This window comes from Mesocricetus auratus, unplaced genomic scaffold, assembly GCF_017639785.1.
Source record: "Mesocricetus auratus isolate SY011 unplaced genomic scaffold, BCM_Maur_2.0 contig_3586_pilon_obj, whole genome shotgun sequence".
In the NCBI taxonomy this organism is placed as follows: Eukaryota; Metazoa; Chordata; class Mammalia; order Rodentia; family Cricetidae; genus Mesocricetus; species Mesocricetus auratus.
In genome coordinates, this window is record NW_024435066.1 from 32,970 (window position 1) to 105,058 (window position 72,089).

A 72,089-nucleotide genomic window follows, 5' to 3' on the forward strand; every position below is an offset into this window, starting at 1 on the left:
CCAAGCTAAGAAACCCAGCCCCTTATATAAGCCTAGGAGCTCCGAGTGAGACGTGTAGAGCCGGGATTGGTGGTTTGCACATCACCCCAGATGACGCCACGGGAGAGGCACAGCTTAAACGGTTAACTCCAACTGACAGCAGATGTCAGCGCCATCTTCTAACGGTTAACTCCAACTGACAGCAGATGTCAGCGCCATCTTCTAATGGCAATAGCGATAGCGAGGGCGGCTCCTCACATCTCCCCCTATTCATTTATTTTTGAAGCAATAGGACACCCACAACTTTGGAGTGGAGATAGAGGTCAAATCCCCATGTGCAAATTCGGAACATGTACAAAGCTCCTCTCCAGGGTCTTATCCCCAGAGAGAGCCCTGACCAGTCCGATGTCGTTTTTCTGGGGGAAGGAGATCATGACATAGAACCTTCATGCAAGATGACTTATCTCCCAGGAGAAAGTCGTTATACCGCAGACCTCTCCTGTGCAGTGCTTAGCCTTGCAACTCCTTGGGCTGCTGAAGCCTACCCACTCTATCCCGTGCAATGAGACTAGCCTCGTGGGGTGCAAGAGCTGGGAGGCCAGCGACCTATTGCTTTAACATGGTTAACCAAATGTCAGGGGAGGCTCCGTGTTCTAAGGCAGCAAGTGCTTGTGCCACCACCACTTTGTCTCTTTTGTTTGGGCTCTGAGCTTACACACCATCCAAAGCATCAACACTATTCCACAGCAGAGAACTAGGCTAAATGATCCTACCCCCACCCATTCCTTAAAATAAGAAAATGCAGATGAAATCCAGGAGGAGAGGCCTTCCATCAGAGAAAGATCCAGATGCGTCGAATTCACTTGCAGGATCGCCATTCTCAACTCACGGAGTGTCTGCTCAAACTCAAAAGTCCAATTCTGTAATAAATGTTGAGACAGAGCTTGTGACAGGTTAGCTGCTCTTGTAAAATTCTCATATTGTACTGAAGTGACACAAAGGCCAGGCAACTTTTGTTCACATCCCAATTGGGCCATCTGCCACAATATATCCAATTGTTCCTGAACCAAATTAATCTGTTGGTTTACCAACATCAGGCCTCCTTGTATCTGAGAATTGGCAGTGGCCTGTTTATCTAGGACCATGGTCACAGTGGCCTATAGTTCATTAATGGTTTGAGTTGTCTGCACAGTGGCAGAAAGTGCAAGGGCCGAGGCGGTAACCGAAGCAGTAACCGCGGCGGTGGCTATCAGGCCCACAATAATAGCAGAGATCCCAAAAATCTCGCTTTTCCCTAAACAAACTCAAATTACTTGGCGTCTCAACAGGAACTGGAACAAATCGAGGCATGCGCATTACCAAAGCAAAAGGGTGCTTAATAGCATCCCAGCATAATGCATAAAAACAATTCTAAGCAGAGCAATTTATTTCTTTCTGATTCTTACCTAAGGTATCATTACTCACAACCCAAATAAAGGGCAGCTGAATAATTAGTTCTCTTAAAAGGGGTATACTTAACATTGGAGGAGGACCAATCAGATGATCCATAGCTCTGTCCCTCACTCAGACTGTTGCCTAATGCCCCTTTCCAATCAAAAGTAATCTGTCCCTTCTCACTATCATAGGAGAAAGATCAGTACAGCTTCCATTAATTCAAAAGGATTAGCATTAGATCTTTCTGGATCCATATGAATAAAATTATCCTTTAATGAAGAAATCACAGTAAAGCACAAGCTTCCTACTAATGACAAGGTTCTCTCATCCTGAAAACTCTGTATCTGAGGATCTAAAGGCAAAAAGGCAAGCCCCAACTCTCTATTAGTTGTGAAAAATCTAGGGAACACCTGGGCATTCTGCATCACTGGCATCGGTAGGGGGAAGGTAGACATGATGGCCCACCGTAACTCTCCCATCATACTAGGAACCATCATCCCGAGTAGGAGAGTCTTCATCACCCACTTGGCCTCCATCCTTCTTATTCTGGAGTTGTGAAGGAGCTCTTCGAGTGAGTCTTTCAGGGATCCACAGGGGTTTTCTTCCTCCTGTGGAAAAACACACACAGCTCCCCTGGATCTTATAAGAATAGGATCCGGGCCTTTCCAGAGATCAGTCAAGACATCTTTCCATTTTACCATTTCTTTTGGCCTATCAGGCTCTAAACTGTGGCGATCGGCCGCAGTGTGGCCTTGGGCATCAGAGTTCAAGAAATTAAGGGTAAAAAGTGCCATGGATACAGCAACTCTTGGTACCGAGGGTAGAACATCCTCAATACTCCCCTTTTGTTTAATCAGATATGATTTGAGTGTACGATGGGCACGTTCCACAATGCCCTGTCCTTGAGGGTTATAAGGTAGGCCAGTTAGATGGGTAACATCCATTTGCCGACAAAACTGTCGGAATTTTTGAGAGGTATATGCTGGTCCATTGTCTGTTTTTAAAATTCTGGGTTTTCCCCAAGCACTCCAGGCCTCAAGGCAATGTTGAATCACATATGAGGCCTTTTCCCCTGTTAGGGGTGTGGCGAACATTACGCCAGAACAGGTGTCAACAGAAACATGAACATATTGAAGCCTTCCAAAAGAGGGAATATGAGTAACATCCATCTGCCACATCTGCAATGGTCTAATGCCACGTGGGTTTATTCCCATGTGGGGAGTAGGTAAGAATTCGCAGCAATTCTGGCATTGAGTAACAATTTCCCTAGCCTCTTTCCTGGATAGAGCAAAACGACGGCGCAAGGTCTCAGCCGTCACATGAAAGCGCTTATGGAATTCTTTTGCTGCTTGTGCATGGGTAGACAAGGCAGCGGCCACCAGCTTTGTAGCCTTGTCCGCTAAGTCATTCCCTAAGGACATGGGACCTGGGAGTCCAGAATGTGCTCGGACATGGGTAATGAAAACAGGAAATCTCCTATTTAACAAGGCAGCTTGTATCTTTTGAAAGATGTTAGCAACTCTGCTGGAGGATCTTATTATTCCAGCTATCTCAAGGAGATTAACTGCATTAACCACATAAGAGGAATCTGATACAATATTGAGGGGTCCTGGAAAAGCCTCAAGAACCTCCAGTACTATCAGACATTCTACAACTTGAGGTGAAGTTTCATTATATTGTTTAGATATAACCCTATCCTTGACCACATAAGCTCCCATACCAGTTTTTGATCCATCAGTGTACACCACAGTCCCATCTGGGAGTGGGTCTTTAGCTGTCACTTGTGGAAACACTATAGCCTGGTTTAGGGCAAACTGTAAAATTGGATGCTTTGGAAAATGATTATCAATTTGTCCTGAAAAGGAAGTAACTAAAACTGCCCAATCACTAGATGTGGCTGCCAAGGTCTGAACTTGTGCAGCAGTATAAGGCACAATCAAGGAATCAGGATCCCTGCCAAAATGTGTAACAGCTGCTTTTATTCCGCGAAGCGCAGAGCTGTGCAACAGCATCAGGGTACCAGTCAATAATCTTAGCAGGGGAAGCATTTGGATGAATCCAAAGTAATGGTCCATGTTGCCACAGGACTGCAGTTGGCAATTGAGCTGTCTTAAAAACACACAGATTAAAAGGTAGTGACTCCTCAATACGTTGTAATTGTGCTTCCTGTAAGGCCTCTTCCACCATCTGTAAGGCTCGGTGGGCGGCAGGGGTAAATTTTCTGGGTGAGGAGATATGAGGCTCACCCTCCAGGAGATCGAAGAGGGGTTTTAGATCAGCAGATGGAATTTTTAAAAAGGGCCTCAACCAATTTATATCTCCCAGAAGTTTCTGAAAATCATTTAATGTTTGTAAGTGGTCTTTGCGAATTTCTATTTTCTGAGGAACTATATTTTTGGGAGTAATCATTGAGCCCAAAAAGAGGCCTGTATCTGCAATTTGAACCTTTTCTGAGGCAATCTCTAATCCCCACTGTTTTAATTCAGCCACCAGCATGGGAAAGCCTTTTGTAAAACATCTAACTCTTTGTGACAAATAAGAATATCGTCCATATAATGGATAACGATTAAAGATGTAAATTGCTTCCTAATTGGCTCCAAAGCCTCCTGCACATACAGCTGACATATTGTTGGGCTATTGGCCATGCCTTGCGGCAGTACCTTCCACTGAAATCTCTTGTCTGGTTCCATATGATTAAGAGAAGGGATAGTGAAGGCAAACCTTGGTCTATCCCGTGGGTAAAGTGGAATAGAGAAGAAACAATCCTTAATATCTATAATAATAAGCTTCCAATCTTGAGGAAGTGCAGAAAGCAAAGGAAGGCCTCTTTGAACAGGGCCAAAAAGATGCATCTGATTGTTAATGGCCCGCAGGTCATGGAGTAATCTCCACTTCCCAGATTTCTTCTTAATAACAAAAATTGGTGTATTCCATGGGGAGGTAGAAGGCTCTAGATGCCCCAGCCGTTCCTGTTCTTGCACTAATCTTGTGACAGCCTCTAATTTTTCAGAGGATAGAGGCCATTGAGAGACCCATAACGGCTCCTCTGTTTTCCATGGTATGGGTCGTGAAGCCTCAACGGCCCCTAAATAAAACCCAGTCCTTTTCTACCCCGATTTCCGTGTTGCGTAATGGGTTTTATTCTGCCTTGTTCTTGCCTACCCAAGCCTCTACCCTTTGTATACCCCATCTTTGCCATAATGGCTGATGCCTGGGGGAGTATTCATTAGTTAGGGTCATGCCCATGGCTTGTAACACATCCCGTCCCCATAAATTTACAGGGAGTGGCAACACATAGGGGGTAAAACATCCCTGTTTGCCCTCAGCATTCCGCCAGGTTAAGGCTGAGGCACTGATGGCAGGAGAGGACTGGTATCCAAGACCTTGTAGAGAATGAGATGAAACAACAGTGGGCCAAGACTTCGGCCACCAATGGAGTGAAATAATGCTTTTGTCTGCTCCCGTATCCATTATCCCTTCAAATTCTTTTCCATTAATTAACAATTTTATTGTAGGTCTCTCATTTAGGGGTATAGCCAGATAGGCTGAATCACTTCCAGAAGATCCCATAGCCCTTTTTTGTAAAGTGTAGGTTTCTCCATCCCCGAGGGAGGGCAGCAACACCAGTTGTGCAATTCTATCTCCCTGCTTTATAGAAAATACACCCCGAGGGCTAGAACAGAGAACTTGAATCTCCTCTTTATGATACGGGTCAACAATTCCAGGATATATAATGAGTCCCTGTAAAGTTAAGGAGCCACGGCCCAGAATAAGCCCAATGGTGGCAGGGGGCAAAGGTCCAGGGGAATGGACTGGGACCGGTTGAACATTCATTTGGGGCATGAGTAAGAAGTCGGAGGCGGCACGCAAGTCCATTCCGGGGGTTCCTCGGAAACCTCTACTTCCTCTTGATTGCTTTTCTGAAATTGGTTCCCATATTTCTGAGGGCCCTGGGACCATGGGCCCCGTGACCCGTTTTTTGATTGGGGTACCTTGGGTTCTTCAATAGGGGGCAGAAGCCTCCCTTTTACATCCCGGACTGACCTGCATTCGCTAGCCCTATGATAACCTTTACCACAACGATGGCAAAGCTTCGATTCTCTTGTTCTTTCAGGGGCTTGACAATCTTTCTTAAGGTGCCCCATTCTCCCACAATTAAAACAAGCTTTTCGACTAGATAAATCTCTATACCTGTGCGTTTGTAAAATGGCGGCAGCTAGTCCTGCATTGGTTAGGGGTCCCCCAGCTCCCTGCACACTCTGAGCCAATCTTGTAAACCTTTGCTTTTGCGAGGGCGATAGCCGCTCGACATTCCTGGGTTGCTTGTTCATAGACAAGTTGCTCAATCAGGGGCATAGCTTGTTCTGAATCACCAAAGATGCGACTGGCGGCCTCTGTCATTCTGGCCACAAAGTCTGAAAATGGCTCTTGGGGTCCTTGGACAATCTTTGTAAGGTGTCCACTGGACTCTCCCCTTTTTGTGAGGGCCTTCCATGCTTTAATAGCGGCGGCCGACACCTGACCATAGACACCCCAGATGTAGTTGGTTTGATTAAGGGCATGTTGACCCTGACCTGTCAGCATTTCAAATGTCCACTGCCTCTGATTCTCATCTTCAGCCGTGGCATTAACTCTAGCTTGTGCCTGGGCTGCATCATACCAGAGAGCCTTCCATTCCATGTATTGTCCCATGTTGGGAAGCACTGCTTTCACTGTCGTCTGCCAGTCAGTGGGAGTCATGGCAAAATTAGCAAGCCTTTCCACCTGTAATGTGGTAAAGTTAGCATTGACCCCATAATTACGAACGGATTCGGCCAATTCTTTGATTTGATTGTAATCTACAGGGGTATGTACTCTTCCGCCTTCCGCATTCTCGAATACTGGAAAAGCTACTTGTATTTTCTCCGTTCCTCTAAAGGTAAAAAGGAGTCAGTACCAGTATTCAGCCGAAGCTCATACTGCGGAGGCGCTGAGGGGCGTGAGCCCGCCGGATTTATAGGCGGTGGCCTCACATTCATTTTTGTTTTCAGTGGCCGGTGTCTATCAGGGTGATATCTTTCTTCCTCATACCGTGCCACCTCCTCCTCTAGACCACCTTCTTCGCTAGAATACAGAGTGTCAGAATCAGAATTATCTAGCTCCAAGGCTTCTAGCTCTACTGTAGGGTATAGACTAGATTCTGGCTTTTTCTTTTTCTTAGATTTGTTAGGGGGTGAATGATCACTCCCTTCTTTCTCTCCCCTTTCTTAACTTCTTGGGGAGGGCCTTTTTTCTTAGACATGTCTTTCCTTTTGCGAGCTCCCATTCTCTCACTCCGTTCAGTTTCTGACATGCTATCCTGAACTTCCTCTAAGGTTCCCTGACTTTCTATTATAGCAGGGTGACAGGCCTCATCCTCCAAGCAGTTTTTAACTAGCTTCCAAATGGCTTTGGTACCTAAGTGGAGATCTCCTTCTGCATGCTTCCTGTCTAGTTCTTTACCTAGCTTGTTCCATGAGGCCACAGTGAGGGACCCGGAACAAGCATACCATGGTGCCACTCTATCTACCTCCTTCACAAAATTTTGAAGTGTTCGTGGTGCAATTTTAAGATCTCTTTGTTTTAGCACAGTCTGTAGGGCAGTAACCACTGACTGTGACAACCCCATCGCGCTAGCGGCTTATCTAAAAAACGGCGCTCAACTCCGTTACCAGACTGACAGCACCAGACTGACAGCACCAGACTGACAGCACCAGACTGACAGCACCGTTCTGTCAGCACCAGCCACGATGAAGGAGAAGGACAAACAGGACTAGCACCAAAGCCTCCACTGACCCGTCCCACGGTGATGACAAACTAAGGCCAAAGTCGAGAAAGGGGGTGTTCAGGATAAAGCATACCTCTCTGAACTTACGTCCCTGCAGTTCTGAATCCGCCCCGTCTTCCGAGGGGTCTCCCGCGGCGCCGGCGATGTTGAAGAGTTCCGGGTTTCGGCACCAGATGTCCCGCGCTACCGTCTCGCCAGCAAGAACGACGCAGAACACTCGGATCCTTCTGCAGTAAAGCTTTAATGCATCTTGAGAGATAGATGATCAGCTTCTTAGAGGGAGACCCCAAGCTAAGAAACCCAGCCCCTTATATAAGCCTAGGAGCTCCGAGTGAGACGTGTAGAGCCGGGATTGGTGGTTTGCACATCACCCCAGATGACGCCACGGGAGAGGCACAGCTTAAACGGTTAACTCCAACTGACAGCAGATGTCAGCGCCATCTTCTAACGGTTAACTCCAACTGACAGCAGATGTCAGCGCCATCTTCTAATGGCAATAGCGATAGCGAGGGCGGCTCCTCACAGGCCAGTGTAGAGCAGACAGTGTAGAGTAGGCAGTGTAGAGCACACAGTGTAGAGCACACAGTTTAGACGACACAGAGTAGAGCGGACATTGTAAAGCATACAATGTAGAGCAAGCATTGTAGAGCACACAGTATAGAGCAGATAGTGTAGAACAAACAGTGCAGAGCAGGCAGTGTTGAGCTGGTAGTGTTGAGAACACAGTGTAGAGCAGACAGTGTAGATCACATAGTGTAGAGCAGAGAGTGCAGAGCTCACACTGTAGAGCAGACAGTGTAGAGGAGTCAGTGTAGAGCATATAATGTAGAGCAGAGAGTGGAGATCAGGCAGTAGAGAGCAGGCAAGTTAGAGCAGACACTGTAGAGCAGACCTTGTAGATCAGACAGTGTATAGCAGACTATGTAGACTGGACATTGTACAGCAGAATGTGTAGTGCAGACAATGTAGAATGGGCAGTCTAGAACAGGCAATGTAGATCAGAAAGTGTAAATCAAACAGAGTGGAGCAGACAGTGTAGATCAGACAGTGTATAGCAAACAAAGTAGAGCAGACAATGTAGAGCAGACAATGTAGAGCAAGCACTGTAGTCCAGACAGTGTAGAGCCTTCAGTGTACAGCGTGCTGTGTAGAGCAGACAGTGTACAGAGACAGTGTAGAGCAGACAATGTTGACTGAGGAGTATAGACCAGAGAGTGTAGAGCAGGCAGTGTAGAGCATGCAGTGTAGAGGGAGCAGTTTTGAGCACACAGTGTAGAGCAGACAGTGTAGAGTAGAAAATGCAGAGCAGATTGAGTGGAGCAGGCATTGTAGAGCGTGCAGTGTAGAGCTCTATGTGCAGAGCAGACAGGGTAGAACATGAAGCGTAGAAGGGGCAGTGTAGAGCAGACTGTGTAGAGCAGAGAGTGTAGTGCTCATAGTGTAGAGCACAAGAGTATATTAGGAAGTGTGGAGCAGACAGTGTAGAGTAGACAGTGTAGATCACATAGCGTAGAGCAGAGAGTGTAGAGCTCACACTGTAGAGCAGACAGTGTACAGCATACAGTGTAGAGCAGACAGTGCAGAGCATACAATGTAGAGCAGACAGTTGAGACCAGGCAGTGTAGAGCAGGCAAGTTAGAGCAGACACTGTATGGCAGACCTTTTAGATCAGACAGTATATAGCAGACTGGGTAGAGCAGACAGGGTAGAGAAGAGAGTGTAGTGCAGACAATGTATAACGGGCAGTGTAGAGCAGGCAATGTAAATCACAAAGTGTAAATCAAACAGAGTGGAGCATACAGTGTAGATCAGAGAGTGTATAGCAAACAGAGTGGAGCAGACAGTGTGTATAGCATACAGTGTAGAGTAGACAGTGTAGAGTATTGTAGTACAGAGTGTAGAGCAGAAAGTGTAGAGCACATAGTGTAAAGCAGACAGTGTAGAGCAGATGTTGTAGAGCAGACACTGTAGAGCGGATAGTGTAGAGGAGACAGTGTAGAGCAGACAGTGTAGAGCAGACAGTGTAGAGCAGAAAATATAGAGACGGCCGTGTAGAACACACATTGTAGAGCAGACAGTGTAGAGCAGATAGTGTAGAGCAAGCATTGTAGTGTGGGCATGTTGAGCAGTCTAGAGAGGGCTGTTTAGAGCAGATATTGTAGAGAACACAGTGTAGAGCATAAAATGTAGAGCGGCCAGTGTAGAGCAGACTGTGTAGAGCCAAATGTACAGAGCAGGCAGTGTAGAGCACACAGTGTAGAGCACACTGTTTAGAGCACACAGTGTACAGCACACATTGTAAAGCATACAATGCAGAGCAGGTGTTGTAGAGCAGACAGTGTTGAGCAGACATTGTAGAGCAGACAGTGTAGAGCAGAAAGTGTTGAGCTGGCAGATAGGGCACACAGTATAGAGCAGACAGTGTAGAGCAGACAGTGTTGAGCGGGTAGTGTTGAGCACACAGTGTATAGTAGGAAGTGTGGAGCAGACAGTGTTGAGCAGACAGTGTAGATCACATAGTGTAGAGCAGAGACTGTAGAGCATACAGTGTAGAGCAGAGCAGTGTAGAGCCAGCAATGTAGAGCAGACACTCTATAGCAGACAGTTTAGAGCAGGCAGGGTAGAGCATGCAGTGTAGAGGGGGCAGTTTTGAATACACAGTGTAGATCAGTCAGTGTAGAGCAGAAAATGTAGAGAAGACTGAGTAGAGCAGGCAGTGTGGAGCGTGCAGTGTATAGCCCTATGGGCAGAGCAGTCAGGGTAGAACATGCATTGTAGAGGGGGCAATGTAGAACATACAATGTAGAGCAAGCAGTGTAGAGCAGACAGTGTTTATCAGACATTGTACAGCATACTGTTTAGAGCAGATGGTATGGTGCTCACAGTGTAGAGCAGACAGTGTAGACCAGACAGTGTAGAGCAGACAGTTTAGTGTATACAGTGTAGAGCAGGTAGTATAGAGAAGGCAGTATAAAGCAGAAATTTTAGAGCAGACAGTGTAGATTGGGCAGTGTAGAGCACAAAGTGTAGAGCACACAGTGTACAACACACAGTGTAGAGCAGACAGTGCAGAACATACATTGTAGAGCAGTCAGTGTATAGCAAACAGTGTTTATCAGCCATTGTAGAGCATACTGTGTATAGCAGAGAGTGTAGAGCAGACAGTGTTGAGTGGGCATTGTAGGGCACACATTATAGAGCAGACAGTGTAGAGCAGACATTGTCGAGCAGGCTGTGTAGAGCAGACCGTGTTTATCGGGCAGTGTAGAGAGGGTTGTGTTGAGCAAACAGTGTAGAGAATACAGTGTAGAGCATAAACTGTAGAGCGTGCCGTGTAGAGCAGACAGTGTAGAACATGCAGTGTAGACCAGACAGTACATAGCATACAATGTATAGCAGGCAGTTTAGAGCAGACATTGTAGAGCAGAGAGTATAGAGCAGACAGGGTAGAGCGAGCAGTACAGAGCACTCAGTGTAGAGCAGAAAGTGTAGAGAACACATTGTAGAGCAGACAGTGTAGAGCAGATGTTGTAGAGCCAACATTGTATAGCCCATAGTGCAGAGCAGAGAGTGTAGTGCTCACAGGGTAGAGTAGACAGTGTAGACCAGACAGTGTATAATGGGTAGTGTAGAACAGACAGTGTAGAGCAGACAGTGTAGTGCAGACAGTATAGGTAAAGCATTGTAGAGCAGACATTGTAGAGCAGTGTAGAGCATATAGTGTAGAGCAGGCAGTGCGGTGTGGGCAATTTAGAGAGGGCTGTTTAGAGCAGGTATTGTAGAGAACACAGTGTAGAGCATAAAATGTAGGGCGGCCAATGTAGTGTAGACAGTGTAGAGTGGGCAGTGTTGAGCAGATTGTACAGAGCAGGCAGTGTAGAGTACACAGTGTAGAGCAGACATTGTAAAGCATACAATGTAGAGCAGGCATTGTAGAGCAGACAGTGTTGAGCAGATATTGTAGAGCAGACAGTGTAGAGCAGAGAGTGTATAGTAGGCAGTGTAGTGTGTGAATGTTGAGTACACAGTGTCGTGCGGGCTTTCAGATAGGGCTGTGTAGAGCAGACAGAGTAGAATACACAGTGTAGATCATAAAATGTAAAGAAGGCAGTGTAGAGCAGACAGTGTAGAGCAGACAGTACAGAGCGGGCTGTGTAAAGCACAGAGTGTAGAGCAAAGAGTGTTGAACAGGCAGTGTAAAGCATACAATGTAGAGTAGGCAGTATAGAGCAGACAGTGTAGAGCAGAGAGTGTAGAGCATGCACTGATGAGCACATAGTGTAGAGTAGATAGAGTAGAGCGTTCAGTGTAGAGCAGGCAGTGTAGAGCACACAGTGAATAGCAAACAGTTTAGAGCCGACAGTGTAAAGCAAGCAGTGTAGACCAGACAATGTAGAGCAAAAAGTGAATAGCAGAGAGTGTAGAGAGTGCAGTGTAGAGCAGACAGTGTAAAACGGGCAGTCTAGAGCAGACATTGTAGAGGAGGGAGTATAGAGCGCACATTGTAGAGCAGACAGTGTAGAGCATGGAGTGTAGAGCATGCAGTGTAGAGCATGTGGTGTAGAGCAGACAGTTAGAGCATGGAGTGTAGAGCTGACAGTGTAGAACAGATAGTGTAGAGAAGAGAGTGTAGAGCATCCAGTGAGGAGCAGACAGTGTAGAGCAGAGAATGTAGTGTGAGCAGTGTAGAGCATACATTGTAAAGCAGAGCGTGTATAGTGCACAGTGTAGAGCAGACAGGATAGAGTAAAGAGTGTAGAGCACACAGTGTAGAGCAGACATTGTAGAGCAGGCAATTTAGAGCGGGCAGTGTAGAATAGGCAGTGTAGATCAGACAGTGTAGAGCAGAGAGAGTAGAGCAGACAGTGTAGTGCAGGCAGTGGTAGAGCATGCAATTTAAAAGGGGCAGTTTTCAGCAGACAGTGAAGAACAGGCAGTGTAGAGCGGACAGTGTACAGCAGACGGTGTAGAGCAGACAGTGTAGAGTAGACAGTGTAGAACAGGCAGAGTAGAATGGGCATTTTGAGCAAACAGTGTAGAGCTCACAGTTTAGAGCAGATAGTGTAGAGCAGAGAGAGTAGAACAGACAATGTAGAACAGACAGTATAGAGGAGACTGTGTAGAGCTGGTAGTGTAGAGAAGACAGTGTGGAGCAGAGAGTGGATACCGGGCAGTGTATTGCAGACAGTCAAGAGCAGACAGTGTAGAGCATGCAATTTAGAGGGGGCAATGTGGAGCAGACAGAGTAGAGCATGCAGTTTGGAAGGGACACTGTGGAGCAGACAGTGTAGAGCAGTTTAGAGCAGGCAGTGTAGGTAGGGAGTGTAGAGCAGACACTGAAGAACAGACATTGTAGTGTGGGCAGTGTAGATCAAACAGTTTAGAGCAGACAGTGTAGAGCATGCAGTGTAGACCATGCAGTTTAGAGGGGCAGTGTAGAGCAGACAGTGTTGTGCAGGCAGTGTAGAGCAGGCAGTGCATAGCAGAAAGTGTAGAGCAGAGAGTGTACAGTAGACAGAGTAGAGCATGCAGGGTAGAGCAGACAATGTAGAGAATGCAGTGTAGAATAGACAGTGTAGAGCGTGCTGTGGTGAGCACACAGTGTAGACAAGACAGTGTAGAATATGAAGTGTAGAGTAGATAGTTTAGAAGAGACAGTGTAGATTAGGCAGTGTAGTGCTCGCAGTGTAGAGCAGACTTGTAGAACAGACAGTGTAGAGCAGACAGTGTAAAGCAGACAGTGTAGAGCATTGGGCAGTGTACAGCAGACAGTGTAGAGCAGACAAGTTAGAGCTGACTTTGTAGAACAGGAAGTTTAGAACAGACAGTATAGAAGAGGCAGTGCAGTGCACACAGTTTAGAGCAGAGAGTGTATAGAAGACAGTGTAGAGCATACAGTGTAGAGCAGACCAAGTAGAGCAGACAGTGTTGAGCGGGCAGTGTAAGACACACAGCATAGATCAGAAAGATTAGATCAGACAGTGTAGAACAGACAGTGTAGAGCAGAGAGTGTAGAGCAGCCCGTGTAGAGGAGACAGTATAGAACAGGCAGCTTAGAGCACACAGTGTAGTGTAGACAGTGTAGAGCAGACAGTGTAGAGTAGGAAGTAGAGAGCAGACAGTGTAGAGCAGACAGTGCAGTGCAGACAGTGTGGATCTGGCAATGTAGGGCAGACAGTGTAGAGCAGTCCGTATAGAGCAGACAATGAAGAATAAGCAGAATAGATTGAGCATCTTGAGCAGACAGTGTGGAGCAGGCAGTGTAGAGCAGAGTGTGTAGAGCTCACAGTGTAGAGCAGACAGTGTAGAGTAGACAGTGTGGATCAGGCAGTGTAGAGCAGACAGGGTAGAGCAGACTGTGTAGAGCAGAGAGTGTAGAGCTCACAGTTTAGAGCAGACACTGTATGGCAGACAGTGTATAATGGGCATGTTGAGCATACAGTGTAGTGCAGACAGTGTAGAGCAGGCAGTGTGGAGTGGGCAGTGAAGAGCAGACTGTGAAGAGCAGTCAGTGTAGAGCACACAGTGTAGAGTAGGCAGTCTAGAGCAGACAGTTTAGCGCGTGTAGTGTAGATCAGACAGCGTAGAGCCAGCAGTGTAGAACACACAATATAGAGCAGACAGTGTAGAGCTGACAGTGTAGAGCAGGCAGTGTAGTGCAGAGAATGTATAACGGGCAGTCTAGAGCAGATATTGTAGAACAGACAGCGTAGAGCAGGTAGTGTAGAGCAGACAGAGTAGAGCTGACAGTGTAGAGCAGTCAGTGTAGAGCAGATAGTGTAGGGCAGATTTGTAGAGCAGACAGTGTAGAGCCGACAGTGTAGATCAGGTAGAGTACAGTGGGCATGTTAAGCATACAGGGTATTACAGGCAGTGTAGAATGGGCAGTGTAGACAGGGCAGTGTAGAGCAGAGAATGTAGAGAAGACAATGTAGTGCAGACAATGTAAAGCATGCAGTGTAGATCCGACAGTGTAAAGCAGGCAGTGTAGGGCACACAGTGTAGAATAGGCACTCTAGAGCAGACAGAATAGAGAGGGCAGTGTGGAGCAGATATTGTAGAGCTCACAGTGTAGAGAGGGCAGTGTAGTGCATTCAGTGTAGAGCTTTATTTGCACAGCAGGCTGTGTAGACCATGTAGTGTAGAGGGGGCAGTGTATAACAGAGAGTGTAGCACAGACAGTTTAGAGTAGGCAGTGTAGAGCAGACAGTGTAGAGCAGACACTGTAGAACTGACAGTGTAGAGCAGGCAGTGTAGAACAGACTGTGTAGAGCAATCAGTGTAGAGCATAAAGTGTAGAGCCTGCAGTGTTGGGCAGAGAGTGTAGAGTGGGCAGTGTAGAGCACACAGTGTAGACAAGAGATGAAGAACTAGCAGTGTTGAGCAGACAGTATCGAGCAGGCAGTGAAGGGCAGACAGTTTAGAGCACACATGTAGAGCACGCAATGTAGAGTTGACAGTATAGAGCATGTGGTGTAGAGCAGACAGAGTAGAGCCGACAGTGTGGGGTCAATAATGTAGAGCAGACTGTGTAGAGCAGGCAGTGTAGAGCAGAATGTGTAAAGTAGGCAGTGTAGAGCAGACAGTGTAGATGAGACTGTGTAGAGAGGGCTATGTAGAACACTTTTTGTAGAACACACAGTGTAGACCAGCCAGTGAAGGGCGGGCAGTGTAGAGCAGAGAGTTTAGAGCAGATAATGCAGATTGGGCAGTGTAGAGAAGACAGTGTAGAGCAGACAGTGTAGAGCAGGCACTGTAGAGCAGACAGTGTAGAGGACACAGTGTAGAGCAGGCAGTTTAGATTAGGTAGTGTACGGCAGATGTGTAGAGGAGACAGTGTAGAGCCGACAGTGTAGAGGAGACAGTGCAGAGCGGGCAGTGTAGAGCACTTAGTGTAGTGCAGACAGTGTAGAACGGCCAGTGTAGTGCAGTCAGTGTAGACCAGACAGTGTTGAGTGGGCAGTGTATAGCAGACCGTGTAGAGCAGGCAGTCTAGCGCAGACAGTGTAGAACCGCAATGTAGAGAGGGCAGTTTAGAGCAGACACTGTAGAACACACAGTGTAGACAGAGCAGTGTAGAGCAGTACGTGCAGAGAAGTCAGTGTAAACCATACAGTGCTGAGCACTTAGTGTATTGCAGACAATGTAGAGCAAGCAATGTAGAGCAGACAGTGTAGAGTGTGCAGTGTAGAACACAAAGTATACCGCAGGCAGTGTAGAGCAGGAAGTGTAGACCACACAGTATAGAGCAGGCAGTGTAGGGCTGAATGTGTAGAGCAAGTAGTGTACAGCAGACAGTGTAGACCCGAGAGTGTAGAGCAGACATTGTAGTGCTGACAATGTAGAGCAGGCAGTGTAGTGCGGAGAATGTAGACCTGGCAGTGTAGAGCAGATATTGTAGAACAGACAGCATAGAGCAGGTAGTGTAGAGCAGACAGAGTAGAGCAAAGAGTTTAGAACAGACAGTGTAGAACAGGCAGTGTGGGGCACACAGTGTAGAGCAGACATTTTAGAGCAGACAGTGTAGGGTGGGAAGTGTAGTGCTGAGAGTGTAGAGCAGACATTGCAGAGTGGCCAGTGTAGACAGTGTAGAACAGGCAGTGTAAAGTGGGCATGTTGAGCATATATTGTAGTGCAGGCAGTGTAGAATGGGCAGTGTAGACTGGGCAGTGTAGATCACAGAATGTATAGAAGACACTGTAGAGTATACAATATAGAGCAAGCAGTGTAGAGCAGAAAGTGTAAAGCAGGCAGTGTAGAGCAGACAGTGTAGAGCTGGCATTTAGAGCACACAGTGTAGAGTAGGCAGTCTAGCGGGCAGTATAGAGCAGACATTGTAGATTTCACAGTGTAGAGAAGGCAGTAGCGAGCAGTGAAGACATGTATGTGCAGAGCAGGCAGTGTAGACCATGAAGTGTAGAGGGGGCAGTTTATAGCAGAGAGTTTAGAGCAGACAGTGTAGATCAGCCAATATAGATCACACAGTTTAGAGTAGGCAGTGTAGAGCAGACATTGTAGAACAGACAGTGTAGAGCAGGCAGTGTAGAACAGACTGTGTAGAGCAAACAGTGTAGAGCACATTGTGTAGAGCTTGCAGTGTAGGACAGAGAGTGTAGAACTTGCAGTGTTGAGCAGAGAGTGTCGAGCAGGCAATGAAGAGCAGACAGTTTAGAGCACATGGTGTAGAGCATGCAGTGTAGAGCAGAGAGAGTAGAGCCAACAGTGTGGAACCATTAGTGTAGAGCAGACAAAGTAAGGCAGGCAGTGTAGAGCAGACATTATGAACAGACAGTGTAGAGCAGCCAGTGAAAGGCGGGCAGTGTAGAGGAGAGAGTGTGGAGAAGATAGTGCAGATCGTCCAGTGTAGAGAAGACAGTGTAGAGCAGACAGTGTTGAGCAGGCACTGTAGAGCAGACAGTGTAGAGGACACAATGTAGAGCAGGCAGTTTTGATTAGATAGTGTAGGGCAGGTGTGTAGAGGAGACAGTGCAGAACGGGCAGTGTAGAGCACTTAGTGTAGTGCAGACTATGTGGAACAGGCAGTGTAGAGTGGGCCGTTTAGAGCAGGCAGTGTAGAGAAGACAGTGTACAGCAGACAAAGTAGAGTAAGCAGTGTAGAGCAGACAGTGTAGAGCAGAAAATGTAATGCAGACAGTGTAGAGCAGACAGTGTAGAACGGGCTGTGTAGATCATACAGTGTAGAGTAGGCAGTTTATAGCACACAGTGTAGAGTAGGCATCTAGAGCAGACAGTGTAGAACGGGCAGTGTAGAGGGTCAGTTTAGAGAAGACAGTGTAGAGCACCAAGTGCAGAGAAGGCAGTGTAGAGCAGTGCGTGCAGAGAAGGGAGTGTATACCATAGAGTGTAGAGATGGCAGTGTAGAGCAAAGAGTTTAGAGTAGTCAGTGTAGAGCAAACAGTTCAGAGTAGGCAGTGTAGAGCAGACAGTGTAGTGCACACAGTGTAGAACACTCAGTGTAGATCTGACAGAGTAGAGCAGGTAGTGAAGAGCAGACATTGTAGAGCCGAGAGTTTAGAGCAGGCAGTCGAGAGCAGACAGTGTAGAGCAGGTAATTAAGAGCACAAAATGTAGATTAGGAAGTGTAGAGCAGATAGTGTAGAGCATACAGTTTAGAGCATACACAGTAGAGCAGATTGTGTAGAACAGAGAGTGTAGAGCACACAGTGTATAGCTGGCAATGTACAACAGACTGTGTAGAGAATGCAGTGTAGAGCAAGCAGTGTAGCACAGACAGTGTAGAGCGGGCAGTTTAGAGCACACAGTATAGAGCAGGCCGTGGAGAACAGACAGTGTAAAGCAGGTAGTATAGAGCAGACAGTAGAGGGCCGCCAGTGTAGACCAGACAGTGTAGAGCACACAGTGTAGAGCAGGCAATGTAGTACAGAGAATGTGGAGCCAGCAGGTTAGATCAGATATATTAGAACAGACAGTGTAGAGCAGACAGACTAGATCCGAAAGTTTGGAGCAGATAGTGTAGAGCAGGCAGTTTAGAGCAGAGTGTGTAGAGCAGACAGTATAGACGAGACAGTGTAGAGTGGGCTGTGTAGAGCATTTTTGTAGATCAGACAGTGTAGAGCACGCAATATAGAGCAGGCAGTGTAGAGCAGATAGTGTAGGGCAGGTGTGGAGAGGAGACACTGTAGGGCCAAGAGTGTAGAGGAGACAGTGCAGAACGGGAAGTGTAGACCACTTATTGTAGTGCAGACAGTGTAGAGAAGAAAGAGTAGAGCATGTTGAACATATATTGTTGTACAGACATTGTAGAACGGACAGTGTAGAGCAGGCAGTGTAGAGCAGAGAATGTAGATAAGATAGTGTAGAGCAGACATTGTAGAGCAAGCAGTGTAGAGCAGACAGTGTAGAGCAGACAATGCATAGCAGACAATGTATAGCGGGCAGTGTAGAGCAGACAGTGTAGAGTAGACAGTCTAGAGAAGACATTGTAGAGCAGGCAGTGTAGAGGGGGCAGTTCAGAGCAGACAGTGTAGTGCACACAGTGTAGAGAATGCAATGTAGAGAAATACGTGAAGAGCAAGCAATGTCGAGCATGCAGTGTAGAGGTGGCAAGTACAGCAGACAGTGTAGAACTTTCAGTGTAGAGCAAACAGTTTAGAGTAGGCAGTGTAGAGCAGACAGCGTATAGCAAGCAGTGTATAGCAGAGAGTGTAGAGCACACAGTGTAGATTAGGCATTGTCGAACATGCTGTGTAGAACCTGCAGTGTGGAGCAGGCAGCGTAGAGCACAAAGTGTTGACAAGACAATGTAGAACTTGCACTGTCGAGCAGGGAGTGAAGAACAGACACAGTAGAGCAGGCAGTGTAGAGCAGATAGTGTAGAGAAGAGAGTGTAGAGGTCACAGTGTAAAGCAGACAGTGTAGAGCAGACAGTGTGTAGCAGACAGTGTAGAGCAGACAGTGTAGTGCACACTTTGTAGAGCACACTGTATAGAACGCACAGAGGGAAGGGGTCAGTGTAGAGCATGCAGTATAGATCAGGCACTGTGGAAAGTGTCGTGTAGAGCAGAAAGTGTAGAGCAGACACATAGAGCAGACAATGTTGAGCAATCAGTGTAGAGCAGACAGTGTAGAGCAGACAGTGTAGAACAGGCAGTGTAGAGCAGACCGTGTAGAAGAGACAGTGTAGAGCAGGCAGTGTAGAGCACACAGTGTAGAGCAGGCATTTTAGAGCAGTACTGTAGTGCAGGTGTGTAGATCAGAGAATGTAGAGCAGGCAGTCTAGAACAGACAGTGTAGGGAGGACAGTGAAGAGCGTGCAGGGTTGAGCTGTATATGCAGAGCAGGCAGTGTAGACCATGAAGTGTAGAGGGGTCAGCATATAGTAGACAGTGTAGAGCAGACAGTGTAGAGCAGTCAGTGTAGAAAAGACAGTTAAGGTAGGCAGTGTGGAGCACACAGTGTTGAGCAGACAGTTTAGAACAGACAGTGTAGAGGAGGCAGTGTAGAACAGACTCTGTAGAGCAACCAGTGTAGAGCATACAGTGCAGAGCCTGCAGTGTACAGCAGAGAGTGTAGAGCGGGCAGTGTAGAGCACACAGTGTAGATAAGCAGTGTACAACTTGCAGTGTAGAGCAGACCGTGTAGAAGAGACAGTGTAGAGCAGGCAGTGTAGAGCAGGCAGTGTAGAGCAGGCATTTTAGAGCAGTACTGTAGTGCAGGTGTGTAGATCAGAGAATGTAGAGCAGGCAGTCTAGAACAGACAGTGTAGAGAGGACAGTGAAGAGCGTGCAGGGTTGAGCTGTATATGCAGAGCAGGCAGTGTAGACCATGAAGTGTAGAGGGGTCAGCGTATAGTAGACAGTGTAGAGCAGACAGTGTAGAGCAGTCAGTGTAGAAAAGACAGTTAAGGTAGGCAGTGTGGAGCACACAGTGTTGAGCAGACAGTTTAGAACAGACAGTGTAGAGGAGGCAGTGTAGAACAGACTCTGTAGAGCAACCAGTGTAGAGCATACAGTGCAGAGCCTGCAGTGTACAGCAGAGAGTGTAGAGTGGGCAGTGTAGAGCACACAGTGTAGACAAGCAGTGTACAACTTGCAGTGTAGAGCAGACAGTGTCGAGCAGGCAGTGAAGAGCAGACAGTGTAGAGCACAAACTGTATAGCAGATAGTGTAGAGCTCCAACTGTGTGGAGCAGACAGTGTACAGCAGATAGTCTAGAGCAGAGAGTGTAGAGCTCAAATTGGAGAGTAGACAGTGTATAGCAGACAGTGTGGAGCAGACAGTTTAGAGTGGGCAGTGTAGAGCAGGCAGTGTAGATTAGAGAGTTTGAAGCAGAGAGAGTAGAGCAGACAGTGTAGAGGGGGCAGTGTGGAACACACAGTGTAGAGTAGACAGTATAGAGCAGGCAGTTTAGAGCACACAGTGGAGCACACTGTGTAGAACATACTGTGTAGAGCAGAAAGTATAGAGCAGACAGTGTAGAGCACACAGTGTAGAGCACTTAGTGTGGACCTGACAGTGTAGAGCAGGTAGTGAAAATCAGACAGTGTAAACAAGACAGTGTAGAACTTACAGTGCAGAGCAGACAGTGAAGAGCAGGCATTGTAGATCATACAGTGTAGAGAAGGCAGTCGCGAGCAGACAGTGTAGAGTGGGCAGGTAGAGCAGACATTGTAGAGCACACAGTAAGAGAGGGCAGTGTAGAGCATGTAGTGTAGAGTTGTATGCGCAGAGCAGGCAGTGTAGACCATGAAGTGTTGTGTTGCCAGTGTATAGTAGACAGTGTAGAGCAGACAGTATGGAGCAGTCCATGTAGAATAGACAGTTTAGAGTAGCCTGTGTAGAGCAGACAGTGTATAGCAGACAGTGTAGAACTTACAGTGTAGAGCAGGCAGTGTAGAACAGACTTGTAGAGCAAACAGTGTAGAGCATTCAGTGTAGAGCCTGCAGTGTAGAGCAGAGGGGGTAGATCTGCCAGTATAGAGTACACAGTGTAGACAAGACAGTGTAGAACTTTCAGAGAAGAGCACACACTGTATAGCAGGCAGTGTAGAGCTGACAGTTTAGAGCAGGTAGTGTAGAGTAGACAGAGTAGAGCCGAAAGTGTGGAGCCGATAGCATAGAGCAGACAGTGTAGAGCAGGTAGTGTTGACTAGAGTGTGTAGAGCAGACCGAGTAGAGCAGGGAGTGTAGACGAGACAGTGTATATCGGGCTGTGTAGAGCACATTTTGTAGAGCAGACAGTGTATAGCAGCCAGTAAAGGACTGGCAAGGTAGAGGACACAGTGTAGAGCAGGCAGTTTAGAGCAGATAGTGTAGGGCAGGTGTATAGAGGAGACAGTGTAGAGCTGACAGTTTAGAGGAGACAGTGCAGAGCGGGCAGAGTGGAGAACTTAGTGTAGTGCAGAACGTGTAGAGCAGGCAGTGTAGAGTGGGCAGTGTAAAGCTGACAGTGCAGAGAAGACAGTGTAGAGCAGACAATGTAGAGCAAGCAGTGTAGAGCAGACAGTGTAAGGCAGACAAGGTAAAGCAGATAGTGTAGAGCACACATTAGAGTAGGCAGTCTAGAGCAGAGAGTGTAGAACGGGCAGTGTAGGGGGCAGTTTAGAGCAGACAGTGTGGAGCACACAGTGTAGAGAGGGTAGTGTAGCGCAGTACGTGAAGAGCAGGCAGTGTAGACCATACACTGTAGAGGTGGCAGTGTAGAGCAGACAGTGTAGAGCAGTCAGTGTAGAGCAAACATTATAGAGTAGGCAGTGGAGAGAAGACAGTGTAGAGCAGACAGTATAGAGCAGGCAGTGTAGAAAAGACCACGTAGAGCTATCAGTGTAGAGCAGAAAGTAGATAGCACACCGTGTAGATCAGGCTATATAGAACAGGCTGTTTACAGCATACAGTGTACAGCCTGCAGTGTAGAGCAGACAGTGTAGAGCACACAGTGTTGACAACAGTGTAGAACTTGCAGTGTAGAGCAGACTGTGTTGAGCAGGCAGTGAAGAGCAGACATTGTAGAGCACACAGTGTAAAGCACTCATTATATAGCAGGTAGTGTAAAGCAGACAGTGTAGGGCAGGCAGTTTAGAGCACACAGTGTAGAGTAGGAAGTGTAGAGCAGATAGTGTAGATCAGATAGTGTAGAACAGATAATGTAGAGCTCATAGTGTAGAGCAGAGAGTGTATAGCAGACAGTGGGGGGCAGACAGTGTAGAGTAGGCAGTGTAGAGTAAACATTTTAGAGCAAATAGTGTAGAGAAGACAGTGTATAGCAGATAGTGAAGGGGAGACAGTGTAGAGCAGACATTGTAGAGCACTGTAGAAAGTGTCGTGTTGAGCAGAAAGAGTAGAGCAGACAGCATAGAACAGACAATTCAGAGCAAGCAGTGTAGAGCAGACAGTGTAGAGCTGAAAGTGTAGAGGGGGCAGTGTAGAGCAGACAGTGTAGAGCAGAGAGGGTAGAGTATACAGTGTAGAGCAGACAGTGTAGAGCAAACAGTTTAGAGTAGGCAGTGAAGAGCAGACAGCATATAGCAAGCAGTGTAGAGCAGAGAGTGTAGAGCACACAGTGTAGATCAGGCATTTAGAACAGCCTTTGTAGAACATTCAGTGTAGAGCCTGCAGTGTGGAGCATGCAGTGAAGAACAGACAGTGTAGAACAGGCAGTTTAGAGCAGATAGTGTAGAGAAGAGAGTGTAGAGGTCACAGTGTAGAGCAGACAGTGTAGAGAAGAATATTTAGAGCAAACAGTGTAGTGCACACTGTGTAGAGCACACTGTGTAGAGCGCACAGTGTAGAGGGGTCATTATAGACTACAAAGTATAGAGCAGGCACTGTAGAAAGTGTCGTGTAGAGCAGAAAGTGTAGAGCAGACAGTGTAGACCGGGCAGTGTAGAGCGGAGAGTATAGAGCAGACTGTGCAGAGCGGGCATTGTAGAGTATACAGTGTAGTACAGGAAGTGTAGAATGGGCAGTGTAGACCAGGCAGTGTAGAGCAGAGATTGTAGAATAGACAGTGTAGAGCATACAGTGTAGAGCATACAGTGTAGAGTGGACAGTGTAGAGCAGAGCATGTAGAGTAGACAGTGTAGAGCAGGCAGTGTAGAGAAGATACTGTACTGCAGGTGTGTAGGTCAGACAGTGTAGAGCAGGCAATCTAGAATTGACAGTGTAGAGAGGGAAGTGTAGAACAGACTCTGTAGAGCAAACAGTGTTGAGCATACAGTGTAGAGCAGATAGTGCAGAGCAGAGAGTGTAGAGCAGGCAGTGTAGGGTAGACAGAGTATAACAGACAGTGTGGAGCAGACAGTGTAGAGGGGGCAGTGTGGAGCACACAGTGTAGAGCAGACAGTGTAGAGCAGGCAGTTTAGAGCAAACAGTTGAGCACACTGTGTAGAACACACTGTGTAGAGCAGAAAGTGTAGAGCAGACAGTGTAGAGCACACAATGTAGAGCACTCAGTGTAGAGCTGACACAGTAGAGCAGGTAGTGTAGAGCAGACAGTGTAGACAAGACACTGTAGAACTTGCAATGTAGAGTAGACAGTGTAGAGCACACAGTGTAGAGCACTCAGTGTAGATCAGACAATGTGGAGCCAGCAGTGTAGAGCAGATAATGTAGAACAGGCAGTGTATAGCCGACAGGGTAGAGCAGACAGTGAAGAGCAGGCATTGTAGAGCACATAGTGTAGATTAGGGTGTCTAGTGCAGACAGTGTAGAGTGGGCACAGTAGCAGAGACATTGTAGAGCACACAGTGTAGAGGGCAGTGTAGAACATGCAGTGTAGAGTTGTAGGTGCAGAGCAGGCAGTGTAGACCATGAAGTGGAGTGTGGGCAGTGTATAATAGACAGTGTAAAGCAGACAATGTAGAGCTGTCAGTGTAGAACAGACAGTGTAGAGCAAGCAGTGTAGAACAGACTGTGTAGAGCAAACAGTGTAGAGTATAAAGTGTAGATCCTGCAGTGTAGAACAGAGTGTGTAGACCGGTCAGTGTAAGGCACATGGTGTAGACAAGACAGTTTAGAACTTGCTGTGTAGAGCAGACAGTGTTGAGCAGGTAGTGTAGAGCAGACAGTTTAGAGCACACAGTGTGGAGCATGCAGTGTAGAGCTGAGAGTGTAAATCACGCTGTATAGAGCAGAAAGTGTAGAGCACACTGTGTAGAGCAGGCAGTGTATAGTGGGCATGTTGAGCATACTGTATAGTGCAGGCAGTGTAAAGTGGGCAGTGTAGACCAACATTGTAGATCAGAGAGTTTAGAGAAGACAGTGTAGAGCAGACAATGTAGAACAGACAGTGAAGAGTAGATTGTGTAGAACACACAGTGTAGATTAGTCAGGCTAGAGCAGAAAGTGTACAGCAGGCAGTGTAGAGCAGATATTGTAGAGCACCTAGTGTAGAGAGGGTAGTGTAGAGCGTGCAGTGTAGAGCTGTATGTGCAGAGCAGGCAATGTAGACCATGAAGTGGAGAAGAGGCAGTGTATAGTAGACAGTGTATAGAAGACAGTGTAGAACAGTCAGTGTATAATATTCAGTTAGTGTAGACAGTGGAGAGAAGAGAGTGTATAGCAGACTGTTTAGAACAGACAGTGTAGAGCAGGCAGTGTTGAACAGACTGTGTAGAGCAAACAGTGTATAGCATATAGTATAGAGCCTGCAGTGTATAGCAGAGAGTGCAGAGCGGGCAGTGTAGAGCACACAGTGTAGGCAAGACAGTGTAGAACTTTCAGAGAAGAGCAGACAGTGTCGAGCAGGCCGTGAAGAGCAGACATTTTAGAGCATACACAGTAGAGCAGGCAGTGTAGAGCTGACAGTGTAGAGCAGGTAGTGTAGAGCAGAGTGTGTAGAGCAGACTGTTTACAACAGACAGTGTAGACGAGACAGTGTAGCGCTGGCTGTGTAGAACACATTTTGTAGAGCAGACTGTGTAGAGCAGCCAGTGAAGGACTGGCAAGGTAGAACAGACAATGTAGAGCAGGCTGTGTAGAGCAGACACTGTAGAGGACACAGTGTAGAGCAGGCAGTTTAGAGCAGATAGTGTAGGGGAGGTGTTTAGAAGAGACAGTGTAGAGACGACAGTGTAGAGGAGACAGTGAAGAGCAGGCAGAGTGGACACTTAGTGTAGAGTAGACAGTGTAGAGCAGGCAGTGTAGAGCGGGCAGTGTAGAGCAGACAGTGCAGAGCAGGCAGTTTAGAGCACTCAGTGTAGTGTACACTGTGTACAGCACACTGTGTAGAGGGGACAGTGTAGAGCAGGTAGTGTAGAGCACACAATGTAGAGCACTCAGTGTAGAGCTGACAGTGTAGCGCAGGTAGTGTAGAGCAGACAATATAGAGCCGACAATGTAGAGCAGACAGTGAAGAGAAAGCATTGTAGAGCACACAGTGTAGAGTAGGGAGAGACGACCAGGCAGTGTAGAGTGGGGAGGTTATAACAGACATTGTAGAGCACACAGTGTAGAGGGGGCAGTGTATAGCATGTAGTGTAGAGTTGTATGTGCAGAGCAGGCAGAGTAGACCTTGAAGTGTAGTGCTGGCAGTGCATAATAGACAGTGTGGAGCAGACAGTATAGATACGTCAATGTAGAACAGACAGTTTAGAGTGGGCAGTGTAGAGCAGACAGTTTATAGCAGGCAGTGTAGAACAGACAGTGTAGAGCAGGCAGTGTAGAATCGACTGTGTAGAGCAAATATTGTAGACCATACAGTATAGAGCCTCCAGTGTAGAGCAGAGGGTGTAGATCGGTCAGTGTAGAGCACACAGTGTAGACAAGGCAATGTAGAACTTGCAGAGAAGAGCACACACTGTAGAGCAGGCAGTGTAGAGCTGACAGTATAGAGCAGGTAGTATAGAGCAGAGAGAGTAGAGCCGACAGTGTAGAGCAGACAGTGTAGAGCACACAATGTAGATGAGACAGTGTAGAGCGGGCTGTGTAGAGCACTTTTGCAGAGGAGACAGTGTAGAGCAGCCAGTGAGGGGCAGGAAGTGTAGAGCGGAGAGTGTAGAGCAGGCAGTGTACAACAAATTGTGTAGAGCAAACAGTGTAGAACAGACAGCGTAGACCAAGCAGTGTAGAGCAGAGAGTGTAGAGCACACCGTGTAGATCAGGCAATGTAGAACAGGCTGTTTAGAGCATACAGAGTAGAGCCTGCAGTGTAGAGCAGACATTGTAGAGCATGCAGTGTAGAGCACACAGTTTTGAGAAGACTGTGTAGAACTTGCAGTGTAGAGCAGAATGTGTCGAGCAGGCAGTAAAGAGTAGACAGTGTAGAGCAGACATTGTAGAGCACTAAGTGTAAAGCTGACAGTGTAGAGCATGCAGTGTAGAGCAGACAGTGTAGAGCCGACAGGGTAGAGCAGACAATGTAGAGCATGGAGTATAGAGCAGACAGTGTAGAGGGGACAGTGTAGAGCACACAATGTAGAGCACACAGTGTAGAGAATTTAGTGCAGACCTGACATTGCAGAGCAGGTAGTGTAGAGCAGACAGTGAGGAGAAGGAATTGTAGGGCAAACAGTGTAGATTAGGTAGTCTAGTGCAGACAGTGTAGAGTGGGCAGGGTAGAGCAGATATGGTAGAGCACACAGATTAGAGAGGGCAGTGTAGAGCATGCAGTGTAGGATTGTAGGATCAGAGCTCGTAGTGTAGACCATAAAGTGTAGTGCTGCCAGAGTATAGTAGAGTGATTGTCAGTCCATTTTCTGTTGCCTGAATGATGTAGGACCTTTGGCTATTTCTCCAGCACCATGCCTGCCTGCATGTCACCACGCTCCCCACCATAATGGACTGTACCTCTGAACTGTAAGTGAGCCCCCCTCAATTAAATGTTTCCTTCATAAGAATTGTCATGGTCATGAGGTGTCCTCACAGCAACATTAAGCCCTAACACAGAAATTCCCTTAATGGGGAAAACAAGAAGGAAGGAACATGGAAGTCAATGGTGTTGATAATGATTTGAAATGTTGGGAGCTGGCTCAAGAGGTTTCATAGAAGAATTTTGGTATGCTGCCTAGAAATCTTTCTTGTGATACTTTGGTGAAGACAGTGGTTGCCTTTTGCCCTTGTCTGAAGAGTCTGACTGATGCTAGAGTGAAGTTTTGAACAAATTTTGTTGGCAGAATAAATTGCAGCACAGACTAGTATAGACTCTGTCCTATGGTTATTAATAGTAACTCTAGTGCCACTTTCTTCTTGGCCATAAGTATGTGAAAGTGCCCATTGAGAGATTCTTGAGAATTGAGATCCTTCTAAAAGGAGTCCCTTTTCTCACTTGTACAGTTTCTTGAGTTTTGGTCAAGACTGACAAGAGTCTTTCTGTTAGCTCTTTAGTGGGGTTACCAATAGAATGTCCTCTGTATTGCCCTCATTCTTACCTTATAAAGGGGATATTAACTGTCTCACATATACTAGATTCTTGTGAGGAGGAGGAGCACTTCTCTGGCCTGATGTATGTTTCCACTGGATTGCCTAATTTGGAATTAATTCGTTGTTGCAGAGGCTGTGTTTTGGTTTTCCTTTTGGATTTTTTGCTTTTGGAAATAGCTTTTCTCTATATGATAGCACTGGCTGTCCTGGAAATCACTCTGTAGACCAGGCTGGTCTTGACCTCACAGGGATCTACCTGCCTTGACCTACCAAATGTTGGGATTTGATGTGTGTGCCAATCGAGGATGTGTTATGAAGCAGGGACTGCTTTTGGGGTTTGAGAGATTCTAGGTTCTGAGTATGGGTGACAAGGTCCTGGAACCTTGTTTCTGAACTTGTGTGTGACACAGCAAAAGGATTTTAGATTTAGAATCTTTTGAGAGAAATTATGTGTGGACAAAAACCCAAAGAATAATTGTTAGTCAACTCTCAAAGTTTACTGCATTTATCAAGATTATTTCAGTAAGTACAAAAGTATGTGAGGGAAGAGTATGGGAAGAAACTTCTAAATGACATTTTATAAACCATTTCATTTTGAAATGTCCCTACATTTAGCTTAAAATATTTTATATGTAACGGATTTAAGAGTAGATCTCTGAGTTACAAAAATGTTTATTTTTGTGTTTGCTTGTCCTGGGGAGGTGTCTTTTATTTCACATGGATTTCCTTTCATCAGCCCATTTGCAAATAGTTTTCTCTTTTGTCATCTTTTTGTGTACTGTTTACTTGAAATTTTATCTTTTCTTTGTAAGTGGAGCTCTGTGAGACTTCTTTCAAATGTATAGTAGATGATTTTTCTTGGGGTTTTGTATCTCAAGACAGCTTGAGAATTGTTCCCCATGCCATTCCATCCATGATGCTATTTTGTATGTCACTGTATTTTACTTAATGAAAAGGGTGTCATAAAGGATCTTTTAATATGTGCAATTCCTTATTTTTATGTATTCCATTAGTTTTATTTCTGGATGTCTTGACTAAAGACTTTGGGGCCAGAGAGATAGCTCAGCATGAAATTTGTACTTCATTTCCATCATATTGAGTAAGTTATGCTGCAAAAAAACCAGTATGTAAATAATACAATTATATATGTTGGAACAAAGAAAGATGGTTGTAAAGCAATGATAGTCATTCAACAGTGGAATTTTGAACTGATATGTTAGGCAATCTGAGTGAGATGTCTTTGCTGATATCTTTTCCTTCTCCTCACCAACATGTTAGTATAACAAGGAAAGCCTTTCACAGCTTGGCCAAAGGAGATGTGTTTGAAGCTGTTTGAAGTCTTCAGCTTTCCTGTATATGTATGTATTTACTATATAGCTATAGTAAAAGTATTTGAGATTATTTTGTTCTTTGGTTTTCTTTAAATATGCCATGAATTATTTGTTTTTAAATATTCTTTTTCATGTTTTAATGCTAGTTCCATCACTGAAAAATGAACATGAAAAGAAAATGAATATACTGCTTGTGCCTTCATCATTAGCTCACTCTGCAGAGGTCTTGCTGACTTTATCCTTTGCCTTAGAGAAGCTTTTCAGATTTAGGAGGTCTTATGTATTTTTTGTCCACCTCAGTGTCTGTGCTACTGGGGTTATGTTCAGGAAGCTGTCTCCTGTACCAATTCATTCAAGGGTACCACCCACTTTCTCTGCTAAGAGGTTCAGTGTGGCTGGGTTTATGGTGAAGTCTTTGATCAATTTGGACATAAGTTTTGTGCGAAGCAGTAGACATGGATCTATCCGCAGTCTTCTACATGCCAATATCCAGTTATGCCAGCCCCATTTGTTGAAGATGCTGTCTTTTCTCCATTGTATAATTTTAGCTTCTTTGTCAAAGATCAAGTGTTCATACCTGTTAATATTGGGATATTCAATTTGATTCCATTGATTTACCTGTTTATTTCTGTGCCAATGCCAATTTTTTTCAGGACTATAGCTCTATAATAGAACTTGAAGTCAGGAATGATCCTACCTCCAGAAGGTCCTTTGCTTTGGCTATCCTGGGACATCTGTTTTTCTATATAAAGTTGATAATTGTTCTTTCAAGCTCTGTGAAGAATTGTTTTGGTATTTTGATGGGGATTGTGTTGAATCTGTAGATTGCTTTTGGCAAGATTGCCATTGTTGCTACATTGAACCTATCTATGCAAGAGCATGAGAGATCTTTCCATTTTCTGTTGTCTTTTTAATTTCTTTCTTTAAAGATTCAAAGTTCTTGCTATACAGGTCTTTCACTTGTTTGGTTAGCATTACCCCAAGATATTTCATGTTGTCCATGGCAAGTGTAAAAAGTGATGTTTCTCTGATATCTTTCTCAGCTCTTTTATTGGGTTACTGATTTTCTTGAGTTGATCTTGTATTCTGTCACTTTGCTGAAAGTATTTATCAGCTGTAGTAGTTACCTGGTACCATTTTTCAGGTCACTCATATAAACTATTATATCATATGTAAATAGTGAAAGTTTGACCTCTTTCTTTCAAATTTGTATCCCCTTGATCTCCTTTTGTTGGTTTATTGCTCTATCTAGAACATCCAATACAATATTGAAGAGCTATGGAGAGAGTGGACAGCCTTGTCTTGTTCCTGATTTTAGAGGAATTTCATTGAGTTTCTCTCCATTTACTTTGGTGTTGAATGTTGTTTTGCTGTATATAGCATTTATTATGTTTATCATTTTTTATTTTAATTTTAAATAGCTTGTTTTACATGTCAATCCCAGTTCCCTCTCCCTCCCCTCCTCCCGCACTCCCCTTCCCCCCACCCTCCCACCCTATTGCCAAATCCTTCCACATAGGGGATATCTAGAGTCTGTCATTTTACTCTGGGTAGGGTCCAGGCACTCCCCTAAGAGTCCAGGCTGAGAGAGCATCCCTCTTTGTGCTATAGGCACACGAAGACTGTTTGTATACCAGGGATAGACACTGATCCACAGCTCAGGGCCCCATAGGTTGCCCAGGCCTTCTCGCTGACACTCACATTTGGGGGGTCCAGATCAGTCCCATGCTGGCCTTCCCACTGTCGGTCTGGGGTCCAAGAGCACTCCCCTGTTCAAATCAGCTGTCTCTGCTGGTTTTGCCAGCCCATTCTTTGCCAATTTGCTCATCACTCCTCTCTCTCTGTCACTGGGTTCCTTGGGTTCAGTTCAGTGATTAATTGTGTGTTTGCCTCTGCTTCCATCAGTCACAGCATGAAGGCTCCCGGATGGTTATAGACATCAAGTTCATTATCAAGGATGGGCATTCGAGGTGGTCGCTCCACTATTGCTTAGCTTGCCAATTGGTGTTATCCCTTTAGATCACTCGAGGTCACTCTGGTGCCTGATCTGTCTTCGATCCTATGATTCCCTCTTCCCCCCTATTCTACCCCCACCCCCTCAAATTCCTGTTCCCTCATGACCAACTCTCTTACTCTACACCCCTCTCTTCTTCCCAGGTCCCACTACCCCCACTGCTCGCCGTGTTCCCCATCCATTAAGAGGATCTTGTCTCCATCCTCTTCTCTTGGGTACTATGCATATATGCATATCTTTTAGGTTCTTTCCTGTTTCCCAGACTCTCTATCTGTGGAAGTGCAAACTGGCACTATCCTGATCCATGTCTAAAATCCATATATGAGTGAGTACATACCATGTTTGTCTTTTTGCGACTGGGTTACCTCACTCAGGATGGTTTCTTCCAGTGCTATCCATTTCCCTGCGAATTTCAAGATTCCATTGTTTTTTTCTGCTGAGTAATACTCCATTGTGTAAATGTACGACATTTTCTCTATCCACTCTTCAGTTGAGGGGCATCTAGGTTGCTTCCAGGTTCTGGCTATTACAAACAGTACTGCTATGAACATAGTGGAGCAGATGCCCTTGTTGTATGAACAAGCCTCATTTGGATAAATGCCTAAGAGTGGAATTGCTGGGTCTAGTGGTAGATTAATTCCCATTTTCCTGAGGAATCTCCATACTGATTTCCAAAGAGGCTGTATGAGTCGGCACTCCCACCAGCAGTGGAGGAGTGTTCCTCTCTCTCTCCACATCCTCTCCAGCATAAATTATCTTTGGTGTTTTTTATTTTAGCCATTCTGACAGGAGTAAGATGGTATCTCAGAGTTGTTTTGATTTGCATTTCCCTGATGGCTCAGGATGTTGAGCACTTTCTTAAGTGTCTCTTGGCCATTTTAGCCTCCTCTACTGAGAATTCTCTATTTAGTTCTGTACCCCACCTTTCAAGTGGGTCCTTTGGTGTTTTGGAGACTTGTTTCTTGAGTTCTTGGTAAATTTTGGAGATTAGCCCTCTGTCCGATGTAGGGTTACTGAATATCTTTTCCCATTCTGTGCCCTGCGTTTTTGTCTTTTTGACTGTGTCCTTTTCCTTACAGAAGCTTTTTAATTTCAGAAGGTCCCATTTGTTTATAGTCGATCTCAGTGCCTGTGCCACTGGTGTTATGTTTAGGAAGTGGTCTCCTGTACCAACTCGTTGAAGAGTACCTCCCACTTTCTCTTCTAAAAGCTTCAGTGTGGCTGGATTTATGTTGAGATCTTTCATCCATTTGGACTTAAGTTTTGTACAAGGCGATAAACCTGGATCTATCTGCAGTCTTCTGCATACCAGTAACCAGTTATGCCAGCACCATTTGTTGAAGACGCTTTATTTTTTCCATTGTACAGTTTTATCTTCTTTGTCAAAAATCAAGTGTTCATAGGTGTGTGGGTTAAAATTAGGGCTTTCGATTCGGTTCCATTGGTCTATCTGCCTATTTTTGTGCCAATACCAAGCTGTTTTCAGGACTATAGCTCTATAATAGAGCTTGAAGTCAGGTATGGTGATGCCTCCTGAAGTTCCTTTATTGTATAGGGATGTTTTAGCTATCCTGGGCCTTTTGTTTTTCCATATAAAGTTGATTAATGTTCTTTCCAGGTCCTTGAAGAATTGTGATGGAATTTTCATAGGGATTGCATTGAATTTGTAGACTGATTTTGGCAAGGCTGCCATTTTTATTATGTTGATCCTACCAATTCAAGAGCATGGGAGATCTTTCCATTTTCTGGTATCTTCTTTGATTTCTTTCTTTAAAGACACAAAGTTCTTGATATACAGGTCTTTCACTTCCTTGGTTAACATTATCCCCAGATATTTGATGCTGTTTTTGGCTATTGTAAAAGGTGATGTTTCTCTGATTTCTTTCTCAGTCACTTCATCATCTGTATATAATAGGGCCACTGATTTTTTTGAGTTTACCTTGTATCCTGCCACATTGCTGAAGGTGTTTATCAGCTCTAGGAGTAACCTTGTGGAGTTTTTTGGGTCACTTATGTAAACTATCATATCATCTGCAAATAGTGAAAGTTTGACTTCTTCTTTTCCTATTTGTATCCCCTTTATCTCCTTTTGTTGTCTTATTGCTGTAGCTAGAACTTCAAGTACAATATTGAAGAGATATGGAGAGAGTGGACAGCCTTGTCTTGTTCCTGATTTTAGAGGAATTGCTTTGAGTTTCTCTCCATTTAGTTTGATGTTAGCTGTTGGTTTACTGTATATTGCTTTTATTATATTCAGGTACATTCCTGTTATCCCTGATCTCTCTAGGACCTTTATCATGAAGGGGTGCTGGATTTTGTCAAAGGCTTTTTCAGCATCTAGTGAGATGATCATGTGGTTTTTCTTTCGCAGATTGTTAATATGGTGGATTACATTGATAGATTTTCTAATGTTGAACCATCCCTGCATTCCTGGGATGAAGCCTACTTGATCATGGTGGATGATTTTTCTGATGTGTTCTTGAATCCGGTTTGCGAGTATTTTATTGAGTATTTTTGCATCAATGTTCATGAGGGAAATTGGTCTATAGTTCTCTTTCTTAGTTGTGTCTTTGTGTGGCTTGGGTATCAAGGTAATTGTAGCCTCGTAGAAAGAGTTTGGCAGTGAGCCTCCTGCTTCTATTGTGTGGAATACTTTGAGGAGTATTGGAATTAGCTCTTCTTTGAATTTCTGGTAGAATTCTGCACTGAAGCCATCTGGGCCTGGGCTTTTTTTGTTTGGGAGACTTTTGATGACTGCTTCTATTTCATTAGGGGTTATAGGTCTGTTTAGATTGTTTATCTGTTCTTGATTTAGTTTTGGCAAGTGATATCTATCCAGGAAATTGTCCATTTCCTTTAAATTTTCAAATTTTGTGGAGTACAGATTTTCAAAGTATGCCCTGATGATTCTCTGGATTTCCTCAGAGTCTGTTGTTATGTCCCCTTTTTCATCCCTGATTTTGTTAATTAGCATGCTCTCCCTCTGTCTTTTGGTTAGTTTGGACAGAGGTTTATCTATTTTGTTGATTTTCTCAAAGAACCAACTCTTTGTTTCATTGATTCTTCTCAGTGTTTTTCTGGTTTCTACTTGATTGATTTCAGCCCTCAATTTGATTATTTCCTGGCATCTGCTCCTCCTGGGGGAGTTTGCTTCTTTTTGTTCTAGAACATTCAGCTGTGCTATTAATTCTCTAGTATGACTGTTCTCCAGTTTTTTCATGTGGGCACTTAGTGCTATAAACTTTCCTCTCAGCACTGCTTTCAAAGTGTCCCATAAGTTTGTGTATGTTGTGTCTTCATTCTCATTGAAATCGAGGAAGTCTTTAATTTCTTTTTTTATTTGTTCCTTTACCCAGGGATGGTGCAATTGTGCATTGTTCAATCTCCATGAGTTTGTAGGGTTTCTGCGATTTGTGTTATTGTTGAATTCTAATGTTAATGCATGGTGGTCTGATAAGATGCAGGGGGTTATTCCAATTTTTTTGTATCTGTGGAGATTTGCTATGTTTCCTATTATGTGGTCAATTTTAGAGAAGGTTCCATGTGGTGCCGAGAAGAAGGTATATCCCTTTGTATTTGGGTGGAATGTTCTATAGATGTCTGTTAAACCCAGTTGGGTCATAACTTCTATTAGTTCTTTTGTTTCTTTGTTAAGTTTCTGTCTGGAGGTCCTGTCTAGCGGTGAGAGTGGAGTGTTGAAGTCTCCTACTATTAGTGTGTGAGATTTTATGTGCATTTTGAGCTTTAGTAATGTTTCTTTCACGAATGTAGGTGCCTTTGTATTTGGGGCATAGATGTTTAAAATTGAGACTTCGTCTTGATGTATTTTTCCTTTGATGAATATGAAGTGTCCTTCTTCATCTCTTTTGATTGATTTTAATTTGAAGTCTAATTTGTTAGATATTAGGATTGCTACACCCACTTGTTTCTTGGGACCGTTTGATTGGAAGATCTTTTCCCAACCCTTTACTCTGAGATAACGTCTGTCTTTGATGTTGAGATGTGTTTCTTGTATGCAGCAGAAGGAAGGGTTCTGTCTCTGTATCCATTCTGCTAGTCTGTGTCTTTTTATAGGCAAGTTGAGGCCATTGACATTGAGGGATATTAATGACCATTGATTGGTGATCCTTGTTTGTGCTTGATTTATTGTTAGTGAAGTTATTTTGTGTAGTTTCTCCTCCCTTTTTCTTTTGGTGTTTTGTAAAGTGTGATTATATATTGCCTGTGTCTTTGTGAATGTAGTTATCTTCCTTGGCTCTAGGTTTTCCTTCTAGCATTTTCTGTAGAGCTGGATTCATGGATACGTATTGTTTAAATCTGGCTTTGTCATGGAATATTTTGTTTTCTCCATCTATGGTAATTGAGAGCTTTGCTGGATATAGTAGTCTGGGCTGGCATCCTTGTTCCCTTAGCGTTTGTAGGACATCTGTCCAGGATCTTCTGGCTTTCATCATTTCCATTGAGAAGTCAGGTGTAATTCGGATAGGTCTGCCTTTGTATGTTACTTGGCCTTTTTCTTTAGCTGCTCTTAATATTTTCTCTTTACTCTGTAGGTTTGATGTTTTGATTATTATATGGCAAGGTGACTTCTTTTTCTGGTCAAGCCTATTTGGTGTTCTGTAAGATTCTTGTACTTTCATAGGCACATCTTTCTTTAGGTTAGGGAAGTTTTCTTCTATGATTTTGTTGAATATGTTTTCTGTACCTTTAAGTTGAATTTCTTCACCTTCTTCTATACCTATTATTCTCAGGTTTGGCTTCTTCACGGTGTCCCATATTTCCTGGATATTTTGTGTTAAGGATTTGTTGGTTTTGAGATTTTCTTTGGTTGACGACTCTATATCCTCTAATGAGTCTTCAACACCTGAGATTCTCTCTTCTATCTCTTGTATTCTATTGGTGATACTTGCATCTGTAGTTCCTGAACGTTTACACAGCTTTTCTATTTCCAGCATCCCTTCATTCTGTGTTTTCTTTATCGTTTCTATTTCAGCTTTCAATCCTTCAACTGTTTGAGTTGTTTCCTTAATTTTTTGGTTGTTTTTTCTTGGTGCTCTTTAGATTCTTTGAGAGATTTGTTTATTTCTTGAATTTTCCCCCATTTCATGGATTTTTTTGTTTGTTTTTTCTTCTATTTCTTTAAGGGATTTCCTCGTTTCTTCTTTGAGGGTCTCCATCATCTTCATGAAATAGTTTTTAAGATCTGTCTCCTCTTCTTCGTCTATGTAGTGCTTTTTGGGTCTTGCTGGTGTTGGATCCCTGGATTCTTGTGGGGTCATGTTGGTGTTTCTATTGCTGAGTGATCTCTTATTCTGTCTTCTTCCCATCTCTTCTTCCAGTGGGTGCTGGTGGGGTCTTTACATCTCCACTGGTGTCCTTCCTTCCTGCAGCTGAAGCTGGGGATGCTTACACAGAGTTTGGGTCCTGGTAGGGCTGATGTCTTTCCTGAAGCTGGACTCGCTGGGGTTGGGGTCTTGGAATTGTTGACGTCTTTGCTGTGTGGGCAGGTCTCCTGAAGCTGTACTCGCTGGGGTTGGGGTCTTGGAAGGGCTGATATCTTTCCTGAAGCTGGACTCGCTGGGGTTGGGGTCTTGGAGGGGCTGATGTCTTTCCTGTGTTGGCGGGTCTTCTGGATGCCAGGAGCAGCCCGGAAGATCAAGGGGATGGTTGATGGATGGGCCGTCCCCGCCGGAGACCCAATCTCACCTGAAGCTGGACTCGCTGGGGTTGGGGTCTTGGAGGGCCTGATGTCTTTCCTGTATATAGCATTTATTATGCTTAGGGTTTTTTTCCTTTTTCCTGGATCTCTCCAAGACCTTTATCATGAAGGGGTGTTGGGTTTTATATAAGGCCTTTTCATCTAGTGAGATTATCAAGTGATTTTTAGGTCTCCGCTTGTTTATATGATGAATTACATTGATGGATTTTCATATGTTGAACCATCCCTGTATCCCTGGGATAAAACCTACTTGATCATAGAGGATGATTGTTTTGATGTATTCTTGGCTCTGATTTCCAGTATTTTATTGAGTATTTTTGCATCAATGTTCATGAGGGATATTGGTCTGAATTTCTCTTTCTTAGTTGTATCTTTGTGTGGCTTACGTGTCAAGGTTATTGAAAGTTGTTGAATATGTTTTCTGCCCCTTTCAGGTGGTTTTATTCATCTTCATCTATACTTCTTATTCTTCAGTTTGGTCTTTTCATGGTGTCCAGTATATCCTGGATATTTTGTGTTAATGATTTGTTGGACTTAAGATTTCCTTTGGTTGACGAATCTATTTTGCCTAGTGTATCTTCAATACCTGAGATTGTCTCTTCCATGTCTTGTATTCTTTTGGTTATGCTTGTGTCTGTAGTACCTGACCATTTGCCCATCTTTTCTATTTCCAGCATTACTTCAGACTGTGTTATTTTTTATTGTCTCTATTTTAGCTTTCAACCCTTGCACTGTTTGAATTTTTCCTTGAAATTTTTGCTTTGTCTTTTCCTACATTTCTTGCATTTTTGGGGTTTTCTGGTTTGCTTTTTTCCATTTCTTGCATATTTTGGCTTGATTTTTCTTCTAACTCTTGAAAGGATTTTCCCATATCTACTTTGAGGGCCTCTATCATTTTAATGAAATTGCTTTTAATTTTGCTTAATTTACATTTGCTTGTTCAAGTCTTGCTGGTGTAGAGTGTCTAGACTCTGGCTGTGTCATATTTGTTTTTCTGTTGCTGAGTGTGTTTTTGTATTGTCTCCTTCCCATTCCTTCTTCTAGTGGGGGCAGAAAGAGCCTCTTCCTGACCTGGTGAATAGGGAACTAGGGTTTGCTTTTGGTGGGTGCAAGCAAGTCCAATACCCTGGTAGTTCTCCTCTTCCTTGTCTTAGTCCTGGTTTCATGGATATAGAAGGAGACTAGGATGTTGAGGTGCATTGGATCTTATCGGGAGGGAGCGATTCAGTGGAAGTCCCCAGGCACTAGAACACAGGCCCAGAAACAGACCCCATTTTACCTGGTCCTGTAGGTAGAGAAGGGGACCAGGAAGCTGAGGTGTGTTGGTTCATGCAGGGAGGGGATACTCAGTGTCAGTGCACAGGTACTCCAGATTGTTTTTTTTAAACCATTGTTTTGACACTTTAACACAGACAATGTGAAATTGATTATACTCTTTCTTTTACAGGGTTGTGGGAAGAAAATGTTATGAATAAAATTTTAAAAGAGGTATATCACAGAACTGGGATGCATACACTCTTTGTCATATTTGCTATTAACTTGGTAATCCATATCTTATAAAAATAATTTGATAATATAGCTAAGAATGAGGAGGAACTTATAGAAATTAATACTTTGCATTGTATAGATTTTGGTTTATTGATACAAATTTAAGGTCTATTTGTTATGTATATATTTCTATTCTTATTAAGGTATTTTGTTTATACAACTCATTTAAAAATGTAATGTATAATTAAATACAGATTACAGATAGTAACCTACAATAGTCGAATCTTATGTTAGTTATGTTTTCTAGATATACAAACCTTTCAAAGATCGACAGAATATGAAATTTAAAATGATTTATCAGGCCTTTTCATGACAATAAGACACAACTGCTCCTGGCAGCACCAATTAGGTTACCCAGGAACATGGAGATTGAAGAAACTTATTACGGAGATTGCTTTTAATATGGCAAGACTAGCCATTTGCCCAAGAAACTGCTGTTGCCTGAATTGTTTAACTGTATGCTGTATAAACTGGATATGTAGAACCCAGAAGAACATAATAGACTGTGGGAAGATGTGGAACAGAGACATGTAGATGAAACTCACAGTGAAAGTTTTATTGATGGAGAGGAAAGAGAAATGAGGTAAAGAGACACAGAAGCAGAGAGAGGACAGAAAAGAAGGAGACAAGAAAAGACCTGTCTCCACCTTCAGAAAAACAGTGACTAAGAGAGAATGGAATTGGGTGGAGTCTTTTGAAGGGTCAGGGTTCATACAACTGCCATGTACAGGTAGGTCAGAGGCAGGGCCAGGTTTGCTTGGATTACAACAATCTGGGCATGCACACACCAAATATATGTTCAGAGACTTGAACATATTTCAAAGCTGTACAAATATAACTCCTGAAAAGGGAAGAAGAGAAACCAGCCAACTGCAAGCACTTTCACTATGCAGGCAGAGGCATGAGGGATGCATTACACACCAATTCCCTTTGCTCTGGATTGAGTGAACAATTCCAGTTTTGAGGCCACTAGTCCTTGCCTCTTCTCTGTTGGCATAATACTCAACACCATGTGCTTTATGTTTTCCCTAGTCTGTGGTCAGCACAGCTGAAAATATAGTATCATGCCAAAAGCCCTATCACAGAACTGCATGTCTTCCTTCAAGGAAGATCATTTTCTAACAAATATTCATTTGTGACTTAGACACACAAAATTCTGAGACTTGGATTATCAATAATCAGTATCCACATGTTAAGTTACATAAGGGAACTCTGGAAAGGGGCAAAGAATGTTTCTGGAGCATAGAACTGCCACAGCAGTTTAGCACCAAGATACTGGAAGATGCTTAGCATAGACCACCAAATATACATGGCCAATATTTTGATATTTGGAGAAGTCATCAGACATTGTTAGCTTCAGTTATTAACTTGTGTTGTGTGACAAGAGTTTTATTGGGATTACTTATAGGAATATGGCCCAGGAGTAACTTATAGTAATGGATATGACTCAAGGACAGCTGAATCACCAAAGCCTATAATGCTATATGTGACAGCTTACTAAAGCTAGGAACCTGGAACACACTACACAGTCTTCAGGTAGCTCAACACATTGCAGAGTATCCTTTCAGAATGACTCTGGGACCTGCCCTATGGGAGATTTGTCTTGAAATGGTGGGACAGATGTTTGTCAACTAAGACAGATAGTTTGGACTGTCCATCCTTGTTACCTCTAGTGTCTGTATGGCATCATTAGTATTAGTGACAGGTCTCTTCTGGGAGTAGGAAAAGTATTGGTTTGAGATTGGTTTTTGGAAGAGAAATGTGTGTGTGTGTGTGTGTGTGTGTGTGTGTGTGTGTGTGTAAATACATAGGTATCTGTGGTAAGTGTAAGTAGCCATAACAAGAAACTAAAGAGCACAACCATTCTCTGTGGAAAGAAATAGCAATTAAAGAAAAGCAAACAAGAACATCTCAGCCCCCTCAAAGCAAAGAGTAGCATTCAGTTATAAGAGGTTGTTAGATTACATACAACTTAATAGATGGGGTTAGAATAAGGGTAGGGGTTAGAGAGTTAGAGTGTTAGGGGTTAGGGTTAGAGGTTAGGATTAGTGTTAATGCTAGGGTTAGGGCTAGGACTCAGGGTTAGGGGTTAGGGTAGAGGGTTAGGTTTAGAGTGTTAGAGTTAGAGGGTTACAGTGTTAGGGTTAGTGTTGTGGTTAGCATTAGTGTAGGAGTGAACCCCACAAAGCTATCCGCCCATCAGGGCGGGGTCAAGGTAGAGATAAAAGGAAGTGAAAAGGAAAAGGGGCTTCCCTTTTCTCCTGGAAGCCAGCCACGCTTCTAACTCCTGGTCTGTGTGACTCTCTCTCTCTCTGGTAAATAAATATATTGTTTTCCCTATATAGCATCGAATATCGTTATACATTAGGGCTCAGAGTTAGGGTTAGGGGCTAAGATTAGGGTTGGTGGTTAGAATCAGATGGTTAGGGTTAGAGTTTGAGGGTTATGGTTAGGAGCTAGCATTAGGGTTAGAAGGTTACAGTTAGCATTAGAGGGTTAGAGATAGGGGATATGGTTAGGTTTAGGGATTAGGCTTACAGTTAGAGGAATGGGGTCATGGTTAGAGGGATGGGTATAATGTTGGAATTAGGGTTAGAGGGTTAGCGTTAGTAATGGGTTTTTGACACTGCAAACTTAACTACATAAGGAATCTTCCTGCTCAAAACAGGAGGCATCAAAGAGAATTTTCCCATATTTTCAAAGGTGGACATTATTAACACACCTTCCATCTTTGACCAGGTCAATCCTGGTAATACCCAGGAATTCACCCTGTGTCAGAGGAGATTATCTGATGGGTGCCAAACCATTCCCAGAAGTTTGAAACCAAAACATCAGATATCCAGGCACCAGAAACAACAAAACCAGCCAGGTAGTTATTTATGATGCCACCAAAGGCAAGTGTTTATAAGTGAAGCTCATAGCCAATGATGAAGTAGGCCTGGCAAAGACATGTTGCCTTTCAATTGTATCCAGATGCTGTGTCTCTAAGACTTGGGAATCTGAATTTTAAAAGAGGAAGAGCTTCTTGTTTATTATGCTCAAGATGATAACAACAGAAACAACCTAGATACTTCACAGTCAAGGAAACCTCATGTAAAACATGCACTAGATGAGTTATGTCAACATTTTAGCATGTTGGGGGAGGGCTTCATGAAGTTCCACATCTCATTGAGGACCTATAGTCACTCATAGTGTTTGGGGCATGGACAGACATTTTCTTCAGTGATGTAAGTACTGTTAAGGGTCCATGTTCCCATAAGTATCTCATCCTGTAAGCAGATCTAATGTTTCCTTAAATGTTAAACTGCCAGGATCAATCATTAAAACTAAATTTTAAAGGCTGCCAAAAGCCCACACAAACAGCCCATTCTGCTTTCACTCACTCGCCAATGAATCAACAGGAAGATAGCTAAAGAAAAACATTCCAGTTAGGTTACTTAACAACCCCTCCTTCTGCAAACTTTTTACACTTCACCTACTATTCTGCTCACCTTCAGTGACCCATGAATAAGAACATTTTGTGGTCTGCTTCCTAGGCAATGGCCCCTCTCTTTAATTATCCCTACTTACCAACCTTCCGACCTAACCACTATATAATGAGCCTGAGAAAAATAAAACTTTACAGCTTGATCAGAAAACTGATATTGCTATCTATTTCTTGTGTCTCCTGACCTTGCATAGTTCAAGAAACTATGGAATTAAACCAACCATTGTGCTTCAAAGAAGTATTGACCTACAAAGGGAAACTGGATCATGTGCTGTATTGGGGAAGAGATTTACTTTTGTTTTCTCAGGTGAAGAAAAAAATATGAGTCAAAGGTTCAGACATTACACTGATGTGCCCTGTTATCTGACAGAAGGCACTCACGCAGTTCTCTGGCCAGCCAAGAGTTCCATGAGAACTAGTTTACATGCAGGTGTAAAGGACCCCTTTATTAGACAGACCCCTGCCCATTTATGCTCTTTTATCTCACTCTTATCTCTCACCTCAGACTTCTATACCTCAGTCATTCTCTCTCTGTCATGTCTGTCTCCCCCAATTCGGTCTACCTCTGCTATAGTAAACTATGCTTAATGTGCTCTCCATGGCTTGTGCTCTGTCCATTGTGCTGATCCTGGTTCCATGCTCGTTCTCATGTTTCATCCTTTCTCCCCTTCTAATTTCTAGAACCACTCCCAAATTTAGGGCTGGGGAAAGGTTTTGTTTTTGTATTTTCATGAGAATTAAAAGCATCTTGCTAGGGTACCCAGAGACCATTGGGCCAGTGAGACATCTGAAGAACAAGGACAAATCTTCTAGAAAAATTGTCCCCAGAGCAAGAGTAAATTGACCTCTTGATATATCATATTTACAACAGAGTAAAATTTCATAAAACTTCCCAGATATTTGTTTCTTTTTTGTACAGAAATAATATACAAATGGTGTTTTCTGTAGTCCCAGTCCAAATAAAGATTAAAGCTGACTTTGGAGTTGGAGTGTGGTTCTCTTCTTCTCTAAACCCAAACATACTTGCTAAGGTAAAATCCAATATCTCTATCTGATGTCATAATAGCCATCTGATATGGAACAGAAGCAAATATTTAGGAGTATTATATTGCTTCTAATCTCATAATTTTTATCATGATACTAATGGTTATATAGACCACTGACCAATTCTAGAAAAAGGTTTTGTCTACTTTCATGTACATGATTTCTGGTTTGAGTATCTATCAGTTTTCTACTGTCAACTATGGTCATCAGGACAATGACAACACCATGGTGCTGAATAAAACTAACTAAAGATGAGCTTTGAACTACAAACTGCTCATACCAATTTTGAGGTGACTTGGTGAGATGATCCAGCCACACAGACTACTTTAGCCAACATTTGAAACAAGTTCTACAGCTTTTGGGTAGACTTGAGACTAAATGGCTGCAGAACTGGGCAGGACAGAAACTCCATCAACAAATTGAGATTTACTGAATGAAGAAAAAAGGCAAGGTTATAGTCTATGATTTAATAAAGGACAATTGTGTGTTGAATTGGCATGAGGGCTGTTGTGCTGTTTATTTATTTAATTGTCAACTTGATAAAAAATATGTTAAAGACATGTCTGGTTCAGAGGTAACTTTAACTAGGGAAATGCCTCCCCTTCACAGGCCTGAAGACATGTCTGGAGGACATTTATTTTCACTGATGATTGATGTTTGAGAGCCCAGATAACTAAGGTGCTGCCAATCTCAAGCAGTTGAAAAAGCCATCAAGTTCACACTAGTAAGAAGCATTCTTCCATGGTCTCTGTTTTTGTTACTGTCTCCTGGTTTCTGCCCTAACCCTAAAAAAATGGTAAGTTATATCAAAATACTACCATTGCTTTATGGAAAAGATTAAAGTAATTTTAGCCAGAAATGTAGACAAATAATGAATTTTAAAAACAGCCATATATAAGTATTACTTTTTAAAAAATGGTAAGTTATATCAAAATACTACCATTGCTTTATGGAAAAGATTAAAGTAATTTTAGCCAGAAATGTGGACAAATAATGAATTTTAAAAAACAGCCATATATAAGTATTACTTTTCTAGAATGTTGGAATTTTATCAGATTTATAAATTTGGAAATTGAGGTATATTTTATTTCTTATTCCTAATAAAAATTCATCTTTAATCATTAGTTATAAATATTGCATTTGAGTATTTTACTTCAAATTGGGTGAGGAGGATATTCTACAATGCCAGTATACACAAATGAGAATATGCTGTTTTCACCTTTAAATTTAAAATATGTTTGTCACAAATGTTTCCTGATTTTAGTTTTTTCATGTTTAATTATGCTGTTTTCTATATGATGCTGTGTTACTGCAAATCACCCATTGCCAAAACTCAGCAGAATTTTAAGTCTGCTGCTTGTATAATACAGGAGAATACATCATACCATCTTTACTTGATATTTTGCTATGTTTATCTATTTGAGATAATTATTCCCTTAATTTGTAACTGGTTCAATAATTTTGGAATGTTCATGCATGCCTCATAATGACTTTTTCCTTGGGTAGTAACAATGCCCTTAATCAGTGCCATTTTGTTTCATGGTGTTAGAGCAGGAAAGTTCTCTCAGAAGCAGCATAGATTTGCCCTCCATGAATATAATTTGTAGATTTTATATTTCAGCTGTGTTCATCCTGTCTAACCAGAGTCACACAAGATACCTTGGATATGTCTATTTCCAGTATTGTAGGTACTACAGTCAGGATCATTGTTTCTAGCTCCATCCAATTACCTACAAATTTCTACCTTCTTATACATGGAATTTTCATCCTCAATAGAACAATTTCAACTCAATCCTTGGAGAAGCTCTTTTCACTACTATACAGGATGGGTACACTCACAGGTCTCCTACCACCACTAGTTCAGAGATAAACCATCAACAGTAACACTGCTATCACTTTACCATTTCAGTTTGTGATATTGATTCTGATATAGATGCCAGTTTCTCTGATACTGCCCAAGATCATAGGTGTTTTGCACAATAATTTATTGTAAGTAGTAACTTTTCATGAACTTGTCTCTGTATTTGAAACATACAAGGAAGTGGAAATTAAGAGTTCTCCATGTACTTATTGTCTCTAAGTCAATATTCACTTTAAAGGCTATCCAGAATAGATGTTAACGTATATGTAGTAACAAAAAATTAGTCTTTGGATTTAATGATCATATTTTCTACATTTGCTTATAACATATTTTGCTGTTCTCTTCTGTAGTAAGTAGTAGAATTACATGAAAGATTTCACTCCAATAAGTGTGTCTGGATTTTAAATACACTGTGTATATAGAGAATATATAAAGTTCAGAAAGTGACACCATGCTTTCCTTTGTGTAAAACAATTTCAGTTGCTTTATTTCTTTGTCAATCAAAGTTTAATAATTATTTGTAGAGCATACAATATTGAAATGACTTCATGCCTCTGATACAGTGAGAGATGCTGTAAATAATCCATGGCTAGGGAGTTCATCCAGTGGATCAATTGCTAGCTGTGCCTATGTGAGAATGGAAGTTTGGATGCCCAGAATCCACATGGCACCAGATAGTTTTGTGTGCATCTATAATCCTGGGGAGATTACAGTAATATTGGAAGTGGAGGGAGAGAATCTCTGATTTTTAATGGAGAGCTGGACTGGGGTGTGCAATCATGGACCAGAGACCCAGCCAGAAAACTAAGGTTGAAGCTGAGTGTAAACTCCCAAGTCTGTATTCCAATCACCACAACAGCACACTGGTATGCATGCACCTGAAATCACACACATACAATTACAGTGCACATAACATGCCATGCACCTATATCTACAAGTATTAGTTTTCAGGTCTTTAATCCTGTTCAGTAATGTGTTTTGGGTGAGTTGTCTCCTGGGAAAATTGTGAGTAAAATGGCAAAGTTAAAACTCTGCCAGGCTTTGCTGAAGATCACTTCAGAATGACTTCATAGATTTGCATCTGTGTAGCAGCTTAATATCCCACCATGCCACACTCCAATGAGTTCCACAACTGTGGTGAAACCCTAGGTAGAAATACATAGTGGTTGGTGCAGAGCTCACCAACTAGAAGCCCTGACAGTTGGAGATCTAAGTGTAGTTCAGATGGAATAAAGCTGAGGAGTCAATGTTGCTCTCCAGTGTCCTACAAAGACTCAGCAGTATACACAAAAGCCTATGGGGTATAAAAGTAGTCATGTGAGAGTTTCATCACATATTGTGGACAAACAATCAAAAAAGCACCTTCAAAGAACCAAACATGTGATGACTTCTGAGATTGTTGACAGCTTGATGCTTAGAGATAGAGTGTATTTCATGTTCTATGAAACCAACTTCTTGCAAGAGAGCATGAGCTTCAATGAAATGCCTAAAAAGTTTCTTGACAAAAAAGGGGCCATTGGTGCTGTAGGGTTATGGGAAGAAGAATGAAACAGGAGCACTACGTGCTTTGAGCACATAACTACAAAGCCATCAGTTACTTCAACAATCAGAACAAGGTGCATGTAAGAACCTCCATTTCTGCTATTTGTGTGTGTGTGTGTGTGTGTGTGTGTGTTATGTTTTGCATAAGTCTGTGTGAAGTCATGAAGGCATGAGGTGTCGTGTATTATTCTCTAACTTGCATATCTCACTGAACCCAGAGCTGGTCTGGCAGCCAACAATCCCCAATGATACCCTCTCTCTTCCATCCACAGTACTGAGGTTACAAGTGCATGTGTCTAGGGGCTGGAGAGATGGCTCAGTGTTTAAGAGTACTGACTGCTCTTCCATTGGATCCAGACTCAATTCCTAGCACCTACATGGCAGTTAACAACTGTCTGTAACTACAAGTGTGACAAGCTCACATAGATATTTATGCCCATAAAACACCAATGCAATAAAATGTAAAACTTTCACTCTTATCTGAAAAACAAACAAAACAAACTAACAATAAAAAACAAGTGCATATGTCCATGCCCAGCTTTTTATGTGGATGCTGAGGATTCATACTCAAGTTTTTGTGTGTAAGCAACAAGCACTCCTATTGACTGAGCCATCTCCCAAGCTATTAATTGTTTTTATTTTTATTTTTAAATATAATTATAAGTGAGTCTTCACTGAATGTTTTATGATTTGAGATAATTTGTAACTCACAAAAGCAGCAACAAAAATCTTAACAACCTGGGTAAATGTGAATTACATAAACATAAAGCTATTATTTAATATACAGGTAACATATCTTTCAACAGAGTTGCTCAAAGGACCAATGCCACCCAATATTGCATGTTTTTATTCTAAAGACTCTCAGAAGAAATTGCTATTCCTGTATCCATAACAGAAGACAAGGATAGTCCCTAAGGTAAAAGGGTTTGTGAAATTCATTTTCTTAAGAATTTTGTTAAAATGCAGCAATAGTCCTCCTATCACAGATTATATGGGAATTTGGTCAGAGGAAAAGTTTTGGAGGTGTTCACAGTCCTTTTTATAAATTCCAAGTGATCAGCGAGTCCTTGCAGGTTTTATTGACCTAATAAGAGAATGGACTGGAAACACAGTGAGTGGAAGACTGAGAGCATTCCTCACATAATAGAAGATGTTTGGTGTTTGAACAAACATGGTTTGCTGAAACAAATACACATAAAAATGACTTTTAAACACTTTTGTGGTAATATACCTGAATATATTTTAATGAGTTCAATTATTTCAGTGACCCAGGAATTGTCCTGGTGCCTTTACATTCCATATAAGTTTAAGAAGCTTTTATCTTCCCTAAGACACTACTAGTTCATGATCATATATGGGAGCATTCTTTGTGACACATTCAAACATTTAAAATATTTATGTATTCGTATTTAAGTGACTTCATCGCTGTGAGATACTGGAGATTAAAAACTTTGTTGTATCTTGTAGTTCTAGAGTGAAGCTTTGCGTGAATCATAAGCCGCATATTAATGACTTTTGAATGTGATTCCATGGACAAATGGGTTTCTATAAAGTAAGTTTACAGGTACTAATATATGGAGGACACAAGTAATTAAATGAATGTTTATTTATGAATGGAAAACCATACGGATTTTTGCATCCCAAACATGAAAGTGAAACACTGAGGAAAGGGGGCATTTTAAAAATAATAATTACCTCATACAAGACTCAGAAAATTTAAAACATAAGGAATTCATTTTAGTCTCAGCCACAGAGCAAGATCAAGTTTTTCAGTTCATGATTTTCTCTTATCTAGCTAGCATAAATATTTCTTACTTCTTGATGATATATCAATTTGTAAATAAATAAGCATATTTGCAGCTATTTTACTTTGAAGTAAGAGTTTTTACTTTTCGTGTTTCAATATCCTGTGACTGCTGTGGAATAAAGTAGTTTTGAAATAGTGGTTCTGACCCAACACTCATTGTGCATGTACTGTGGGAGGCTGACATGATTCCAAGCACTCGTGGTGCATGCAATGTATGAGGATCATGCTTTTAATGCAGCTTATACTGTGGTGGCCCTGTGGCTGTATCTCAGCTTAAATTATGCATTTATTTTTGAGCCTGACAACTGTGTTGCAGCACACATGTGACCTACTGTGTCAGGCTCAAACCACTTATCCAGGAACCATGTTGAATACACCATAGTGGGCCCATAGGTGTAACCAAGTACTCATTGTGAATGTATGTAGGACACACCCATAGACCTACCCTCAAATATGCAGCTCATAGACCAGCTGTGTATGGCTATTTCTGACTACACAGCTCCTGTACTAGACCAAGCTAAAGTCTCACATCAGACAAGCTACTGGAGAAATTAGTTGTTTGCCAACCACATTACTTGTCAGGGAGACAGAAGCATTAATTAACCAGGGATTTTGTAGGCCTGAGATATAAATGGTTCCACATCTAATGGGGTGACCTCTATTACTATAAGTCCTTCAGTTACGTGAGATATTTTACCACCCTCTGTGAGTTTCCTTGCCTGAACGAACCATTTTCAGGTTAACAGCTATGGTTCCACTTGCAGTATATGGACAGTTTTTCCAGGTATTCTGACCCAAGGTAACAGTGGTATGTAGTACAATATAAATATTGCTTTGTTGTATAGCAACAGGTTGAGATTACACAGATACACAGAGAGGTTTTCTTTTTTATTATGTTACATACTATTCAAAATATTTTAATTTAAATTTATTTTGATCATATTTTCCCCAGGGACATACTCGAAAAGGAAGTAATGGTGGTCTGAAAAATACATATTAATCAAATATTCCTAATGATGTTTTTATATACTCAAGGATCAATGCCTTGTTCAGCCATTGTCAGAGGAACTTTCTCCTGCAGCAGATGGGAACAAAAACAGTGACCCACAGCCAGTCATTGCACAGAGATTGAGAGACTTTGGAACACTTCACACTAAGGTGTAGATGCAGTTTCTGTCCATTCCAGTTCTACCTTCAGTCTGACATAAACACACAGATGATTATATTAATTTAAACTGTTTGACCTATCACTCAGGCTTCTTATTGGCTAGCTATCTCTTAATTATTAATGCAATTCTATTAATCTGTATATTCTCTTGGCTTACCAGAGAATGTTGGAGCTGCTTGATTTCTTGGCAGCTACATGGCATATCTCTCTCTCCTCACTCTCTGAACTTCTCTTCCCATCATTCTGCTAGTTGGGTAGCCCCACCTATGCTTTCTGCCAGGTTACTAGCCAATAAGCATTTATTCATCAACCAATAGGAGATACATATATTCACAACATACGGAAGTATATCCACCATCACTAAAGGGGATGTTTACAAGAGATCCATGCCTTAGAGTGTTAGGGATCTCCATAAAAAAGCAATGGAAAATTGTGTAAGAGCTTGAGGGGATGGAGTACTCCAAGAAAACAAGGCCCTCTAATTGAAGAAGAGCAAAACTCTTGTGAACTCACAGAGACTGAAGCATTATGGGCAGGGCCTGCATGAGTCTACATCAGATCTTTGCAGTATGTATTATGGGTTCCAGTTTAGTGTTTTACTGGGATTGCTGAGTATGTGATCGAGTGGATCTCCAATTCTTATGCCTTCTCTTGGACATTTTTCCTAGAGTGGGTTTGTCTTGTCCAACTCTGTTGTGATAGTTTCTGTTTATTTTTGTATATTTTATTTTGTTATACATTGTTTAAAAAATGAATGAATGATTCAATGAATAAAACCCTAGACACTATGATAAATGTTAACAACTGAATTGTCAGTTATAGTTGCTCAGAGAGTGATATTCACTTTTTTATAATGGGAAATTGTCTTCTGTCGCACCTGCTGAGCAGCCTGTATCCGAGAATGTGGTGAGGATTGATGACACAGGTTGCATTAAGAAAATTTTATGCTCCCCAAGTCGGCTTAGGAGAACTCCCCAAGAAAAAACGCTTCCCTTTTTAAAGACTTCTGCCATCCATACATACACAATTCTCCAACCGAGCTCTCACACACCTCTCACAGCTCTCACAGACATCTCACCCTCCTTGCTGGTGGTTAAATCTCTGGCACCAGAATCGGGGAGAAACAGCAGGGAGCAGGAAGAAGCAGCTAGTCGTCAGGGGATCAAAGTCATGGTGTTTCAGTGAGCAAGCCGTTATCGGAGCCCTATCAAGAGCTTTATGGCACTGAATTGTTTTCAGTAAACATGTTTTCAGTAAACATTATCTTGCAGCTGCCTGCTCCCAGGCTGATGGAGGGGTGGGTTTCCGGCCAGGGTCTGTGATCCCCACAGTCTTCTGTATATATGTTTTTTTAATTGGTTGATGAATAAATACACTGATTGGCCAGTAGCCAGGCAGGATATACAGGCAGGGCTACCAAAGGAGGAGAATTCTGGGTAGAGGCAGAGAGATGCTGATAAGGAGATGCCATGCTGCTGAAGGGGTAATATGCTGGATTTATGGTAATCCACAGCCTTCTGGCAATACATAGTTTAATAGAAATGTGTTAATAATAAAGAAAGAGCTTGTCAGTAAGAAGCCTGAGCAATTGGCAAAACAGTCTGTATCTAATATAAGCTTCTGTCAGGCATTGTGGCACATGCCTTTAATCCCCGCACTCAAGAGGCAGAGGTAGGCAGAACTCTGTGTGTTTGAGAGCAGCCTGGACTACAGAGCAAGTGCCAGGATAGGCTCGAAAGCTACACAGAGAAACCCTGTCTCAAAAAACAACAAAAAACCCCAAAATAATATAAGCTTCTGTGTGTTTATTTGGGAGTAAGGGCAGAGAGACCAGGTGGGAGAGCTACACTAACTACAAAATGGCACACAAGGTGGGGTTGGAAGCCACAACCCTGATATTAAGTGTCTCATGCTCTACCAAGTGAGCTAGCTATTCAGCATGGCAAAAATATACATTTGGACAAGAATCTGCTCTTGCCTGGACTTTTTGACTGTTTTCTGTATAAACTGGACATAAATGACCCACAGGAAAGTTATTGCTAAATTTTCCAAAACAAGATGGGATATGCCTACAGGGTATCTGCTTCTAGGAATAGTTTTATGTTCTGCTCAGTCTATTTGCTTTAACAATTTTGCCAATACATCATTACAGGATAGTGGTTTCATTTCATCCAAGTTATACAAATTCTATTGCTTTTATGAATCTTTTGATGTTTTCTAAATTATTTTATGTTGTTGTGCACCTATTTTCCAAAAATTGAGCAATGTTATTGGTAGGAATGACTTGCCAAGAATCCTCATAACCTTGAATTTCTTTGATAACATGTAATTAAATTGGAAATACTTTTTCACATACCTTCTCATTTTTTTCAGTTTTGGGAATGGCTACTGGTATTTGTTGTTTCCATTTGCTTCAGTCCTTGCTCCATATTGCATTATATTTACATGAGTCTTTCTTGAAAAATGGGGCCTTAGGTAAATATAATATTTATGTACACACACATACACAATGCTATTATCCTCTTTTCTCATCTCTCCTGTCATTACTTTTTATCCCTCTAGACAGTTTTACTTTGCTCACATCTCAGAGACATACATGCTTTTACATATCTGAAAAAATAAAGGACTACATACACACTCTGAGTAATAGCAAAAATTATTAATTATTTGTTTGTTTATTTTTGTTTTTTTCAAGGCAGGGTTTCTCTGTGCAGCTTTGGAGCCTGTCCTGAAACTTGCTTTTTAGACCAGGTTGGTCTAGAACTCACCAAGATACACGTGCCTCTGCTTTCCAAGTGCTTGGCTCAAAGGCATGCTCCACCATAGCGTGGACCAAAAATAAAAGTTTAAAATGAAAATAATGCTGTCTTTTTGTTCAGAAGTCATTAGTGTATTATTTTGTTTTGACTTTTTCCTAATAGTCATAATAATTAATGGTTAATCTGCTTAAATTTTTGTTGGTAATGGCTTTTTCTTTTATGTCCTTGGATTTTACAAATTATCTTCACATAATAAGACTTACCTCTTTTTTTATTATTTCTATGCCTTTATATTAGCATGTATCAACAAAAGTCCTCAGTATAACATTGTACGATAGAACAGAGTACATGAGCTGCCTTCACCTCAAGCACATTTCTTCTCTCAAAAAGAAATCCAAACTTAGTCATAAAGTAAAGGCACAATTGTTCTTCTGTGAGCTTCAAGTTCACCCCTCTATCCAGCAAAAGACCAAAGTCTTTCAGATCTATGATAATGGTAGGGAAACCAGGTCACTGAATATCATTGGACAACTCAAGCCAGTGTCTTCTGTCTAGTCCAATGGGAAACTGCTTGCCAAATGTGCAGCTAAAAGTTCTTACTCTACAAGCCCTGTCATGGTAGAAATTCAATAATTATACTGAATGACATAAATGAGTGGCATATTTTATGATGAGTTAATAGGAACTTAATTGTTTGTGATTGTAGAATACCAAGAAGGAACTACTTGACATAGTGGTGTGCAATAATAATCTGAGAACTCAGCGAGGAAGGCAGAGGCAGGCAGATATCAGGGTATCAAACATCCTGGTGTAAATAATATCTGCTAACTAAATACAAACTGGAAGAAACATTCAGTTCTAAAATACAAATTTCAGTCATTGGTTACCTAGGTGAACATGTTATTGCCAATATTGTAGTGTTGATTTCCTTCTGGATGCAGACTGTAAAACCAACCTTTATCAAACCAAGAGAACATTCATGACACATAAAAAATATGAGCAACTTGGCAGATAAGATCAGAAATGTTTAAAACATTAACATAAAAATATAGCCTTGACATAGTGGTGCATGCCTTTAATCCCAGCACTTGACAGGCAGTGGCAAGTAGATCTCTGAATTTGAGGCCAACATGATCTACAGAGAGAGTTCTAGGTTAGCTAAGGCTACCAAAAACCCTTGTCTTAAAAAAGCAAAACAGCATACAAAAATAAACAAACAAAAAGTTAAGACTAAGTTTTACATATGTTCTTCTGAAAATAACAGTGGCTAAACGTGTATTATTTTGTAAATAAGGGTAAGGGTCTATATACATTTTTTTAAGAAATACAACTGTATGCATAAAATGTTATTTTACAAAAATACTCAGGACCCCACAATATCCTTTTATTTAGTATATTCTGCCACTTCTATATCTTTGAGACTTTGTGATTTGTAGAATAACTCTTCAAACTACAGCATGTTTCACTGCCCTTTAAGGCTAGAAGAGAAAACTTTGAGAAAATAAACTTGTTTATCAGTTCCTGTTCTCTGGGTTCCAATTGGAATAAGTCCTCTTTATGAAATGGTGAGCAACTTTCCATACTATTGGGTTGCAGAATTTTCTTCCCCACTAGCCTGGTACCATAGATGTCTCAACCCCAAATACATACATTGTGATGTTATATTAACCATAAACTATTGATTGATGACTAGGGCTTCTAATTGGCTAGCCCATTCTTAATTATTAACCTATTTCTATTAATCTAAGTATTTCCACATGGTCTTGGCTTACCAGAGATTTCCCAGACCTGTTAGTCTTTGGCAGGCTATAGGTGTGTACACTCTCTGCCTAACTGTCCCAGAATTCTCCTTGACTCCTAGTCTGGTAGCCTTGCCTATCCTTCCTACCTGGACACTAGCCAAACAGTGTTTTATTCATCAACCAATAAGAGAAGCATATATACAGAAGGATATCCCCCATCATCACCTCTTTTCTGTATTAATAGGCAGAAGGGTTTTAACTTAATTACACTAAAATTAAATCATTTTGTTGCTGACATTTTTTTTCTCGCTCACCAAGTTCCATTGCTGCTTCTAGCCCCAAATGAACACACAAAAATTTATATTAATTATAAAACTGTTAGCCAATTACTAGGGCTTCTTATTGGTTAGCTATATCTTAATTATTAACTCATTTCTATTAACCTAAATATTTCCTCATGGTCTTATCTTACTTGAGTTAGGTCCAGACCTCTTCCTCCTTTGGACACTACATGTCATCTCTCTCTGGTGTGCTCTTTCTGTCTACCTTTTCTAGATTTCTCTTCATCTCCTGCCTCATTGGCCAAACAGAGTTTTATTCATTAACCAATAAAAGAAACATATATACAGAAGGACATCCTTTCATTGTTTCTCATTAAAAGATTCTATGTAAATGAGAGCATTTCTGTGGTATGTGATTGCTGCATGATTCTGATCTTTTGTGGCTTTTATTGAGCAAAGAGGAATCCTGAATTTTCTGCCTAGGGAATTCTTTGGGTTCCTTAGTGCGAACTTGGAACTGTACCCATCTGTGTGTATTTCTCTGTCTGTTTCTCTCAGTCTCTCTATCTCCTTCCCCCCTACTCTCAATTGTATGTTTTTATATTATGTCTATGTGTGTTCTGTTTGTTTGTATAGATGGGTGCACCACTTGCTTGCCGGGTATGGTTGGAGTCCAGAAGACAGCAATGAATACCCTGAAATTGGATTACAGGTAGCTGTTAGGCACTGTGTGCATCTTGGGTAGCAAACACAGATCCTCTGGAAAAAATATCAAGTGGTTTTACTGCTGAGATAACTTTCCAGCATCCACCTCATGCTGTTCTCTAAAACTGATAACTCTTCCTCTACACTTCAGTCTATCTGTAGGCTCTTTGACTCTACCTGCCAAAACAAATTGACTTTCAGGGTTACACCATCTATTAAAAAGAAAAAGAAAGAAACATTCCTGTAACCTGGGCTACCTCTGGACATAAGTATGGCTGCACCAGCATATACTTTTTTTGGTTTTGTTATGGATTTCTCACTCCAAATGACAGGACAGATGCAAGTGAAAGCATTAGCCCTATGTCTCTGGTTAGTAGTCATCTATGAATCATTCTAAGTTTGTCTGTTTTTTGATTAACTAATGACATTTGAAAAAAATCTGAAGTTGTATAGCATGCTGGTTCTCTTGGGAACCATCTTATTTCCTCATGAATAATTCATTAAGACTTATATGTCAGAAGAGTTTACCAAAATAGCATCTTCAGAGTTCATTGGTTAAAGTGAAACCTTTTGTTTGTTCATTCATTTTTTGTGAGTTTCTGAATTCATTTTTTCTTTCCTTTGAAAGTTCAGTCATTTTGTCATTCATGAATTAGTGAGTTTATGAGTTTATGAGCTCATGGGTTCTTGAGTCTAGTCTTATTTGATAGCTTTGTGTAGTTTAACCCAGCACTCTAGAGATACAAGCTGGCAGGTCCTAATGAGTTTGATGCCACCCTGGCCTAGAGAGTGAGTTCCAGCATAGCTAGGGATACATTATGAGAAACCCTATCCAAATAAAGGCCAAAAAATAAAACCAAATAAAGAATCCACAAAAGTCTATCTTTTAATTATAGAGAGATATTCCCTGTAGTCTTATTTTCTGTAGAACTTTGATCATGAAAAGCATTGCTGATTTCATCAAGATTTTTTCAGCATTTTATATTTTAACTTTGATTGTTATTATTTGGCATCTACTGAGTCTGTGTTACATTTGCTTTTATATTCCTAATATTGGAACTGTGTACTTAATTCTGTTATTTATGCTCTCACATTTATTAAAGGTAGGTAATTAGTGGTATAAATATCTTTACCAGACTGATTCTACTGTGTGCCAGGTTTTATGTAGTGTTGTGCTTTCTCTAAATCTCTCTCTCTCTCTCTCTCTCTCTCTCTCTCTCTCTCTCTCTCTCTCTCATTCCATTCATCCATGTTGTTGAATCTCTAGTCTCATGGACACTCATGCCCAGAAGGAGGTCTTTCTTGGAAGTGGCCTGCTTGATTGTGGGTTGTCACCTTCTAAAGGCATTACCACGATCCTCGAGGTCAAGCCTGTGGTAATGAGTTTGGGTAGGTTTTGTTGTCAGGTGGTCAATCTGTTGGTGGATAAAGTCAGTTAACCTCTTGATGGCCTAAGGGCCAAATGTGAGTACCATTAAAAAGCCAGCAAGGCATCCTAAAATGGAAGGGAGTAGGGTGGTAAGCAAGGGTGAGGCTGAAAACCAATTTTGCAGCTGCCTAATTCCTGTGTCTAAGCCATAAAACATAGGGGCAGAATTTAGGTGGGGTGAATAAATGTAGGTTGAAGGCCATCTTGACAGGCCCACTGTTCTCAGGGATCAGATAAGTGGAGTAGTTAATATCAGGGAAGAGAGTGAGGTTGAAAAGGTGAGGATGGGCTTTGGGAATTTGGAAACTGGGAAGGGGAGGGGGCTGTGTAGTCAAGAACCCTGATTCAACATATTCCACTGGAATTCGCTTGTATAGGCTTCCATAGTTTTGGGTCCAGTTTTTCTTTGCTCCATGTATTTTACCAAATGTTTTGGTAGCCACTGAGCTTTGTTCTTTTCCTGTAAGAAAACACAAACATTGCCTACACCCCAAATTGGGTCTTTTTCACTGTCTAGTGTAAGGATGTGTTTATCTGACCAGAGAAAAAGTCACTTGAGTTCCATCATTCTAGAATCTGTCTGTAACAGATTGTTTATTGGCATCCACATTTTAAAAATTTAAAATGAAGAGTGCATGATTTAATGCATCATGTGGAGACAAAGGTGATTTTATAGCCATTTTTGCAAGTGGCATGTGACTAAGGTTCATTGTGGAGTATGTGTGAATAGCTACTCCCATGCCTGTGGAGCCAGTGGCTAAGGCCCAATACTCCAAGTCCTATTAACAGAGGGAATAATTACATGGCTCTCTTATGTCTAGGAATAAGATAATCTATGGGCTCCCTTCCTGGAATAAACTCTACATCTGGGAGAAGGGTGGCTAATACACATAACCCTGTCCAATTTGTAGGCAAAATGGAATAAGTCATTCTGTTTTCACATGTAAAATCTTACCAGGTGGGGATTAGTGACATTACTATTATTTCCCCATTTCTGTTTTATGGAAGTTGCATTTTTAAGGAGCTATGAGTATGCTCTACAATTTCTTTAGGATTATAAGAAATACCTGTTGTGATTAACTTTTTATTGAGCACAAAATAGCTGAATGTCTTATTAGACCTATTGTCTGTTTTTTTATAGCCTTTGGAACTCCCATGTAAGCAAATAGCTGAATGCCTTATTAGAATATCCAGATCCATTGTCTGTTCCCTATAAACTCTGGAACTCCCATGCAAGCAGAACATTCCAAACACAGAGTCATTACATGCTCAGTGACTTTTTTTGTTTGTGTGGTGGCCATCAAAAAACCTGAATACCTATAAACAGCCATGTATACATATTTTAACTTGTCAAATTCTGTAACATGAATGCATACATTTATTGCCATAAATGATTAGGAAGTAGGCCTCTAAGATTCACTTTTAAATTAGGTACAGTCAAATATTGTGGACACACCTCATTGTTTGATAATTTTGACAAGCAATCTCTCTAGTTAAACCAAATTGCTTTCCTGGACTTTTGTTATTTTGACAATGAAAATCAATGAGACTGTAGAGCTCTCTCCACCAGAGTCAAAGTGAGCAACTTTGTTAATCTGCTTGTTGAATCATTTCCCCTAGCCAGTCAGCTGGGAAGGTTTGAATGAGCTCTTATGTTACCCACAAAACATGGCAATTGTATTTTGAATTCACTTAATAATATTTTAACTTGATCATTGTTAGTTTTAATGTATTGAACTGTCATTTTTATTTAAAGAACTTTAAAAACATAATGATTGTCAGTATACAATTAAATGAATCATTTACTAGAATTATAAAAACCATTGTAACAGATTGTAACTCGACTATCTGAGCTGAAGCCAGAATTTTTTGCTCCACATATTTTTTATCATCTATACCATAAGTGGTTTTCTTTTTTACTAGAATAAACATTAGTAAAATATAGCACAGCCTTTTTTACAGGACTGTTTTTTTTTACTATTTTGGAGAATATAAAAGATATATTAGCTCAAACTGGAACAGCCTATGAGCTGTAAACTGATTATCAAATCTCCCTGAAAATTGAGGAAAGCAGTTTTACACAATTCACTGTTCTGAAACAACCAACTTGTTGCTTGGTATAAGTAACATGTTTTGAGGAACCACAAAATAAAATTAATAAAAGTTTAAAAACTTGAGCCCTAAATATATACAGAGAGAGGGAACTTCTAATGGTAAAGGAAGATTTAACTCCTTAAATCAGGAGTGTTAAAGCCCCAACTGTTTACCATTCCTGTTAACATGTCCTTGCTAATTGTTGATCATAAAGGCCCTCTGTCAGTTGTAAAGATTTTCTGTCCCAGAGGATAACTATAACTGACAGATGTTAAAAAAAAGACATAACCATTGAATATTTTTAACAACTTTTGAAAAATCACTTAAAGATTGGTAAACTATCCTTTTTACTTTTTTTAAATTGAGGTTTAATTTCTATTAGAATCTTTTTAATTGAAGTAACTCAGTACCTATAGCCAATGAGCATCCAAAATTAGAACAGATCCAAAATTTATCCATGTTGCCATTTTTTTGGTCACACTGGAGACACCTGACCTGCCAAGGCTGTGGCCATGACCCCAGGGGAACCTGCCCCTAGGCTGTCTTAGACAAAGGCATACTTCTCCAATATGAGGAAACTTGAAAAACTTGAACAGTTCTTATTTCTCCATGAGAGTGATTTTGTTAAATCTCTCAAGTCTCTTAGCTTTTGCTGAATTTTACCACTAGGTTTCTGTCTCTCTTATTTCTAGTTAAAAACCAGGGATGTGAAGTATGGCAGAGTTACAGAGTGATGAGAAAGGAAAAGTATGAGTTCTATAAAATGCTTTAGTAACCATGTTGCCATCAAAGTAAACTGCTGAACAATGAGGTATACTTGGGATAACATCTGTTACGAATAACACATATATTATAATATACATGTGGGTGATGGATGAGAATCAACTTTCCAGGCAGACAGAACACTCTATTTAAAAAGTGTTTATCTATGACTCAAAAGAGGATGTGAAGGAGAGTAGCAACTGACAAATTCAAGATTAATGGGGAGATGGGAGTCATTAGAAAAAAAGGAGAGAAAGTCCAAACAGCTTTCCTTGCAAATGGTCATTGTGTAGTGGTACAATGGCCAGGTCAAGGCCTCTGGCTTTGACACCCCATCAACACTGGACCTGCATGATACACAGCAGCTCCCAATGTCACTAGGATGATCTAAGAGGTGGGAAAAAATGGGGAGAGTGGTGTTTTTATTTCTTTTGTTTTCTTCTTGTTTTATTACTGTTTCCTTTAATCTCATTTTTATTCCCTTTAGCTTTCCTTTGTCAGAAGACACCACAAGAGTGAGGAGTGGCAACCAAAGGAATGGGAGATGGGTAGAATTGGAGTACATCATATAAGGTTCCCAAAGAATTAGTAAAAATAGAAAATGTGTAGGGTAAAAATCAAATTTCACTTTCTTCCATTTGTTAATATGAAATAAACAATTAGTTGTCAGATTAATGAGACTCTAGTCTATTGAAAACTATGAGCATATTAAGCAATTCAGTGTAGTTTTGACAAAGGTATAGAATTTACTGTACAACAAGGTTTCAAGATGTTGTATTTGGAACAGGAAATTTCATTTAACTCTTGATATATCCACAGGATAAGATTTGGTGATGAGGAATATTTAAAATTAAAATTAAATTGAGTTCCTTTATTGTAAAAAAAATGAAATGAAGGAAAGAAAAGCAAAGAAATTCATTAACAACAAGGAGAACATGAGCACTGCTATCAATCAATTTGACCTAACATACATTTATAGAACACCTCATCAGATGAGAGTTCATGACAGCATGCATGTCCAGTACACACAAGGCACTCTTCACATGCTTTATGTTACTTGCTATTTAACAGGCTAAATAAACATAAAAGACCTGATATAAAGCTATGTGTGCAATCCATCTACAGGGAAATTAAATTGTAAGTTAATAGCAGAATACAATCTCTAAGAATCACAATACATAAAAATTAAGTTTTGTATTCTTAAAATAATAAATTAAAAGGGAAAGCAAAACTATTTTGAATCAAATTGAAAATAAATGCTGTCACAGCCCCAGAGTGCCATACAATCTAACTTTAAAAATATAAATCACAAACACTGTGAAGCTTCCCAAGTTGGGTCTCCTCCATCTTGCATAAGTGTCTCTTTCAGGACAGAAATTGTTGAAGTGTGGATGAACAATTTGCTGTTTATATATGGCACATATCAGAATGTATGTAACCTGCTGAAGAACTTGAGTGTAAGAAAAGTTCCTGTAACTTATCTTTACCAATAGGACATGGAAATAGAATCATACAGTTGGTAGTATTTTGAGATTGGTTTATTTCACTGATAATGATACCTGATACATTTGTGATTCATAAAATTTTGTATATCAATGCATTCAATCTTACTGCTACTGAGTTTTCCATTAAATGTATGAAGGGTTGTTTATTCATTCACCCCTGAAATGAAACTGAGGTGTTTCCAGCATTTAACACTTAGTGAATAAAACTTTCATGAGATGTATGGATTTTCTGTGTCAGTTTTCATTTCTCTAGTTTCATTGGGAGGGGTTACTAAATCCTAAGGTTAGTTGATGTATAACTTCATAATAAGCTGCCATTAGTTTTCCATAACTTCAGTGCTTGTTGGGTTTGCAGCAGGGTTCCATTGTGGTTTAAACGACATTTTCAAAATGGGCAACAATGTTGAATTATCTGCAGATATGAATATTTCTCACATGTAAATCTTCTGTGATGAAGTGTCTTTTAAGATCTTGTCTACTTTTATTGGCTTATACACACATTTGTGGCCTTCTAAATTTGTAGGTATATGGGTGAAGTTTTCATAGACCTCATAAACATCTAATTCCTAAAAATTCTCTTTGTTTTCCCTTCAGCCTCTTGTCAACCCAACTGCCTTCATTTTCCAATGGAATGCTTCTCAAAAGAACAAACATCGTATAGACAGATTTCCTCCATGAATGAGGTCAAATGAGGTCACATAAAGTAAATCTCAATAAATAGGAAGTTAGTGAGAGCACAGTGTGCAAAGTGCTTGCTACCAAGCCTGACAACCTAAATTAAAGGTTATTCTAGGACCTAGATGGTGAAAGGAAAGACCTAACTCCAACAAGTTGTCCTAGGTCCTCCACATGCATGTTGTAGAATATATGTATGTATGTGTCCATACATGTGTGTGTGCCATCACATAAACAAAACTAATTAGTTAATTAATTAATTAAGACAATCTCATAAATTAATCTTTTCCATGTAGTTTCTGGACTGACCAATTGGACTAACTACCTGAAGAGAATTTGGATAGGAATCACAAACCTATTCCAATCTCTCCAGTGGCTTTCAGGAAGTTGTTTTCCACACATAGCATGGACTGCTTGATTTCAAGGCTAGAGTGTAGTCTCTACTATGAAAAACAAAAAGGCAAAATCATTGAGTTTATATAAAACTAAAATGACTGGAGGAACAACTGCAACGAGTGATTCTTGATTTTGGTAAAGGATATGCTCAAGATAGTAAGGGAATTCTGACAGAGGGATTCTAAGGTACTACCTGTCACTATAAAACCTCTGAAATGTTTTATGACAATAGACTATAGGCTACAGAAGTTTGAAGAAAATGTAATATCAGATTACAATGCAATTTTCAGATACTGAAAAACATAGGGCTTCTGCATTGTTTATCATGTATAAGCTTTATTTTCTTTTAGGAACACTGGAGTTTCCTTCATGATAAGTACCTGCCAAGTTTTAAGTAGACACAATACAAGATAAAAGAATTTATGAAGGCTTTGTGGTGTACCTCAACTATAGGGAAAATTCTTAGCTTGTACCACACCTTCAGATCATTCCCTGCTATCCTACAAAGAAGTTTTAAACAAGCATTGTTTTTCTGGTATACAGAATAATATCCTCCTGGAACTTTCTTTGTACCAGGCTAACCTTGAACTCAGAGATCTTCTTCTGCCTTCTGGTGATGGAATTAAATACAAGTACCACCTCATTCAGCTTTGCAACAGTTTTTAAAAGATTTTCAATTAACAAAGAAAAGTTAAAGATATTTTTCTTTTATTTTCTGGAGTACTGCAAAATGTTTGTATATGTATACATTGTGAAATGCTTTGATTCAACTAATCTATTACCTCACAGTCAACAACTGTTGAGAGTACATTTAAGATGTCCTGATCCAATCTTTGAAAACTGAAAATGTTATATCATATTTTTATGGGTTTTAAAGATACATCTGAAATTAAGGCTGTGTTAGGTGACCCTTGCAATGAAGATATTTTTTCTTAGATTATCTATGTGCATCAAGTATAACCACAAACTTGCATTTACATGCAAGAGGAAGACAGACAGTGAGTGCTTAAGTGATATGGTATGAGACACTAAACTAACCATTCTTGTCCTTGAAGGAGGAATTTCTGTGTTAGCTAATGAAGCCAGGACTTTTCTAGAGATGTAAAGAGAGACATGAACATGGATTTTCTGCTAAAACTTCAGAAATTTCAGTCAACACCTTGATTTAAGCAGAGAAAAGTGAAGGGTGATAGGCTTCATCATGCTCACTTGCATAGTACACCCGAGGGTTCACTATCTCATAGTCTAATGGACTGGGACTTAGTCACTTGCTGGCTCTTGACCATCCAATTCTCTCTGTTCCATGTCACACATTCCAGGACAGCTCAAAGCATTGTAATTATATTTATTAGAATAAGAAAATTAAAAACCACCGGGCGGTGGTGGCACATGCCTTTAATCCCAGCACTCAGGAGGCAGAGGCAGGCGGATCGCTGTGAGTTCGAGGCCGGCATGGACCGATAGCCTCCAAAACAATACAGAGAAACCCGAAACCCTGTCTCGTAAAAACCAAAAAAGAAAAAAAAAGAAAATTAAAAATCTTGTTCATTTATTGCCTAATGTTGCAAATTCTTTTACTCAAATTTTGAAGGGAACAATTGACAATATTAAATATTGCATTTTATGGGTACAGCATATTTGATAGATATGTGCATTGTCAAATGAGTGAACTAATCTGATTAATACATTTCTCACCTCATATATTTAGTGATAACGTTGAAGATATACTCCCAGTGACTTCAAACAGCCAATATGGTATTATTACTTGTAGTTAGCATACTGTAGCTCTCAAAAGTGGTTCCATAGGTCCATCCCATGCTCAAGAAAAGGAAATTGCATGAGGAAGTGGTAGTCAGGGACTTCATCTCTGATACTACCCACCACAGGATGATTTCTATAAATTGAGAAATCAAGTCACTCTAATAATGTATACAAATACTTTTCTTTCATTCTCATATTCTCATTCTGCCTCTCTTACTCTCTCTGTCTCTGACTCTGTGTGTGTGTATGTATGTGTATAGGAAAGGTTAATGTTGATATTGTCTCCCTCAATCACTTTCTACTTAATTTTTTGAGACAATGTGTCTCACTGGACCTATGGCTTCCTGATTTGCCCATATTGGCTACCTAGCAATACCCATAGGTCCTCCTGTCTTTATCTCCCCAGCTCAAGCACACACCATCATGTCTTTTATGTGGGTAGTATAGATTAAAACCAGGTTCTCATAATTGCGTGCCAGGATCTTTACACACAGGGTCATCTTCTTCAGGCCTCTTCTCTAAGTCATCTAAATTAGATGGTGTGTCATTCAAATCTTGTTGAAGTTTGAACCCACAGCAGTCAGGTTGTCAGAGGAAAGACTACTAAAAACCTTATTTTTTGAAAAATTTGCTGTATTACAATTAACAGTTTATCAGAAAATCATGAATTAATGAATCTGACAACAACATTATAAAACTGCTGCTTTACTGATGTAAAACTTCTGTTACCTATTATTTTTACTAAAATAATAACATAATTGCTGCTTACTCACTCTAATTTTCAGTATTCATCCATGCATTGAAGCAAAATCCCTATTTATATATTTAAGAAAAGTGTTTTCAATAAAAATGCATTTTGATTACTCACAATGATTTTTTTATGTTTCTTTGAAAAATTTTACATTACAGAATGATAGACAAATTGAAAAGAATAGTTTTAAAATTACATTATGGTGATTGGTAATAAAATATAAATTCAAATTTATACTACATCATAATAATTTGAAAGCTAATAAAAATAAGATTCTCTAAATGCTGTGGACATGTATGATATGAATAAGAATTCAAGCAGAAGGGGATGGAATTTTTTCTGCTCTTCATAAGGAGTTTATCCATTTATTTTTTAACATATGGTTGGTGATACATTACAAATAACTTTGACATTATGATTCCATTAGAGATAATTAAATGAGGGATTGAATAGCTTTACAGTAAATGCCAGCCTAACACTTTCTACAATTATTACCCATACTACTGTTTAAATTTATGATATACACGTTCGATGTCAACTCTAAATTTAAAGAAGACACATAGCATCTTTTCTTCAGATTTATCAGTGAATATGCCAACAGTATTTTAGAGTACCCTTCAGCTCTATAAAGTATAAAACTATTAAATTTTACATAAATGGCATTTTCTTTTTTTGATGAAATGATTATGCTAAGAAGGTAAGTCTTGTTTTCTTTTTTCTATTTCTTTGTCATTTAATGTAATATTGAATGAGACAATATTATCTGTCAAATGTTGTAAATCTATATAATCAAAGTTAAGTTATGGGATAGTAAAAGAGTAAACATTCCTCAAAAGAGTTTGCTATCCAATCTATTTCTGAGTACAGACTATTTATTCCAAATTCAGGATGCTGTTCACTCAAACATCAGGTAATTGTTTTCTCTCCTGTATGCCTTTTTACAATGCTTTGATTTCCAATCTGCTATTGCATATTTTTTCTTTTGAAGTTACAATTGACACTTTTACCATAATGTGCTGTAAATATATACATTGTTTCCTTATACTGTTAGCGGCTCATAGTTGGACACACAGGCACACACACACACACACACACACACACACACACACACACACACTTGACTTTTAAAGGATTTGGATATTTATGCCTATAAGACATTTCAAAGTGGAAGGTGTTAGACTGTGAACCTACTATGAGGCTTGAGGGACAAAAGAATTATATTGTTTTTTCAATTTAATTTGATTATCATTTCCTAAATATTTACTTTTTTCTTCTTTACTTTCTTGCTTACTTGCTGTGACGTGTGTGTGCTTTTGTCTGCTTAAATTTATGGTTTTTAAGTTGACCAGGCAGAAATGGTGGATTGTGCAGATTGGTTTTAATGTCAACTAGCCATAAATAAGAATTACCTCAGTAGGGTCCCCAACTGAAAAGTTGTACTAATTGTCTTAATTTCTGTGCAAACCCTCCCACAAGTGTGGGTGAACCCTACTGCTAGCAGCCTAGATTAAAAAGAGCACAGTAGCATGAAGGTTATTAAACTTGTGTCTGTCTGGTTTTCCTCCTGCTGCTAAGTTGATTTAACCTGTTGTTGCTGATGAAGATTGCTTCGATACCAGAAATATCTTTACAGTGTCTGTCCATTGACTAAGGACTACCAGCTCTCCAGGAAAATACTAAGGGTCTAATACCACAATGTGGGAGTGATACAGACACCAGGACCATACATGCAAACAGAGTTCTCTGTATCATGATGCAGAAGCCCTGATCTTAGTGACATTTGGATTGATGATTTGGAGCTAGGAAGTGGAGACAAGAGACAATGTATAGAATTTCTCATCCTGTGTCTTGATTACTTCACTCCCTATGTTTCTGTTCCCAAGAAATCCCTTTTCCAAAAGAAAATGTTCCCTACTTGCTAAAAATAAGCACTCTCCACAAGTGTGGGAAAAGGGACCTTTGGCTCCTCCATTCTAAATACCTGTGGTACCTATTAGCATATCACAGTGTATGCTAACTTCTAGGATCCTTCAATCCCCTCCCCTAAGATCAGGAATAACACTTGAGTCTAGTCTTTTAATACATATTCAAATCCTCCTAGAAGTCTTAGCTAGAGCAATAAGATGATTGAAGGAAGTAAAGGGGTAAATGAGCAAAATGTTTGATACAATACTGAGAATCTTTCAGATTACAAGAAACTCAGGCTAGATCAATTCCCAGGAGAATTCTACCATCCTTTGAAAGCATTACAACAAGTACTTCTTGAATTATTCTAATAAAAGTTGAAATGGGGGGAGGCACTTTCCCATGTATTCTCCAAAGCCAGTTTTAATCTGTGTTCCAAAACTAGGTGAAGACAAACATTAAAAGAATATTGCAGGTGAGAATATAAACTCATCAGTCATAGGACTATAAAATACTATGTAAGCTGACAAGTAAGAGTCATTAGTCACATCCTGTGGTCATTACCACAGTAATGACCAGCATAGCAAGTGTCCCTGAAGGTGCAATAGTGACATTCATTTATTGGAAATCAATAGCTGCTTATTTGGCCTTAAGGTCTTTTTAAAATGTGACAAACCACTAGCCAAGTGCCTAGGGATGATGAAGTTAAGGCTATTAGAAGAGAACTACTACTGACACTTCACTAGGCTCACATAATTACTATGTATAATCCAAAACTTACCTTTATACTCACAGATGAGGGTAATTGTAACTTCCACCAAAGAAGCTTCTCATGGAGCAAATGGAGACCACAATTTGACATAGTTCATAGGTCAAAGGTTGTTGAGTGCATCCACAGTGAACACAATTGCAATACAATTCCTGCTTCTAAAGTTTAGGGGAAAAATAGCAAAATGGCAGAAAGACAGTAAGAGACAGAGGACCATGTAGTCTGCCCTGAGACTGTCTCCAATAGAAATACATGCTTAAATAATTTCAGAATAACTTAATATTAATAGCTATGCTAAAACAGAATGGAAATTCTTAGTGCAACTACATAGACAAAGAACTTCAGGAAATTAGAGGCTCCAGAGAGGGAGAATTAGCCTCTTTCAGGGATAAGCCTCCTAACTGGTTATCCAGCACAAATTTCTCTGTCATATACACATAGAAAACAAAAACTGAGTCAGCAGGGTTTATCTTCACTTTTGTATAAATCTCTGTCTTTTTAATGTATACATTACAATAATGATAAAAAGGGGACATTGATTAGGGAGATGGGGACATAGAAATGAATTTTTGGAGAGGAAAAGCCACAGAGAAACTGTCTCAAAAAACAAAACAAAACAAAAAAAGAAATGGAATTTTGTTGGAACAGCTGGTGCTGGGCTGACTATATGTTTGTATGTGTATGCATATATATATATATATATATATATATATATATATATTTTAACTAGAGTCTCAAACTCATCTGAGACCTAAAAAATGTTTGGTATCTTCTGTTCTACCCACATTACAACTGCCCTGGTGTGAAAATTTTGTTCACATGTACAAAAAGTTCATTGGTGTTGATTTCAGCACAAAGGAAACTTTGTAACAAAATAATAATTTATAATAATAATAGCAAAAAAATAAAAAGGAGAATACTCAAAGAAGAGTTCAAGTACAAGTGATCATCAGGGCCTACAATTCAACTGGTGGCCATTTCATCCCCACCCTCCTGCACTGGTGCACCCTGCAGCGCACCCTTATGTGAAAGACTTTCCTCAGTGGTAGCATGTGGGCAGGTCACTGGAGATGGTGGGCCGCAGTTACGGTCCAGGTTGAGATCTCTGAGGCTGCTGTAGTTCAGCAGGAGAATCATCTCGCAGTCCCTGACAACTGTCCAGGCAACGTGATGAGAGCTTCCTGATGAGCTCCAGGTAGAAAGCAAGGGCAAACATAGTTGGCACACAAGTCTGCACAGCAGGCAGTCTACCGTACCCAGGGTCAGCAGGTCCTGCTCCCTTTCGGGGCTACAGAGCAACTCGTCCTGGGCGGCACATCGAGTTGCCAGAGTTCATAGAGGCTGCTGACAAGAGGCTGCCCAGGAACAAAAGGGCTGAGTCAGCTTGCCCAATGTGGGGCTGTCCAGCAGCAGCAGGACACCAAGTGCCCAGACAGAAAATCCAAGACACTGAGGCTGTGGTGAAGCTTGGGCTAATGTTCCAGGGCAAACCCAGGTGCAGCACTATATGCTAAAGTCCTGGAGCCTCTGTCCCTCCACCTCCACCCCCTTCATTTGGCCCAACTCTTCCCAGAGTTGTGGATGAAATGGCAGCACTGGCCTTGGGGGTAGAAGCTGATATTTAGGCAAGTACAGCACACCTCAGTGCTGTAGTATGTGGAGCTCATCTGCTGTCCCCTTTCTGCTGCTGCTGCTGCTGCTGGATCATGCGGTGCTGGTTGTTGTGCTCACTCTTCTAGTTGAAGGAGCAGTCCAGGACTTTGCTCTCTTTGTTGGGCAGCACCATGTTGCTGTATCCCAAAGGCTTCTTGAGGTGACCATAGAAGGCCGAGCCACCTGTGCCTGAAGGACCTCAGATCCACTTTCGTGTAGCCTTGGCCTTGGGAATGCAGCTTCCCAGACTGGTGCTGGGTGTGCAAACTCCTGTAGGTTGCTAGCTCAGTGGCCTCATGGGAAGTCCAGTGTGAAGCTCAAACTGGACAGAGTAGGCATAGTTGTCCTCACTGCCTTAATGTCTGGCTTGTTGTTCACGTTGAGGTTTGCAATAGATGTCTGTTTTGCTAAAGAAATATATATCATAGAAGGAAGAAGAGAAATGTGATCAACATTTTTCTGGGTCCTGTAGTGGTGTGAAAAGTATCCTTCAATTCAGTGGGGCCTGACTCTATCCAAGATGGGCTGTTGAAGAACAGGGTGGGAAAGAATGTTTGCTTGCATGGAAGAGAAGGAGGAGGAGGCCACAGTTCCAGTGGGAGGCAGAGAAGTCAAAGAGCAGCTAGGCACCCTAGTTGCCACGACCCCCCACAAGCCAATACTCATGTAACTCTATGAAATAAACATGTTAATTTCTTTTGTTTTAACTATACTGACTCTAGAAATCATCAACATTATTATCATCATCATCTTCTATGCTGTTATAAAAATTTCCCCTGTTTGTGTTAAATATGTCCAGGTGGCTGGAGCCTTGGCTCAGCAGTTAAGAGCACTGGCTGTTCTTTTAAAGGACCTCTGAGTGAATCGCAGATTATTGTGTGTAGATGTCTGCTTTCATGTGCCTGCTGTGGTGCATGTTTGAGATCACAGAACAACTTACAGAAACCAGTTCTCTCCTTCTATCAATGGGTACCTAGGATTACACTCAGGTTGTCAGAATTGACAGCAGGCAACTTTATATCCAGTTCCATTCACTGGTCCAAGATGTAAGGGCTCAGTTAGGCTCATGCACAACACTGAATTTTTAAATGGTTCTGACATTATCTTTCACATAGTTTAACATTCAAAGTAAAAAAAAAAAGAAAGGAAGGAAGGAAGGAAGAAAAAGAAAGAAAGAACTCACTGGTTTTAATATTTAACTGAAAATGATGAAATTAATAATGAGAGAAAAATTGTGTAAATTTAAATTGGTTTAACACATTCCATCTGTTTCTGTCTTCCTAATTTGGCCATTGAAAGTCCAAAACCTTAACCCTAAAAATTCAACCACTTAAATTGCTACATTTTTTCTTCATGAAAATATTATAAAGACTAAGGAAACACTAAATATTTTAAATAAAAAGAAATATTATAATAACAAATACATTTCACTTTTGATAATTTTTTTCAGATTGCAAACATTCATGTCCAAGTCTTTGAAGATTAGATCATAAAATTTTTGAAATAGTATCTACTGTTTGTCCAGCACTTGAATGCTATTATACAGGAACTGTTGCAATATTTAATATTAGTAGGCCACTACGCACTGAAGAGCATTGAAACAAACTAACTGAATGTTATTCAATACAGGTATTTTAAGAACCGGATTGATTTAAATACTTAATTGTTGGGTCCAAGGACCCACTGAGTCTCTGTGAGTGGTTGGTCAGTCAACAAGTCTATCCTGTTTTCCATTCCAAATGCATCCTGTTTTCTAGTCCTGGCTTACTGTCCCAGCCTTGCCTCACTGACATCACCATCTAACAGGAGGAAAACACAATTTCTTCCACCAGGGGTTTTTCCACTGTGGTATAAGCCTGTATATAAGGCTTCTCCCTCTCTACATTGGGAGAGAGAGATATCTTAGCACTTGCAATAAAGGCGCACACATTCATCCTCTCAGCACAAATGGCTGGACCTCTTGTCTTTCATTTCCCGATACCTTGGACTTGCTTGTGGTGCTGGAGCCACACTTAATCCTATTTAACAGTCTTAATCCCTTAAATGGCCTCTATTAGGTAATATAATATGGGCATATGAAGTAATAGATATATTGAATATGACTCACAAACTGTTTTGTGTGATTCCTCAAATTTTGGAGTATACTTCTAAGGTTTCAAAATTATTTAAATTGTTCTTACTTATTTGGTGGCAATAAGATCAATTACATAGGGTTATATGAAAATAGAGTTTGAATAACTCAAGAGTTTTTCTTTTTTTAATTAAATAATTAATTTTTATATAAGTTAGAAGCAAACTTGTTTCACGTGCCAATCCCAGCTTCCTCCTTCTCCCTTCCTCCCCTGCAGGCTGGAGACAAACCCATGCTTATCTCACCTGTCCAATGGATGGAGAATGGGACTTGTATGCTGGCAGTCTCAGTTCAGGCTGAATTACTTCGGGCTGGGTTCCTGATCCACTGTGTTCAGTCCTCAGGTCTCCAATCTATCAAGAGTATTTTCAAAAGACATAGTTTTAGACCAATGTGTGAAAATAAGTATGGCAAAAAGGCATGTTTCTTTTCTATTCATAGGAAGTAGAATATATTTGTCTTTTGTTACCATTTGTTATGTAATTATATTATGAAATATTGGTAAAGGAAAATTGCCTACATTATCATTTTTGTACAAAAGGAAGATTGTATAATCTATGTTTTTATGAAAGTTTCCCCTATAATTCTTTCTTTTGTCATTTCAGACTTCCATATTCATGAAAAATATTCTAAAATACAGTTTTTCCTGTAACATCCCTGGTAATATAATCCCATAATACATTATGTAGCCTTCTTAATAATAGCCCCAATAAGAAATCTAAAAAATAATTTAATTTGACGACCATTAAATAGAAATATCTCAATGTAAGTCATCAGTGTGATATTATCATTGGAAGGTCATACCATCAATACAAAGTTTTAAATGTTATATTCTTTCACTTTTAATGGAGATGATGGTTCTGTTCTGTTATTATGTCAGAAGTGTTATTAAATGCCAAACCTATTCACAAGGGGCACAGATGATACAAAGAGCAAAAACATCCTGAAAAAGGTTTGTCAAAAATCAAGCAGTAAAGATTTACTATAAGCGAATTCTGTTTCTTTCCTTCATTTTGATTGTTGTTTGGAAAACTATGAAGCAGAACTCTCTTACCTTCCATTCCCTACCCAGAACTCTCTGTTCCTTTCCCATAGTTACTTATTTTCCAATGTTTAGAAATACTAAGATTGAAACCAGCTTCCGTCTACCTCTCTCTGGTCTCTTTATGTTCTCCATACTCTCTCCAAAGTAGCCATCACAGTCTTGCAAACTTGTCTATGGGTCAACAGTGAAGGCACTGAACAAATTCTACACTGACAGTTGCTGTTGTGACAACACTGGTGACATCACAGGACCTGCCAATTCTCTGCATGGTATAGCACAGTGTTGAAAGAGACTGCTGATATCATAATGTACAGCCCTTTCCTCTGTGCTATTTCACCCCAAACTGATATAAATCCACGTTGCTCTTTTAAGGAGACTCCAGGTTCACAGGGGAAGCACTGGAGCATCTACCCCATCCAAAGCCAGAGATCTAGCTTTCTGCTCTAATAAAATCTTCTTATCTGTGGGGAGTTCAAAGCTCACTTTGCAAAAATATCCAGGACTAGTACTTTCCTTCTGAATATACATACTCAATAAAATGAACTATAAAAGATTATGATAATTTCAGCAGGAGCCAGAGTAGGAAACATGGATCACTTGTACTGAATAAGCTCCTGGGTAAGATCCTCAGAATATTAGAGGTTTAAGTGAGTCCATACAAAGAGAAGTCATGTATGTAATGATGAAAATTTGCCCTAAAGCCTCAGCAAAGCTCACTTTACTCATGAGGATGTTATTGAAGATGTGAGGAACAGTTGTCATGTCTGATTGCAGACACCTGAACTCAGGTGAGCCCCAAGACATCAAAAGCAAACATTGCCAGAAAGAGTTTGATGTTCCAAACCAAGAATTGGGAGGCTGAGAAAAGAGTAGTGAGAAGTAAGAAGTCAGGCTGGCCTATGCAGCGGTATCATGGGCAGGAAAAATAAAACATTCATACATACACAAACCAGCATGCAGTCAAAAGGGAGAACATGAGGAATATCACTGCTTTAGTGCTTCACTCAGGCAACAAAAATCCAAATTCCTAGGTCTGCAGCCACCTGTCACAATTCCTATAATATTTTATAAGTGGCACTGCTATTTCTGGATACAATATCTATTAGAAGAACATGCAAAAGATAAGCAAGTATCTGGCAACAGGAAAG

General features: G+C 41.0%; 1 long non-coding RNA gene across 1 annotated transcript; it reads left to right on the top strand.

Annotated features, from left to right (window-relative positions):
- Positions 1–42,785: 42,785 nt before the first annotated feature.
- LOC121138687 lies at positions 42,786–60,080 on the top strand. The gene is made up of 3 exons (XR_005875568.1): positions 42,786–42,996; positions 46,410–46,519; positions 58,838–60,080. It is a non-coding gene; the product is annotated as an uncharacterized LOC121138687 (long non-coding RNA).
- The last annotated feature ends 12,009 nt before the right edge of the window (positions 60,081–72,089 follow it).